This window comes from Strongylocentrotus purpuratus, unplaced genomic scaffold (assembly GCF_000002235.5).
Source record: "Strongylocentrotus purpuratus isolate Spur 01 unplaced genomic scaffold, Spur_5.0 spur5_scaffold_13, whole genome shotgun sequence".
Taxonomy (NCBI): Eukaryota; Metazoa; Echinodermata; class Echinoidea; order Camarodonta; family Strongylocentrotidae; genus Strongylocentrotus; species Strongylocentrotus purpuratus.
In genome coordinates, this window is record NW_022145598.1 from 11,751,073 (window position 1) to 11,805,062 (window position 53,990).

General features: G+C 38.5%; 4 protein-coding genes across 4 annotated transcripts; 2 read left to right on the plus strand and 2 right to left on the minus strand.

Moving 5' to 3' along the window:
* Nucleotides 1–14,090: 14,090 nt before the first annotated feature.
* On the minus strand, nt 14,091–14,587 carry LOC590023 (late histone H2A.2.1). Its single transcript, XM_789645.5, has one exon. It carries the CDS (start codon nt 14,520–14,522, stop codon nt 14,148–14,150), a length of 375 nt encoding a protein of 124 aa, XP_794738.1. The 5' UTR covers nt 14,523–14,587; the 3' UTR covers nt 14,091–14,147.
* A 3,005-nt stretch (nt 14,588–17,592) lies between these two features.
* Nucleotides 17,593–17,964, minus strand: LOC589998 (histone H2B-like). The gene has a single exon (NM_001242686.1). The coding sequence runs from the start codon at nt 17,962–17,964 to the stop codon at nt 17,593–17,595; it is 372 nt and encodes a 123-aa protein (NP_001229615.1).
* A 3,216-nt stretch (nt 17,965–21,180) lies between these two features.
* Nucleotides 21,181–29,010, plus strand: LOC590337 (retinol dehydrogenase 8). Its single transcript, XM_789945.5, has 5 exons — nt 21,181–21,564; nt 24,080–24,356; nt 26,168–26,347; nt 27,379–27,472; nt 28,292–29,010. Exons 2-5 carry the CDS (start codon nt 24,092–24,094, stop codon nt 28,605–28,607), a joined length of 855 nt encoding a protein of 284 aa, XP_795038.4. The 5' UTR covers nt 21,181–21,564; nt 24,080–24,091; the 3' UTR covers nt 28,608–29,010.
* Nucleotides 29,011–46,343: 17,333 nt separating this feature from the next.
* Nucleotides 46,344–48,042, plus strand: LOC752832 (histamine N-methyltransferase). Its single transcript, XM_001180287.4, has 2 exons — nt 46,344–46,690; nt 47,331–48,042. The coding sequence occupies exons 1-2, from the start codon at nt 46,453–46,455 to the stop codon at nt 47,678–47,680; spliced, it is 588 nt and encodes a 195-aa protein (XP_001180287.1). The 5' UTR covers nt 46,344–46,452; the 3' UTR covers nt 47,681–48,042.
* Nucleotides 48,043–53,990: the final 5,948 nt, after the last annotated feature.

Sequence of the window (53,990 nt, forward strand, 5' to 3'; positions counted from 1 at the left end):
AAAATGATAATGGAAAACATCTGTTCTAAGGACAAGCAGATTAAAGAGCGTGATTTAATTAATTAACGGAACAAACAAACGTCGGCAATTGTTTTTAGAACAATGGTACAGTAACGTCGGTTAATTTGTGAAGATATTTTGTTTTCTCTTTGTAATAATTTGATGTTCAAAACATTTTGACCTTTGGTTTGCATGAGATCTAGATGTAAACAGAAACAATGTAGAAACTAGATGGACCTAATTATGCCTCGCCATAGAGCGATTTTACCAACCAAAAACAGTAGCAATTTTTTAATTCAAGTTTGATTCTAATCCATTAACAGGTTCTCAGAATATCGTGATTACAAGCTTTTTTTCATATACATGTATATGGCCCTTTGATCGTTGACCTCATGACCCTAGAAGCTAATCAGTTCATTGGTTTTGCAAGATACATACATGTCATGAGCTTGGTAGTTCTCCATCCGTCAGTTCTAATGTGAATGTGTTCACAAGCTATTTTTGCATACATAATGAGCCCTGTGACATTTGACCTTTGACCTCGTGGCCCCAAATTATAATCTTTTTATTGGCTCAACAAGATACATACATGTCATGAGCTTCGTAGTTCTCCATCCATCGGTTCTAATGATAATGTAATCGCAAGCTATTTTTGCATATATAATGAGCCATTGTGAACTTTGACCGCGTGGCCCCAAATTAGAATCACTTCATTAGCTATGCAAGATACATACATGACCGACGTTTGGCAGGAATCCGTCAATATTTTTTAGATAAACACGATCACGAGAACGGGCGGACGCACGGACAACCCGAAAACTTAGTAGGCAGTTTTCGCAACCGGCGCCAGGGCCTTCTACAACGCTAATCTTCGCGGGGGATCCTACTCAGAGCGTAAATTTCCGCGTAGCATCCAAACATACGACGGTATTCAGCTGTATTAGCGTCGGAGTCGAGCTAGTACGGAGCTCACAGCTCATTTAAATACCCCGTAGTCAGCACTTGCGTCGCCGTGCGAAAAGTTCACAATGCCCCCGGTTACTTCATAAGGGAGGCATACAAACAAGTGTAAATAATAAGGTAATTTTTGTTAACAAATTTTATAGCAAAACTTATAATCGGACTGTTTAATCTGTTGCTCAGAACATCTTTTTTTTCAAGTGTCACGATGCGTACGGATCGAGGTCAAGTAGTCATCATTATCAGTTGTGGCATTATTGCTTCTGTCGTCAGGTCGAGAGTGAGGGCGTGTAGTGTCAATGTCATTGGAATAGATGTGGCGATGTGGGTCATTGTCATTGGAATAGATGTAGCTATGTGGGTCATTGTCATTGGAATAGATGTGGCTATGTGGGTCATTGTCATTGGAATAGATGTGGCTACGTGGATCATTGCCTTCATCACCAGCTGGTAACCCGCCAAAAGCATAATACACATGTTCTTCTTGGGAAGTAGTTCCTGCTGCGGTACAACCTGTTGATGCATTTTCTGAAGGCATTGTTCGGATATTCAGTGCTTCGTGGGACTCAATGTTGAGGGCGGCATTCAACCTGTGTTGAAGGTCTGGTTGATCTCCTTCGTCTTCGTGTATTTGGTTTGAGACTGAACGCTGGATACGTGTATTATAGTACATATCTTGACTGCTCGAACGTGGCTCGGACGGGTTTGGAGTTAAATTGACATTTCTGCATAGAAAGAAAAATGCAATTTTTGACTGCAGATAGGAAGAAACAATCAATCACTGACTTAAAGGGAAATTTCCCTGAAAAACATGGCTCTTCAAATGCCTTAATATTCTAAATATGGCATGTAACAGCAAACAAAATCGAGACGGATTTTACGTCACATGTTCGTGTAGTCCCATATACATCTTTCTATGTACAGTGCTTGTAACTTTACATCGACTGTGCCAAATTTCTTATCATTTTGATGATTCCAAAACCTTGCAATAAACATCAATATGGTAATGTGGTAGCCTGTCGTAATAACACATTCATTTTGACATCTTGCTCTTAAATCCACTACAATCTTTGGGATGAACATGATAGGTTGAAGTCATACAAGCTGATGTGAGAAAATGTCTTTATCATTAAACAGGCACTTACTTTCGCCGCTGGTAGTGGAGGAAGCAACCAACGACAGCGATGATTACCAGTACAATGAGGATAATCGTAGTTACAACTGCAAAAAACACGACGATGTGCCAACTTGGTAAACTGGCTGAAATGCATAAAACAATCATATTGTCACACCCTGTTCGCATCAACGTCACCGACACCAGACAAACAACTGATCTATTACAAATATTACATTATCCTCTAATGGCCAATAATCGGAAGGGTTGCAGTCACTTTAGCGGTGTGACTGATGTTTTACGAAAACAAACTATTATCTGAGAAAATCTAAACGGAATGAAAGTACCATAAGCGTCGGTGTCACTAAAAGGGAATAAATTGTATCCTCTCCAGTTATAAGTTTTAGAAGAAGTTTTAAAAATTTATTTATTCCACATTTTACATTAAAAAACAGTTTAATTTTTTTTTTTTTTTTTTTTTTTTTTTTTTTTTATACAGGCGTATATTATATAAGAGTAGATTTCACACAATATTTTTTTTTTAAATTAAAGATTTCAAATCAAGTATTATGAACAGAAAATCAGTACCAAATTTAGAGATTGTTAACTGTAAGGAGCCTAAATAAAAAGCATAGCTAAATGTATGTGAATAGGTTCCCGTACTGAGTAACACAATATAGGAAGGTAAGCGATACAAACTTTAAATAAACCTTGTTGGAATAATAATGCTAAAATAAAAATTAAGAAGTCAATAACCAAACAATATTTGAGCAACGACAACGATGGGGTGGGCTGGAAGGGGTATAACAGTACCATATGCCAAACGAAACAATCGAAGAAAAAAAAGTTATTAGTAAAGATGCACGTCATAGTGTATCACTTTGAATCAACATTGCAATTATTTTGTTTCCCCTCGTCAGTCTCTTTTACCACGTTAACTGATTTATGAATGCAGTGACTAATGCTTGTCAGAAATTGGGACCGAGGCCTATTTGCCGAGCTACCGCAATGAGGTTCCCTGAACGGTGTGTGCGATCTATAATTTAAACTATTATTATTTATAGTAGCAGTATTGGTATTAACATAAAACATATAAAATAAACAATACAACGAAAGCAAACACAAATTATTATAATTGAAATAATACTAATACAAACAGATTCTCAAAGTCATCCTCTACTTCTGTATCTACTACATGTAAATACCTAGTGTGTTGGAGGGGTCTTCGAAAATTCGAATTGTATAGATGTCAATAAATGTCCAACTGAAACCTTTGACAGCGGTGAACGTCATCTTTGTAATGTCAAGCAAAATAAAAATGAAGAATAAGAAGAGGACGAAAAAGAAGAAAAAAAAGAGGACGCAGAAGAAAAATAAGAGGAAAACAAGCAGAAGAAGAAGAAGAAGAAGAAGAAGAAGAAGAAGAAGAAGAAGAATAAGAAGAAGAAGAAGAAGAAGTAGAAGAAGAAAAAGAAGAAAAAAGGAAACAAGAATAAATAAATAAATAAATATTATTAAAAAGATGATAAGCAGCCGTACGGGGATGTATATTAAGATTAGTTGAAAAGTTCAAAATCCCCAAAATATGAATATTGCCCGTGTGACTCGTTGAAGTACTATTCTGAACTTGTATCGATCAATTCGAAAATGTAAAGTCGCTTTCATTGTTTTTCTTGTCACGACTTGTTCACATTTTTTTCTGATCCCACATAAATTTTTACTTTATACAACATAATTTCATTGTCAACATTTTCTGAATAGAATCTAATATGATATGTGCCTTAACTTTATTATGCATCAAAAGGCCTTCGAAACATTTTTATTTATTACTATATTTAGCATTTTGTATGACAATTTTACTTGCTACTTGACATGCTAGAACTATGCAATGATTTTGGGCCTGATGACTATCTTCAATGCATACCCCTAGCTGACATACTCACAAAGACAACTTCAGTACTCTCGCAATCATAATTTACAGTTGAATGATGCAGACTGTTGTCGTTGGATGGAGGAATCGACAGGACAGTGACGTTATTATTACACGTGGAAACATTCAAGAAGCCATCCCCGGAATCGCTTGTGAAATAATAGCTGATCAGCATCTCTCCGCTGGGCGATGTGAACTGATTTTTTACTGAAAATACAGCAGTGTCACCTCCTTTATCCGTGTTTTGACCGGCACGAAAGTAAGCTGAAACAAAATCATAAATTGATAGCGCTTGATGCTAATCCGCACATGATGATGCAAACGCTCCGCTGCATAGGAAGTATCCCTGCCGGGCAACAAAGTTAAAAGGCGCACACATGCCAATCCAATGACATGAACGTTCACAACCTGCCGGGTACCCATTGCATCTCATTCACTGTCAGACACTATTAACCCATTGCTTACTGGAACCTGGTGGTCTCTGTTTTAAGTCTATGGGAATTAGATAATTCAGTATTCAACGGGTTAAAGGTAAAGACCAGTATTGGAAACGCCCCAATTTTAAAAAATGAAATGGAAGCTCTTATTACCAATCATGTGAAAGAATATGTTTTGAATATTACATGATGATAACAATTTTGACGGGAAACCGCCTACTAATTGATATATTTGGTAAGTATTAGCGTATCTCTTGCCTGTTGAGAGATATGAAATGCACGTGTCGCGCACGTGTGTGTAGTCCCATATACATCTTTCTGTGTACAGTGCTTCTAACTTTATGAAGACTTGGCCAAATTGCTTATCATTTTGATAATTATAGAACCTTGCAGTACATCTGTGCTAGATGATCAACCGTTTCTGATCGATTTCACAACGTTTCTTTCACAATGCAATCGCATGACATAACTGATCTTTAGCTTTAAGTGATTGACTGGCTTTTTTCTTCATTGGTAATAACAGGCGCGTACGCAGGGGGGGGGGGGGGTTGAACCCGCCCCTTAACTTTTTGTTATGTGTCTGTTTTAGAGGAACCCCCCCCCCCCCCACTTTATTTATTTTTTTAATTAAAAAAAAAAAAACTATAAAAATAATAAAATAATTGTGGTAATGGGTGACCCGAAATATAGCTGACCTTACCCACCCCCCCCCCCCTCCCAACGAAACGAATTTTCGATCGGCCAAATTTTCAAATTTTGAGACACACAGCAACAAAATGTGGTTATTCAGCGGCTGGCTGAGACGTTGCGCAATTTTTGAGACCAAACAAAATAAAAATATATGCTCTAATCTGCGTACGCGCCTGGGTAATAACATAAATAAAATAACATGTAAAGGGTACATGAGCATTTGTCTACATCAATAACCCACTTCTTGTAATGGCCAAATTCAAACTGAATGAATCTTTGCGCAGCACAAAATGTACGCCCATTTTGTACAATCGTAATACTTTTTTATTATTTCCAGTAAAAATTAAGGTTTGTCAATGTTATGAAAATGTCATCATGATAGTTTGGATGATTTGAATAAAAAAAAAATTTGTTCTAGTTAGTTTTTAAGTTGTGGGCGACCCGCCCCCTCATTTGGTCTTACTATCTGTTCCTGTAAATATAGTCTTCCAATCGCTGGAATCTGTGCCACTCTGTTCTATCATGCTCTCATTGAAGCCATCACGATGAGTGAATTCCCAATCTGTTTAATAAATGATAAAGACATGACAACAATAAGAAAAGTTTCAATAATTGTGATGAAAATTATAATAACAGCAACAACCAACAATAACAAAAGCAACACTACTACCAGTACTACTATTACTACTATTTCTACTTCCATAACTAAATTAAAAATCTATTGGTTTTTGATTGGTTACAAGCTCTTCACGCGACCAGAAATATTTCAATCATTTCAAGGTTGCTCTAAAAAGATACTATTTGGGAGTACTATTTGGAATTGGGAGTTGAAAATTCATTTCAAATGCCTCCAGGGCGCAACTCCCGCGGTGTCACGGCGCTTACGCCGCGCAATCTACGCTAAGCCGCAGCCTTCTGAACTGCGTTGAGAAAGTGACAAGAGAGGATTATCACTAAATGACAAGAAAATGGAATGCATGGTACTTTCAAAGAAGCGAGGAATACCAAGCTCTCTTAAGATCAACAACAATCAAATAAAACAAGCCACCACTGTTGATTACCTCGGGACTACAATTACAGGCGATGCAAGAGGAGAGCAAGAAATCGACAGAAGAATGGACTTGCAAAATCTCCAAGTTAGAAAACATCCTAAATAATAAGAAGCTGAAGATGAAGACGGGACTCCTGAGCTTCTTGGGTCATGTTATTCGAAAGAATGGTTTGGAAAATCTCGCACTGACTGAAAGAATAGAGGAGAGGATGAGTAGGGGTAGAAGGAGGATTATGTGGATGAGTAGCTTAAGGAGCGGGATTTCTGAAAGTGGAATTGATCTCGGGGAGAATGAATTATTTCATAGAATATGGGACAGAGAGCTGTGGCATTCCATGGTCGCCAACGTCTCAGGACATGGCACGTAAAGAAAATTACCCCCTAGAATAGTCTTCCGGAGGGAAGTTGTACTGGAGAATGGTTGTCGGAGGAGGTAGTTGTCATAGGAGATAGTTGTCTTGGGGTAGTTGTCCTAGGTGGTAGTCGTCCGGGGTAGTTTTCCTAGGGGGTAGTTGTCCTAGAGGGTAGTTATCTTAAGGGAGGTTATCCGGAGGATGGTTGTCCAGGAGGTAGCTGTCCTAGAACCGACGTCATTAATGAAACATATAAGATCTACTTGAAATTGCAATATGATGACGTCATAAACTAAGCAAAAATTGATGCATGAAATTACATCTACACTTAAAGCCCTTTCTGAATATAAGACCAAAAAGGGAGTCACCAGTCACAGCAAATTCAAATTAATTTTGGCAATTTTCCATGTTTTTTCAGCAAAATTCGCGCTGGCGAGCATTCCAAGGTTTTTCGTGCACGTATTAGAATTAAATGGTCAAACTAAATAAGTAAAAACGATCAAGAATGGGATCAGGAAGCCAAATCAAGTGAGAAACCGGTGTTTTTAACATTTTTTTTTAGACCGAGGCGTGGAAATACACGCGCGGATGCACGTTTTTGTTTTGATGTTTAAAATAACCTAAAGCATATGCAAAATCAATTTGAGACGATTTTGAAGGAAAACAATAGTTTTTGCGAGCGCCTATGGCAAGCCGAAAGGGAATATATTCATCTCTTGTATTTATTTCATCTCTGAATAAATATATTCATCTTTCAACATGTATAGGCCTATTCGTATTTGTAATATGTTCGTCTTTTTAATATAGTCATCACTGTATTTGTTCATCCTATCACAATGATTAGTATTTTTCTATTTGATATTCATCTTTTCAATATATTCATCTTTTTAATATATTTATCTTTTCAATATTTTAATCTTTCCAATATATTAATTTTTCAATATATTCATATTTTCAATATATGCCTATTCATTTATTCAATATATTCATTAATACTCACTTTTTCGTCTTTTTGATTTTTTTCATCTATTTAATATAGGCCTATTAATCTTTATAATATTGTGTCCTTTTTATTAATAATTATTAATAAGTATTTTGATTTTATTGTATAATACAATGGTTTTACCGTATTTAATGTATTGTAATGTTGTATGGGGCAACACATACCCAACGAGATTACAACGACTGCATATATTACAAAAGCGTATAGTAAGAATATGTCTTATGTCTGATTTCAATGCCCATTCAATACCATTATTTCAACAACTACAGTTTTTAAATATTTTTCAATTGAATCAATATTGTATATCACTCATGGTTTTTAAACATAAAACTGATAAACTGCCGATTAATCTTACCACTATGATGAAATGTAAAAAATATGTTCATAATTATAATACTAGAAATCCTGATAACTATTTTATTGAAAAATGTCCATCAACAAATTCCTTATTTACTTTTAGACACACTGGCCCGAAAATATGGAATTCCCTCCCCAAAGATATACGTGATACTGCTTTCTTAAACTCTTTTAAATCTAAACTAAAAAAATACTTCATCTGTTTTTAAATCTATAATAATATTTGCATGTTAATACGTCTCCTATGTTTTGTACACTGTTTTGTTATTGTTATACTTTTTATAGCCAATTGTTGGAAGTTGTATATGTATCTTTTAATAACAGGGAGCTGCCTCGACAGAACCTTATGGTTTTATTTGCAGTTTCCCCAATTCATTTCTATTGCTGTTTAACTTTTTATAATTCCGATATATTTGTAGACATGTTTCCATTTTGTGTGTATTTTGTGTTTTCTATATTGTATATAATCTGTATCTTATATGTTTTTTATGGACTTGAATTGAAATAAAACTTGAACTTGAACTTGAATTAATTTCTTCAATATTTTCGTCTTTTTATTTATTCAACTCTTCAATATTTTCATCTTTTTTATATTAATATTTTGTAATGATTCATCTTTTAATATGTTGATCTTTGTAGTATATTCATCATTGTATATGTTCATCTTATCACGTTTGTTCGTCTTTTTAATTTATCCGTCTTATCAATATGCTCATTTATCCAATATTATCATCTTGAAATCATATTCCTCTTCTTCATTGAATATTTATTTGTTAGTCTTTTACAATATTAGTCGTTTATATATTCTACATCAGATTTGTTCGTGTTCCATTGTATTCGCTTTTACAAATGTATTGGTCTTTTACAAAATATATTCATCTTCTCCGATGGACACGAGATGGCGCTATATACCAGTCTGCAGAGTGCGTTGCCACTAATTATCTATCATCATGTTTTGCTTGTGTTTTTAATGGCTTTTTTTTGGTAGTAATGACAGTTCCCTAAATGTCCTTTAGATGACGTCAAATTCGTATGTCCAGACCTAAATATAGGGTCTTCCATTGTGAAACATTTGAAAGAAAATGTAGTTTCTATTCTTAAATATTTGTTCACAAAACTGTCGGAAAGAAAAAGAAATCTAACAAGTAACTCAGGTAATACACGACAGTACCATACCATCTAAAAAATAATAATAATGATGATGATTAATAGTTATGATAATAATTTGAAGAAAAAAAAAGATAATTATCCATTTAGACAAAATTAATAGATTACATTTTATAATCATTATAACCTAATCAAACATAATACTGACTGATTTATAGAACTGCAGCTATTCAGCAAAAGACAACATCTGCTTGGTGAACAACAATATATCAATTAGCTGGTGTCTGATTGTCTATGTAATTATGGTGATACATACTATCATCAAGTTTGAAGTTCACATCTCTAGGGGTTCTCGAGATATCGCGTTAACGAGAAAGTGAGACGAACATCAGGCGCGGATCCAGGATTTTCCAATAGGGGGGGGGGGGGGGGGCCGAAAATTTTAAAATCGCACAGACCGATATTTCAACTTAACATGCCAATACTGACAAGGTCATAGCACCTTACCGGTACCTACAAGCGGGCACAATTTTGGAAAGGGGGCAGGCTCACGTCATGTATCTTGTCCGATATCAACATCCGCCTTTTTTTAATTTATGCTTTTTTTCCTCTACCGCGCGAAGCGCGGAAGCTTTGACATTTCATTAAATAATTAGAGAAAGAAGACGATTCATTGTACCGTTCCGACTCTTAGTTCATGTTTCGCCCCTCCCGCGCGAAGCCCGGAAGTTTTGACGTTTCATTACATCATTAGAGAAGATGACGATTCGTTGTACTGTTTTCGACTCTTAATCCTTGTCTGGTTTCGTTTCCCCCTCTCCCACGCGAAGCGCGGAAGCTTTGACGTTTCATTGAATTATTAGAGAAAGAAGACGATTCGTTGTACCGTGTCCTTGTCTTATTCCAGATTCCCCCCTCCCGCGCAAAATGCAGAAGCTTTGACGTTTCATTAAATTATTACTCTTATTAATCCTTGTCTGAATTCAATTTCTCCCCTTCGCGCGAAGCGCGGAAGCTTTGACGTTTCGTTTATTTTTTGGAGAAAGAAGACGATTCGTTGTACCGTGATCTTGACTGAATTCAGATTCCCCCTCTCCTTTTCATTAAATCATAAGAGAAAGAAGACGTTTCATTGTACCGTTCTCTACTCTAAATTCTTGTCTGAATTCAGTTTTTGACCCTCCCGCGCGAAGCGCGGAACCTTATGTTACCCTTAACTTGTCTGAATTCATTTTCGCCCATCCCGCGCGAAGCGCAGAAGCTTTCAGGTTTATTTAAATTATTACAGAAGAAGGCGATTCGTTGTACCGTGTCCATGTCTGAATTTAGTTTCCCCCTCCCGCGCGAAGCAAGGTTGTTTTGACTTTTCATTAAATTATAAGAGAAAGAAGACGATTCATTGTACCGTTCTCTACTCTAAATCCTTGTCTGAATTCAGTTTTTGACCCTCCCGCGCGAAGCGCGGAACCTTTACATTACCCTTAATTTTTACTCTTAACCCTTGTCTGAATTCATTTTCGCCCATCCCGCGGGAAGCGCAGAAGCTTTCAGGTTTATTTAAATTATTACAGGAGAAGGCGATTCGTTATACCGTGTCCATGTCTGAATTTAGTTTCCCCCTCCCGCGCGAAGCAAGGTTGTTTTGACGTTTCATTAAATTATTAGAGAAAAAAGACGATTCATTGTACCGTTCTCTACTCTAATTCCTTGTCTGAATTCAGTTTTTGACCCTCCCGCGCGAAGCGCGGAACCTTTACGTTACCCTTAATTTTTACTCTTAACCCTTGTCTGAATTTATTTTCGCCCATCCCGCGCGAAGCGCAGAAGCTTTCAGGTTTATTTAAATTATTAGAGGAGAAGGCGATTCGTTGTACATTTTGACTCTGAATCCTTCTCTGTACTCAGTTCCCCCTCCCGCGCGAAGCGCGGAAGCTTTGACGTTTTATTTAATTATTATAGAAAGAAGACGATTCGTTGTACCGACTCTTATTCATTGTCTGAATTTTCAAAAAAAATTCTCTGTCCCTTAAAAAGTCACAGTTCGTAGGGGGAAAAAATGCCGGCCGACCGACATTATACATCTCACCGACTTCAAGCTTCTGCATTGATATTGTACACGACGAACGAGCAAAAACTATCGACACTGCGGACCCGACACAGCAACATAATTATCATGCGTATCTTTCTTACTCCCTCGACGTGGCGACTCCACCCAACGTCCCCCTCTCTCTCTTACTCCCACCCCTCTTCCCTCAGGCTCTTACCTACATCTCTCTCTCTCTCTCTTTCATTCTCCGTTTCTTTTGTTTCCTTTTTATCTCGTTTCTTCTTATTTTTCCTTTTCTCCTTTTGTTTCTTTTGTTTCTTTTCCTTCTTTCTTTCCTTTTTCTTTTTTTCTTTTCTTTTTTCTCTTTCTTTCTTCTCTTTTCTTTCCTTTCTTTTCCTTTTCTTGTTTTGTTTTGTTTCCCTTTCCCCTTTCTTTTTTCCCCTCCCCTCTCTCATTTTTCCCGACAGCTGGGCAATTTTACCGACAATATCCTGACAGGTTGGGGAGTCGCACCCCCCACTCCAATAACGTCTCCCAAGCCTTCGGGAATGATCCCCGATCTCCCGATTACAATTATTTTGCTCCTCTTTGTAGGGGCCGGGCGCGGCTTCATCATGAGTGCTTTTACATGAACCTTTTTAAAATAAATATGTAGTGAGCACAATTTTTTTTTTTGGTCCTCGAAAATTTTAAAATTTGCACCCCCCCCCCCCCTTGAGCGCCAGGGAGGGGGGGGGGGGGCCCAACCCCCAAAAAAGGTAAAAATCGCGTGATTTTGCATGATTTTTTTTCTCAAGGGGGGGGGGGCGGGCCCCCCCCCCCCCCCCCCCCCCCCCCCCCCCCCCCCCTGGATCCGCCACTGCGGAGGAGTATATTCTTTGTATTTTCCTTGGTCTCCCTGCCCGTGGAGACTTTGCGTGTAGAGACGAGTGAAAATATAGTTTGTGTTGACCGCGCCGTGTTTTGTCACTTTCATCGCGCATCTATTAAACCTATCAAGCACTGCGATGACAAAGTTTGTTCAGTTCTTTGAGATTGTCATGGATGATTTAAGTATTTGCTCTAGATGTCTGATTGGATAACAATAAAAAGATTGAGTGGCTTAACTTTCTGGATATACCATTATATTGCCCTCACAAGACCCATATTGCCCTCGTCTATGACTCGGGGCAATATGAGTCTAGTTTGGGCAATATAATTTGTATCTTCCTCAAGGCCAGTCAATATTATATAAATATAACCAAGGTGTATTAATTGTCAAATACATATCACACCCTAACCATCTTACCTGGTTGCGTTTGAGCAGCTGAAGATACCATCAAGAGAAAAAGGCATGTAAGAAACACGAAATCCATATCTAGTCCTTAGAGAAGACTGTTGTAGTCCTTCCTTCCTCTTGCGTCTGGTCGCTCAATTACAAACACATATTTGTGTACAGAAAAATATCCAATTGCTGATGATATAAAACAAACTTAAGAAATTGCCTCATATATCATGAAGACTGCTGGGAGGAATACACTGGCAATGAATCGTAATGCATGACGACATAACATTGCTCTCCCCAAACACAAATAATTTCGATGGGGACAATGCACAAGAATACAATGTGATTACATTTTGTGTTTGACGTTCCTTATAGACCTAACAAAATATGCACAATAGACCTGACTGTAATGAAAAAAGAAAAACATACAACGTGATTTTATTTTGTGTTTGAACTTCCTTGTAGACCTAATAAAATATGCACAATAGACCTGACTGTAATGAAGAAAGAAAAATACACACGAAATATGACTAGAAGTCTAGGATAGCCTTTAAAAAAATATTTAAAAAAAGTATCAATAAGAATCTGATGTGAATATTTTTGTCTGGGGACCGACCTACGTCACCACCCGAATCCGAAAGACGTGATTCAGTTTCGAACCTGCGTCCTCGGCTAAATAAGTTTGTAACTTCTATTATCTGGATTACAGGCGCACGCCACAACGCCTTTTTAAGCGTTTCTTTCCAAAGGAAACACCACACGGGGAAATATAACATAAATTTGTTTTATTATTAGAACACAGGGAAAGCCATTTCATCACAACCTTACAATAGATTTGCCTATTGACTCCATAAAAAACATTCACATTATCCTTATGTCATAAATATTATATTTTTTCTTCAATAAAAACAAAAGATTAAATCTATGTATTGTTGTATTTCTGTTAATTTTTGGTTCAGTATTATAAAGTTCATAATCATTATTGTTATCATCACCGTCATCATTATCATTACTATTATTATCAGTATAATTCGTGGTTTAGATGTTTACATTCGAACGGAGTCGTCATTTTCTTTCATGACTACAACTGCAAGTTGAACCCGTTTCTAATCATTATGAATCTTTCAAGCGTGTCCAAATGCAGTATATGGGGGGGGGGGGGGGGGGCGGGGGGCCTGTGCCATTGAAAAAAAAACAATATTTCGCCTGAGGGCATTTCATTGCTTGTGTATTTTCGCGGTGGAAATAAAAAGTAGATCGAACAGAAAACGTCTGCTTCCGATGTTCATGTTCATTTGTTTAACACCATTTTGAGGTCAAGGGCAAACAACCGCAAATATTGCGGAAACGATTCAATACTAAAAAGGGGTGAAAAGAGCGAAACAAAACTATGACTGTATACAGATCACGTTCAATTTTATAGAACATCATTATATTTATAAGTTAATTATAGAGTTATGATTATAGAGTTATGATTATTTATGCATTATGTTATATTTTATCAATCATACAAATCGTTAAGGAAATGTATCAACATGGCTTGTTTTACCTAGCGAAAAGAGAGGTATATATCGTAACATAATCATATAAGTATAACAGGGAGACAGACAGAGAGAGACGAGAGAGAGAGAGAGAAGAGAGAGAGAGAGGGGGGGGGGGAATAAAACTGTTATAGTATTATGTATATCAATATCATGAATATGGTAGAGTAGTTGAATAGTAAAGGTTGATCTTCCTTAGAACACGAGAGCTTACACTATGAAATCTTTCTTGGATATTTGGTGGCTCTGAAAAGAGCCGTTTATCTGATCTGTCCTGTAGATAAGTCAACTTCTTAAGCAGACTTGCTGGTCTTCTTGGGGAGAAGGACAGCCTGGATGTTGGGGAGGACACCACCTTGGGCGATGGTAACTCCACCGAGAAGTTTGTTGAGCTCCTCGTCGTTGCGGACAGCCAACTGCAAGTGACGGGGGATGATCCTTGCCTTCTTGTTGTCGCGGGCGGCGTTGCCTGCGAGCTCGAGGATCTCGGCGGTCAGGTACTCGAGTACGGCAGCCAAGTACACTGGGGCACCAGCACCGACACGGCCGGCATAGTTGCCCTTCTTCAGGAAACGGTGCACACGGCCAACGGGGAACTGAAGCCCTGCACGGGATGATCGGCTCTTGGCCTTGCTCTTTGCCTTTGCTCCTTTACCACGTCCAGACATGTTGATTTAGTTTTGGTATGATCGTTGTGAATGAAACGAATGAATTTTCAAAGTTCGCGGCCAGCTATTTATACCCTCTCCGAGGATCCGCTCGTTCCGTCCGCGAATCAATACAGATCATACACAATAGTCCAGTCCACTCTGGCGTATCGACAACAGACGGTGTGTTTGCGGGTCGGACACCTCATTTACATATACCGCCAATTTCAATATCTTTTGTGTGTACGGTATTCCCGCCACACTACACTAACCGTCCTCCATAGAGTTTTAGCTGTTAGATACACAAATGTATGTCAATTGACCTGTACACAGAGCCAGCAATACACACAGTCAGGCCAGCGCGGGGTTTCACTTACATGGTCAAAAACATATGGCTTACATTATACGGAGAGGCCGTTGATCTTGGCGGGGAGTGACCCCGGCGCGACCCGCACTGAAAGGCTCTCCGTTACCGAGCTCTCTAAACAAGATTTACAAGGAAGTAAAAAGACACATTACAAAGTCAGGCCTTGATAAAATAGAGTATATTATATGATATCATGTTTACATCCTGTTCTGTGTGCATATAATGTGCGCTGGCACAGAAATTTACATCTCATTCACTTAACATTTTTGGATTTCTTTTAAAAGACAGTTTACAAAGAGAGGGGAATAGACAATTCGAATGAAAGAAACTTTGGGTATATAATGAACATGTTAATGTAATTTTGTATTTCATTTATCTATCTCTTTGGTATATCAAAGTGAAATCCAACTACCACATACATCTGATCTGTGAATTTTGATGTACACCAACTCTTTCTGGTTTCTTTTTCTCTCTCTCTGTTTTCCCTTTTACCAATATTTTTTCCTCCATATTTGCATTATCATGTATCCATTCAGGGCAGACATGCTATCAAGCTTTGCTTACTTTGTCAACCCTCCTGTAATGTTTTCAATTAGTTACAGCCAGCCTTACTTTATTCTGCATAATTATATTCTTTTGGCATGTGTAAAATTTACAATGTTTTGTTTGTTATAAATTTGTAAAAGTGCAACAGAAACAGAAAATCAAACAGAAATAAATAAATCAAATCAAATCAAATCAAAGTTATGAGAAAAAGTTGGGATATGTAAAGTAAACCAATCTTTAGTCAAGGACATCGGAATGATGTGAATTTCGTGTCTCATATTAAAATAAAAGTTACCCAAATTGTTGTTTTCTTTCAACTTTTCAAAGGTGAAGAAAGCCTTTCCAAACTTGTGGCTTTTTGGTCAATTACATAATGGTTTATATCTAACGCATCGACATGATGAGTCTAATATTTTAAATATTAGGGCTAAACAGTTTTACTTAATGGTGTGCATGCAGAAAAAAGTCTTTTATATACAATGCTTGGCAGCAACAATTAGCACTGACCTCCAATTGTAATTGGAATCCTGTATTAATGTTTAAGTTTAATGCTTAACGAGATACAAACAGGATCAAACATAATGTTAAACTTTTGCATATGTTTTTACCGTCAAAGTTTATCCTACATAAAAGGAAAACTAAACAAATGATTATGTATGTGAACTTTGTAATACCATTGAAACATCATGGCATATGATGCTAGAGTGTAAAAAGATGTGTCTTGGAAAATGATAACAAAGTTGAAATTTCCTTTTTTTTAAATTAGATACTTGATAATGAGAAGACTTGAGTATTTGGATATGATCTAGGCAAGTAAGATAATTACTTGGTAAACACTTTGATTGATTTTGCTGAATATTTTATTCATAAAAAGTTTAACTTGTCACATTCAAATTCTAAACGAAAAACAAAGGTTATTGAAAAACAGGTACAGGCTTTTCACATTCAAATTCTAAACGAAAAACAAAGGTTATTGAAAAACAGGTACAGGCTTTTATTGCTATGCTGCTTTTATACATGTAGATGTTGTGAATGTTGTAGATATGTGAAATAAAGACCCCCTATATATCTTTCTGGTTATCACCCCAGGCCTTTTTCTCTTTTTCTCTCCCTGGTTATCTCCCCCTGTCGCTTTCTTTCTCCCCGAGTATGTCCCCCTGTCTTGTTCTCTCTCCCCGAGTATCTCCCCCGTTCTCCTTCTCTCTCCCTGATTATTTTCCCCTTTTCTCTTTCTCTGTTCCAGAGTATCTCACTCTCTCTCTCTCTCTCTCTCTCTCCAAGAGTATCTGAACCTTTCTCTTTCTCTTCCCCTGATTATCTCTCCTTTTATCTTTCTCTCTCTCTCTCTCTCTCTCTCAGTATCTTCCCTTTTCTCTTTCTCTCTTCCAGAGTATTTCACACACTCTCTCTCTCTCTCTCTCTCTCTCAGTATCTCACTCTCTCTCTCTCTCTCTCTCTCTATCTCAAAGTATCTGCCCCTTTCTCTTTCCCTATCCCTGAGTATCTCTCCTTTTCCCTTTCTCTCTGTGTGAGTATCTCCCCTTTTCATGTTTCTCTTTCTCTCTTTCTGGTTATCTCGCCATACCTTTTCTTTTTCTCTCTCCCAGAGATCCCATGTTCTCCTTCTCTCTCCCTGATTATCTTCCCTTTTCTCTTTCTCTATCCCTGAGTATCTCTCCTTTAATTTCTCCTTCTCTTTTCTTACGTATCTCCCCTATGTTCACCTCTCACACACTGTTTTCATAATGGCGGTATCAATTTCTTGTATCATTTCATCGCCATAGGAACGAATATCTACATAAACAAGAGAAGTATGACAGGGTGTATCCATACATTTAACCAAAAAGGTCATTGACAGTAAAACAATGGATTATATTACATAGTCTATGGAGACTCAACTAATTACACGTTTAATATGAAACGATGGATTGTTTAACTGTTATGGATTGTTTAAATGTCTATTTTTAAAAAAATGTGATATTATTCTAGCCATCATTTCCAATTCAAGACGGTCCTTTCTTTTTCATTAAGTTATTAGCTAGTATTTTGTAGTTTTCAACTATTTATCCGATACTTTAACGTTAGAAACGCTGTCTCGAGTACAAAATTTGTATCTTTCTTGAATATTTGGTGGCTCTGAAAAGAGCCGTTTGTAGTAGATATGGCGTGAACCAATATTTACTTGGAGGTGGTGTACTTGGTGACAGCCTTGGTGCCCTCAGAGACGGCGTGCTTGGCCAGCTCTCCGGGGAGGAGGAGACGGACAGCGGTCTGGATCTCTCGGCTGCTGATGGTGGCCTTCTTGTTGTAGCCTGCAAGGCGGGAAGCCTCACCGGCGATACGCTCGAAGACATCGTTGACGAAGCTGTTCATGATGGACATGGCCTTGCTGGAGATACCAGTGTCGGGGTGAACTTGCTTCAGAACTTTGTAGATGTAGATTCCGTAGCTCTCCTTTCGGCGCCTCTTCCTCTTCTTATCTCCTGCTGCACGGCTGGCCTTTGCCTTACCGGCCTTCTTCGCTCCCTTTCCACTAGTCTTGGCAGGCATGATGATTCGTTAGTTATATCGATGAGATCAACTGACTGGCCATTTCGCATCGAGTGGTATTTATAGCAATCCGAGCCCCGTTGTTTGACCGCTGAGCGCCCGGCACGTACGCCCGGCACTGAACCGCGAAATGCAAATGAGGTATAATCCGGGCCGAAAATTCGGGCGATCGATAGTTCAGTATAGGCCTATTCCTTTTGTCTCTTGGCGCCTTTTTTTATTTTCTAAAAGAAGTGTTACGTCACGGCTACCTCGCCCCAAAATGAGGAGATGTCCAGTCGTTTTACTACAGCTATGATGACTATCAGAAAGTCTACGAACTCTTGTTTTAAAGTAATTTCCTGGGAATTCTTTGAAATAGGCCTATACCTATACAAACCTGCACCAACGAATGTATAGATTATGTTCTGATAATACATTCACATTTTGTTTGTAAACATAATTATATAATGATAATGTCGGGCAATTTAAAGTCTCACCTCCCTGTTTGGATACACTTTTTGTTCACTCCTTCGCCGAGGAATCTTTACAAGTTTGTCCTAAGGTTAACAAATCGCCCATCAGAAATACGATCATATTATAAAAGATTGATAATCGATAAATGTAAACATATTATGGCAAATACTTTACCATCTAAATCGCATAAATTAATGTCTTCTTGTATCTATCCTTGAGTTTAACACTTCAAAGTTCAAGTACAAATGAAATGTTCATGGACCTTAACTCTGAGTAGTAAAGTGTTTGAAATTCCCGGGACCAGTCATATAAAGCCTGATAAGAATCACAGAATATTTGTCAAAAGCAATAAAAATATCATCGGCGGGGCTCTGATCATGCTTAATTCGTGTTTTTGCTCAGGTTAATTGCATCTGAACAGGTTTGAAGATTTTGTGCATAACTGCTCGTCTAAACTACACTTAAAATCCTTAAAGGAAAAATACACGTACTCCACCTTGTGCCTATCTTGATTAAACTCACTTTACTTGCAAATAAAGCATAATGAAGTGTGACATTAATTTTTGTAATATTTTCCTTTGGGTTATGAAAACCATATACAATACAAATGGGTGAAAATTCAACATTTTTACAGAAGGAGTGACATAATAATATTTCAATTAAATTTCAAAATGGATAAATCTTTTCGCATTAAGAAGCTCGTGCATTATGGTACTAGTTTTGTTACAGTAATAAAAACAAATCGTTTTCTTGGAGTTTCCATTTGAATCAATTGACATGTCAGAAGCGGATCTAGAGGGGGGTTGGGGGGGTTGCAACCCCCCCCCCCCAAAAAAAAAAAAAAAAAAAAAATCCGGGGACCATTTTTTTAAATCTTATCTTTTTTTTAAAACTTGTAATTTTATTTTATTCTATTTCTATGTATTTATTTCATTTATTATTAATATTATTATTATTATTATTATTATTATTATTATTATTATTATTATTATTATTATTATTATTATTATTATTTCTTTTTGGGGGGAGGGGGGGGGGGGGGTTGGGCGAACAAATGTCACAGAGTCCCTTGCCCCCCCCCCCCCCCCCCCCCATCAGCTTTTTTGAGGACACGGGCCACCGCCGAAGTGACAAGCTAGGCCAGCGTTGCCGATTCTCATCCCCCAAATCCCCACATTAAAAAAAAAAAAAAATGGGGGATTGTTGAAGTCTTTGGGGATGAAAAATAAATATTTGGGAATGAAAATAATATTGAGTTTTATGAAAAACGAATTTGGGGATTTTCTGTCAAAATTTGGCAACTTTGGGGATATTTTGAGTGTCGTTTGGGTGGGGATTTTGTGAAGATTTAATCTGGCAACGCACGCTGAGCTGGGCTGCTCATTTCCTGGATTACTTGTTCAAGTTGCTCACTTTTTTATCAGTCTGGTCTGAGTGTAGTGACAAGCAATATGGAAGCAAACAGGGCAAAGAAGTTGCGGCAATCCAGTCTCGCATCTTTTTTTACTGGAAGGTATGTTTGAATCATGCAAAAAAGTTGGCATACAGGGTAAATTACCATACATGGGGGTGTAATACGGACGTGTTCATGCACTGCTTTTTATGGTCTCCATTGTGTTAATAGATGCCAGGAAAACATCACTTACGGGGTTCGAATAAACACCCCAATAAAAAATCGGCTCGCCGCTTCGCGGCTCGTGGACGATGCTCCGCATCGTCATTATTGGTCAACCCCCCCCCCCTTAGCAAAAAGCTAGATCCGCCCCTGCATGTGTTGTTAAAATATTATACATAAATTTATAGTTGAATTAAAGTCAAGTAAGTATCACGAACATATTTCAATTTAAATGACCAAAGAGGACCCCACTTAATAGAAAGTAGTAGTAAAGTTTTATTCCAGAAATCCACCGCCCCCAGATGGTTTTTGAATTGATTTTTATGAATTCCGTATAGATATATTTTTACGGTAATACAATGTATTGATAATTCAAAACTATTCAAGTTCAAATTAGGATATATTATTGACCTATGTTTGTAATCATTATCATTTTAAATTTTTAATTATAAAGTTGTTTACCATATATTTTATCAAGTGCCTCCACCTTTGTTGTATAGCGATTCGTACTTTGGCATATCCTAAGTGCGTAGCAATACCAACAGTCACACTATGATTGTGCCAAAGTCCAAGGTAATCCTGCCAATTTTTTTTCTATTGACCCCAGGGAATAAATAAATAAATTTCAGTGTTTAGGAGGTCATTAACTAATGCGCCAAGTAAATTTCGTTTCTTTAACGATGTTTGTCAGATCTGAGTTGAACTATTTTCTCTGATAAACGATACCGTCAGTACACCTTCCACACTATGCATACATATTTGTACATTCATTTTGCTTCTTAGTCTGCCCAACTTTTCAGCTAAACTCCGTACTCCATATTTGTTTTCTAAGTCGAATGATAAAAAGTATACGATAAAAAGGGAGACTTAGATAAGTACAGTGATATAGTTTGTCATATCTCTAAGCTAAAGGAGAGGGGGGGGGGGGGGGGGGGGGGTGGGTAGTCTGCAAGCACAGACCCTAATTTGACACTTTATCAACAAACTATTGTGCCTTGAGAGAAGCCTAGCCCAGCTACCTACTGGTTGTGTCAGGAGCAGCTTTAGTACATGGCCTATGGTATATAGTACATACTCTCTTTTACGACTGACCAGGGGGGGGGGGGGAGCTCAGAACATGACCGTTTGTTTATGCCATCAAATAATATAAGGAAGATACAAATAGACCGAATATGAAATGCCCCGAATAGTCCTTTTGTTTTCAAACCAATTCAATTTTCAGTATGAAGTTTCAGTTCGGCTGTACGAAAAAGAAAAGAAAAAAAGAAAAAGAAAAAATAATCAAATTTCTACTGGCGTTGGGGGCCCGGACGATGCAAGCTGAGTGCTTTTTCTGAATATACCCCAACTCTATGGAGTTATGGACCTACGTTGTCGGATAAACTAGTATTTACTTTCACGGTGATACATAATATTATCGTCACTTTTATCATGCAGAGTGCATAAGTGGGCGGTGTTGTTTGTCTTGGCTTGCTTGAATCGGTGCATAGGACCTGAAGAAGTAACCAGTCTTCTTTTCCATATTAAACGTAAGTAAAACTGTTACGTTCATTAACTTTTAACATTAACATTTGAGAAGATAGAATTCGAGGATTACTCGAAAGAAAAAAAATGACAGATAAAGAAAAAGAGAGCGAGCGACAGAGGAAATATTGATTTGTAGAGCGGCCTAATGTAGGTTTATATAGAAAGAACGGGAGAAATAAAGGTCGAGATATGAAGAAAAAGAGAATAGAAAGAGGAGAGGAAGAGAGAGAGAGAGAGAGAGATAGAGAGAGAGGAAATATGAATGTGTGTGGGGGAAATGCTTGAATGTGATTGTGTGTGTGTGTTATATAAATATAGAGAGAGAGAGAAAGTAGAAGAGAGAGAGAGAGAGAGAGAGAGAGAGAGAGAGAGAGATTGAGAGGGCATATTAATTAAATATGATCCACAATTTTATCTAGTAATATCTTAAGCTGCAGTCTGCATTTATACGTGCGTCAGTGTAATTTTTAAATTGTATGTAAGCATAATGAAGACGTGTATATGCATTCATGTCTATATTATATAGATGCACTTAAAGGCACACTGTCCTACTTGTAGCTACTTGCTCCCTCTATATAGAAAACTTCCCCAATCGGTGCCTGTTGGTCCCCCATGATCCTCTTTTTCTTATGTTAAATGAGAGCTGAGTTAATGAGATAGCCACCTGTCACAGTAACCTCGCTGGCTCGCTGTGTGGTCTAATCCCTTCTGGTTGAAGTAGTAAAGCCTCCCTTTAAGACATGCATCTGAACTTTAATGCCTACATAATTTGTATCTAAAGTCTATGCATATTTGCATTAAATACACCATTGACCTACTATGAATGCCTAAACCTGGAAAGTTAAAAAATGTTACAATCAGAATATTGATATTTATCTAAAAAAAATCATCTATGAACAGTAAATTATTATACATCTTATGAAAGAGGGTTTTATCCCAAATCATTTGGTATCTTTTATGTGTGGTATGTGTTCACGGTTGGATGAACAGGAGACATCGTATAAAATAATTAGCTATTGTCTAGGTGTTAACTTATTTTTGACTCACACTGTATATTGTTTTGTATAAAATAAAGGCCAAAGTGGAGATACACAATCTGCAGGTTTTGATTTGAAGCATGTATACCAGTCGTAGGCAACCCAAAGGTGACTGTTTTTTCTCATTTCGTTCGGGTTCGTAAACTTCAAGTATCTTGCCGAGGAGGGGCAGTGGTGTAGCATGAGTCCACCCATCGTGGAGGGGGGGGGGGGGGCACTATGCCCATGGGGCATCGGTCTCTTTGAGAAAATTATATGCGCATTTGCATTTGTTACTAATTAAGGGGTGGGTGATTGCATTTGTCCTCTTCTTCCTTAATATTTCTCTTTTTTCTTGATATTTGTTCTTCATCAAATGATGGGGGGGGGGGGGGGGTGGGGTGCAAGCGCCTCCAACTACACCACCCGAGGGGTGATAAATCCCGGAAGTTATTTTGGGGAGGGTGACACTTTCCACGAGGACCGGTAGTCATCCTTTGGTTTACATAGTACGATTATTCGATTTATCGAATCTGCAAATAGGTGAGAGAATATAACCCAAAACGATCATAAACCAAAGTTTAATCGAGTTGGCAGTGCTGTTTAAATATTAAATAACAGTGCAAAAGGTCTGGCGGCGGAATTGCTATAACTACGCACAAACTATCCGTATCAATGCTGCGCCTCCATATTGTGCTTGCGTTGAGTTACAGTATGGTGGTCTCAGCAGGCGCGGATCCAGGATTTCTTAGGGGAGGGGGCCCAACTTTTTTTTGGGGGGGGCTCCCGAAAATTTGAAAATCGCGCCGGCCGAAAAGTCGCTCAGTGGGGGGGGGGGGGGGGGGGGGGGGGGGGGGGGGGGGGGGGGGGGGATCACATTTTTTTTTTTGACCCTCAAAAATTTTTCAATTTGCACCCTTGAGCGCCAGGGGGGGGGGGGGGCCCAACCCCCAAAAAAAGGTAAAAATCACGTGATTTACATGATTTTTTTCTCAAGGGGGGGGGGGGGCCGGGCCCCCCGGGCCCCCCCCCCCCCCTGGATCCGCCACTGGGTCTCAGAACGTAGATAAATCGCAAGGAGATTGAATATTTCATTTTTGAATGAAAATTAGAACTTGCATCTCAAGTCGCAAAGTGGCTGCATGACCATTTAATATTGATAATAGTATCGGATGTGCGCACGTATCCACATGCATGGTGCTCAAGGCGCTCCAACTAGTTACCCCAGCTCTGCGAGGCAGCCGATTTCGGCGCTCACAGTATTCAAAGAATTCTACCTACCGGTACCCATTTAACACCTGGGTGGAGAGGGGAAATGTAGATTAAGATCTTGACAAAGGATATTAGTGCAGTGCGGAACTTGAACCGCGGACCCTGTGACCCACAGTCCGGCGACTTATATCCACTAGACCACAACATCTATAATCTATAATCGGCGATTTTTATGCTTAACTATAAAAGAGATTTTACAATTCTTCCCATATGATATTACACACACCAGGCATTTGTCAAGATGGCTCCTCAAATCGTCCTTATGACCGGTTGTTCGGCCGGAATCGGTCTCGCCATGGTTCAACGTCTCGCTCGAGACCCCGATCAGCGATTCATCATCATTGCCACGGTGATTGCGATGTCGGAGAAGAACGACCTCGAAGCTGAAGTGAAGGACGAACTCGGTAGTAAAGTTTTCATTAAAGAGTTAGACATCACAAAGGATGAAAACATCACTGAAGTAGTCGCGGATGTCGTCAAGAGTCATGGTCGTATCGATGTCTTGCGTAAGAAACATTCCTGAATCTTCTTCTTCTTCTTCTTCTACTTCTATTTCTTCTTTTTCTCTTCTTCTTCTTCTTCTTCTTCTACTTCTTCTTCTTCTTCTTTTTTCTTCTTCTACTTCTTCTTTTTCTTTTTCTTCCTCTTCTTCTTCTTTTCCTTCTTCTTCTTCTTTTTAATTATGATTATGATAGTATTATTATTATTATTTTTTTTATTTTTTTTATCACTTCTTTATTCAGGGTAGTCTGTTCAGTTTACAAAAATAAAAACTTCCACAGAGCTTCTTTTTATTTTTCTTCTTCTCCTATTTATTTTGATTTCTCTTATATTTCTTTCTTTCTTTCTTTTACTTCTCCTTCTTCTTCTTCTCCTCTTTTTCTTCTTGATCTTCTTTTAATTCTATTTTTGTATTTCTTCTTTTTCTTTCGTTTTTACTTTCTTTCTTCAACTTCTTCTTCTGCTTCTTCTGTTGTAGTTTTTTTTTTCTCCTTCTTCTTCTGTTTATTCTTCGTTTTCAAATTGGACCTTGCCAAGTGTTGTGCCCAGGCACGTACGCCAGGGGGTTAACCCCCCCCCCTTTGAGTTTTTGTATGTGTATGTTATGTGTATGTTATTGGGAAACCCCCCCCCCTTTTGAGTTTTTGTTATTTCATTTATTAATTTATTTTTAAATAAAATAAAAAAATCCTTAAAGATGGCCTTACCCCCTCCCCCCCAACGGAACGGAATGTCGATGGGTCAAAATTTCAAATTTCCAGACCACCCCCCCCCCCCCCCCCCCCCCCCCTTGAACAAATCCTGCGTACGCCACTGGTTGTGCCGGGGAAATACTATACCCAACCTTTATTCCGAACTTAATAACCTTGTTCATAATAGTCTAGAGTCTTGCCGTTTCTTATTTCCATCACTTGATTAAAGTCGCCGAAGATGGCGCTATGGACGAACTCGTACTAGTGTCCCATAAAGGGACACTAACTCGTACGCCCACAAGCCCTATGGCCTAGCCTAAGATATTTTTTTTGCCGGGCGTCCTAATTTTATGGATCACGCCGTTTATGGCTGTCAGTGAGTAAATTTAGAGGGAGTTCGCATTGCGTTGGCGTGTCGGCCGTGGAAGTCAAAATTAAATCGGCGAGATTCTGGACTAAGATCATATAATTATGTTACCTATCCGCTAAATAGTAAAGAAATAATGCGCCTCCCCCACCCTCATTTTTTTTTTCAAGTTCATTATTTAATGACTGCAAATTACTGACTGTCCTTTTTCAGTTATTTCGCATGAGCCCCCCCCCCCCCCAACACCACCGCCTCCACCGCTACAGCTATCATCACTATCATCACCACTTCCACACCTACTACCAGCACCACAGCTACCTCTACACCTCGACCACTACCAACACAACTACTGCCACCATCACCACCACCATCACCATCCCCATCAGTCGGACCACTACCACCATCACTACAACCACCACCGCCACCACCAACACTACCACCACCACCACTGGGCAGCTATAACTTCCACCAACCACCACTGATGTTAGAACATGTCATTATATTGTTCTTCATATTCGTGTGTTCGGGTTGAGCTTGAGATTCAACTCATCCTCACACTTGATTTTGTGTGTAATTATGTTAAATAACCCCTACCACCACTTGCAACACCCCCTCCACCACCTCCACCACCACCACAACCGCCACCACCACCACTTCCCTCCAAACAAATATGAAACAAATCAGGTTGCGCTATTAAATGGTTCGACGAATGCAAAGCAATTTTTTCCTCCTTTTTTTGTCTCTATCATGTTTATAGTCAACATTGCCGGACTTGCTATCGTCGGAATTCCCGAAAGGATCACGCGGGAGCAGATCGACAAAGTCTTTAACGTGAACGTGATCGGGACGATGAGACTTACCCAGGCAGTGCTGCCTCACATGAAAGAGAAACAATCGGGAAAGATTATCACTTTTTCTAGCGTGGCAGGCAAGATCGGTGAGTTTGTAATTAGCGTACAAATCCTCCGTCTCTTCAAGTTTCTCTTTTATCCTCTCTTATCCTCTCTCCATCTTGTTGTGTCTCTCTGTCTGTCCCCTTCTCTCTCCCTCTCTCTCTCTCTTCATCTCTGCCTTTCTCTAACAATCTCTTTCGACAATGTTCAATCAAAGCTTATTCTTTATCAGTCTTTCCGTTCCACACCATGATCACATACCCTTATCCTCTTTCTCTCTCTATATCTCTCTCTCTCTTCCCAATCTCTATCTTTCTTCTTCCTTCTTTCCATCTCTCTCTCTCTCACACACTCTTCTAGCTCTCTCTATCTCTCTCACTCTGCTCTCTCTCTCTCTCTCTCTCTCTCTCTCTCTCCCTCCCTCTTTCATTCCATGCCAACCATCCTTACCCCCTCTCTGCCTGCCTCTTTTCATCACACCCATCTTTTTTCTTATCGACTCCTCCAAGCCAGCATTTGTCTTTATACTATGCTTACTTTAATTGGTTATTTCGAAAGAAAGGGGAAAAAATGAAGAAGAAAAAAAAAAAGCAGAGAGAATAATACATGAATAAAAAACAACATATATGATGATGATGATGATGATGGTGATCTACATCACTTGCATGGCGCCATTGATCTGTTCAAACATTCGAAGGCACCCGCTCCTCCAATAGTCATGGACTACACATTTGCTTGAAAAGCTTTCTAGCTTGTCGGTGTCTCGAAGAATAGGAGGGAGGGAGTTTCAGGGGCGAAGAGCGACTGAAGAGAAGGCACGATCACCATGACAGTTTCACCCCCTCCCCCAAAGAAAAATGTAAAAGTTAAACACGTACATGTTACTTCGTTGGCCTTTTAAATTATTTCCAAGTTCTAATCAATACATACGAAATGAAATTTCATAAATTCTGCCTTTCAACGTATTATGTATTTTTGTCTCTCAAGTTGAACTTGTTGACATTTTTTAATGTTTGTTGTGATGAATAAGCAGAGCCTTTAGATTAATCCATTACTTTGGGATGTTTCATAACAGGTGCTCCTTACCTTGAATATTACTGTGCAGCCAAGTTCGCCGTTGAGGGCTTCTTTGAGTCTCTAGCAGCCTGCGTAAGGGCTTTCAACATCAGGTGAAAAAGCCCTCAGTTAAATCATCACGTAACTTTATAGCCGCAGTCCTCACGCACGCCCAAATTTTGAGACCAAATTTGAGTTCAAATTTTGTGACTCGGTAACATTGTTGAAGGTTGATGAAAAATAAAATAAAAATAAAATATTAGTTTTATATTCCTTTTATTGTAATACTCTAACATAAATCCTGAAAAAAATTTCAAACCAGAAAAATAGTTATGGTGTTCTTTGAAGGCGACACTGTGCGACACCTTGTAACAGTAAATTCTCCCGACAATTTCTGAATTTTCGCAACCGTTTCTCCATAAAAATGAGACACAAGACAAACTTTTACAAATCTTTCAACACTTAAATGTCTGAAATGGCATATAGAGCCAATTCATTGCTTTGTGACGATTTACATTCTCCTAAAATGTAAGTTATTTGTAATAATATAGTTGGGAGAATTCAGAAATCGATCAGATCAGTTTTTCCCAATTTTTATCATTAATAATGGTTTGTTTTCACTCAAACTTTCAGATGATCTATAATTTTACATCTAACATTGAAAATACTACCTCAGCACAATTTGCTCTCATCTAAGCAATGTCACTAAGTCCCTTTAAGAATTTCGGCGTTGTAAATATAACAGCGCATTATGCAATGTTCGCACGCATCTCTGTACTGTACTGTGCTCACGTACGTACTTACTCATAAATACTGCAAAAGAATATTGAAATTGCCTAAGCTTGATATTTAAAGTCTTTGCGAACTCATTATATTATATTTATCTACGAAATCAATGATCTTCAACAGCAACGTTATGTTTGAATTCTTAGAGTATGTCTGATTGAACCGAAACCGGTCCAGACAGCCCTTTGGGATGGGATTCAGAACGACATCAAAGCAAGCGCTGCCGATGAGTCCGTCTCCGACATCGACCGTCGCCAGCTTCGAAACCTGCTCGCTCGATGGGACGTTACTTCAGCCCTGACCACTGACGACATCGTCGAAGCTTTGATGACCAGGTGTGTCGACGTCGACGAACCCGTACTCAGGCACATGTTCGCTGGAAAATTCAGTGAGGTTATTCAGAAATTCGCAGGGGACATGACCGGTGAATCCGGCCTTGCTGCTCTGGCCTATCGTCGATAAGTGCTCTTAAATAATTGTGAAAATAATTTGAAAAAAAATTACCCAGTCCTTGCTCTGTAAAATGTTGGGTTAAACGAAAGAGCTTCCGTGATGAAACTGTAGAACCCGATGATGGTTATGTGTCCTCACTAACATAGGACAATCTCCTTTTTCATACAAAAAATTGCAAAACCGAATATTGTAACGGTTTTTAAGATCACAATTCCCCTGGACCATGGTCCATGGAAGTCCCTGACTCTTCACATCTATTTGGGGCAGTAGGGTTTCACACCGTTTGGACAATTAGTTCCCGTCCTGATCCACACCGTTCACCCTGTAATTTGCTTATATGTGTTTGTTTTATTTTACAATGTTTAGGATTAAAGGAAATTCAAAGTTTTTGTGTGGGGTCATGAATTTGGTTCAAATGAACATATTGGAAGCAAATGCGATTCTAAAATGTTCAGTGATCGTTGTCGCGGTTAAAATCGAGTCTTAAGTGATGAAATACACCAGTTTACAGTTGTGTGCGCCATTTTAATTGGCGAGTAAACAAAGCCAATGACCTAGAGGTCATTTGGTTTGTGCGTAAATTAAGATTGCGCCCATGCAAATTATGATGTGAGCGCACAGCGCAGCGCGCAGGCAGTGATGTTATCATAATTTGCATGGGCGCAATCTTAATTTACGCTTAGCCTAAATACCACTGACGTGACCTCGGGTCATTGGCTTTGTTTACTCACCATTTAAAATGGCGCCCATGTCTGCGCATGCGCACTGATACAACTGTAAACTGGTGTATACACCAGTTTACAGTTGTGTGCGCCATTTTAAACAAAGCCAATGACCTAAAGGTCATGTTTTTATGCGTAAATTAAGATTGCGCCCATGCAAATTATGATGATATCACTGCCTGCGCGCTGCGTTGTGCGCGCATATCATCATTTGCATGGGCGCAATCTTAATTTACGCATAAATACCACAGGTCAGAGGTCAGTGGCCCCGGAACAGGGCCAATTTGGCCCTGTTCCGGGGCCACTGACCCGAGGTCAACTGTCTGCGCATGCGCACTGATACAACTGTAAACTGGTGTATTGTACATAATAACCTCTTAATGTTGTATAGCTCCCTCTCAAGGTCAAGATATTAATTAAGCTATAAAACATTGTTTCTTGACTACAATTCATCGATTTGCTTTTTTCCGTTTGGAATTTATATATCACAACTACTTATTCTGAAATTTTCATGGTCGCATCTACCATCGTATGGCAGTAGCGCTATTTGAAATTCATCAAAATTTACCGGGAGCACCAGTAAATTTTTATATTCAATTTTTCTCGAAAGCAGAAGTGTTGTAGGGGCTAATTTTTTTAGTGCTGAGAAATAATCCACATGGGCATCCAAATATATCAAAATTGTAAAGAATCACTGCTAGCAATTTTCAAAATTTACCAAAACTTTGCATTACCTTTAATGTAAACGAACACGAGCGTGAATCTTTAGTTTACAAGATTCCACAGGAAACAGACAGCCTCCAGAAAATCTAAATCAAAACCCTGGAGACAGTGTACTACTTTTTCTCTTGTTATCGATGTTTACCTATAAATATGTTTACCACTCAGGACAGTGCATTTTCGAGACTAAGCCTCGTATTAAAGACGCAATTAATTAAAATGAATTATTATGATATTCATATATCGTGTCATGTAATTGATAACCAACAAAAATAACACGAAAATACCATCTGTTTATGTCCATTCATTTTGTGTTGGTCTTCTAAACAATACCTATATAAATCAGTTGTACGTGCATGAATCATGAAGAGCTCGTTTTCATTTTAGGCCTTCCCTGCTGGAAAGAATACACTCATTCACAGTCATTCACAATGTAAATCACACAGTGTTTCACAGTGTGCTCCACAATGTTATATTGGGGCGTTTTCACATAGTAGTCGATTCGTTTCACACTGTGGGTCACAGTGTGGATAACCGGAAAAGGAAAGAACACACTCATTCACACTCATTCACAGTGTGAATCACACTGTGTTTCACACTGTTTCACACTGTGTTTCACACTGTTATTATTATTATTTTATTAAGGAGTTTAAAAAAGTCCATCTTGGGTCATTTTCAAGAAAAAGGGTACTTTAAAAAACATCCTGTTGCACACGTGTATGGGTATTTTTCTAGCCCTCAGGGCCAGACCGGGGAGAAAAAAAAAAAAGGGGGGGGGGGTATAATTGCCCATTGGCGATATGTACCGGCCGCCGCCTGCGTCCGCCGCCCCAAGGTCTCAGTCAAATGTGAATACTGTTAGCATGCTTGTCTATAGAGGGGGGTATTTTCTTTAGTTTGGACGCGGTTTAAAGGGGTTAAAAAACGTCCACTTCCAAGAAAATGGGTGCTTTTTCAAAATAATGCTGTACGTAGGGGGTGTAAACAGAGATTGCATACTTAATCATATTATCTATAGAGTAGCCAAATTAATATTAGCAAAATAAGTGACCATTATGTTTTTGGATATATATATATATATATATATATATAGTAGATAAAATGCCGAAGATACGTGGCTGTATGCAAACGAGTTCATACACGAGTCCGGAACTCAAGTGGAAACACAAATTACGCATCCGGGTTCCTAACGACCTTTGCCTTTCGGTGATCCGATATTTGCTTCGGCAAAATTTAAAAATAATAGCTCGTTTTTTCACATTTTCTTTATTGAATCAATCCCATAGAGTTGGAGTTGTAATTGTAGATGGGCCTGAATATGGGTTCGGGTTGGGATTGAAGGTTTAATAGTGTTTGATTCTTAGTAGGTCCATGGTTTGAGCCAGGGTAAAACAAATCACGGGTTCAGTTAGTATGATGAATTATTTAAACAGCACTGCTAAGTCGATTAAACTTTGGTTTATGGTCATTTTAGGTCGTATGCCCTTTTGCTGATTCGACCAATCGAATAATCGTACTATGTGAACCAAAGGATGACTTCCGATCCTCGTTGAAAGTTTCACCCTTCCAAAAATAACTTCCTGGATTCATCACCCCTCGGGTGGTGTAGCATGGGGGCGCGTGCACCCTCTAAATCATTTGATGAACAAATATCAAGAAAAAAGAGATATATCAACGAAGAAGGGGGCAAATACAAGAAAAGAATACGCCTTAATCTCCTCACCCCCTATAGTAGCATCGTAAATGCGCATAATTTTCTCAGTGAGACCCATGCCGCCACACGGGTACAGTGCCCCCCCCCCCCCCTCCCCGATGGATCGACTAATGCTACACCACTTCCCCTCACCAACAGGATACTTGAAGTCTACAGACATGAACGAAATGAGGTGACCACATTTACTTTTATACTGCTTACGACTTGTATACATGTCATGGTACAAATAAAAACATGCAGATTCTGTATCTCCAGTTTGGCCTATACTTCGACGTTTTATATAGGCATCGTGTATCTAATGCAAATATGCATCGTAACCAAATATTTTAGCACAAGTTCAGATGCACGTCTGATATAATGTATAGAAGTGCATCTATATATCATAGACATGAATGCAAATACACACCTATGCTTTTATATTATTCGAAAATTATACTGACCCATGTATTAAAAGTACTATGTCCCATTTGCAGGCCAAAAAAATGAAAAAGTTAAATTCCAACTGCATTTGAAAGATAATACTAATTAAGAGCTTCCCTAAAAAAGGTGGGGCTTAAAACATGTCTTCAAGTGGGAAAATAACGACTATTAGTTGTCAAATCGACTTTAGGGCTATAGAGCCAAAAAGTAATAGTCTTGATTTTCAGACAATTGTACCGAATGGTCATACGTTTTATGCTGCGCAAAGATTCAATCAGTTTAATCTTGGCCATCACAAGAAGTGGGTTATTGATGTAGACAAATGCTCATCTACCCTTTACAACTCTTTTCATGTATGTTATTACCAAAGAAGAAAAAAGCCAGTCAGTCACTCAAGTGTCTGACAGTGAAGTCTAGCAAGTAAATGGGTTTCCTTGCATAATTTGAATATGAGGACACTGCTAACGTTTAAATTTCACAGATAGGACATACATGACATATTCATAATTCCTGCAAAGTTCTACAGCATTTGAGGTTGGCTGCAAAAGGGACATAGTACCTTTAAAGTAGACTACAGCTTATAATATAACTAGATGACATTATGGATAACATTTAATTAACATGCCCTCTCTCTCCCTCTCCGTGCCCTCTCTCTCTTACTTTTTCCATCTTTCTCTCTCCCTCTCTCCATTTACCCTTCCCGCCCCTTTAGAGTCGAAACGAAAAGACAATCTTTCGCCACCCCCCTATCCGATCCGCCCATTAACTTAAAGCATGGGGAAATCCTTATCTTTGGGAGGAATAGAAAGAAAATGATGAATCAAAATACTGGCCTCACAAACACCAAAAACACATGACGAAGTTGCTAAATGGCCTTAATCAAATAGTGATTTTCATACGCAGTTAAAATTTTAGTGAACATGTTGTTTAAAAGTTTAAACAACTTTGGATTAACGGGTGACCTGATCTAAGAGTTGTTTAAAATGTTAAGCAACTCGAGTTGTTTAAAGTTTAAACACTTAGTTGATCAACATTTTGAACAACTTGTTTAAAATCACAATTTAAACAACCGGTGTTGTTTAAAGACGGTTGTTTAAAACGGAGCTGTTGTTCAGTGGGGGTTGTTTACACCAACTGGGTTGTTAAAAGAAAGTTGTTTAAAACGGAGCTGTTGTTCAGTGGGGCTTGTTTACACCAACTGGGTTGTTTAAAGAAAGTTGTTTAAAAAGGAGCTGTTGTTCAGTGGGGGTTGTTTACACCAACTGGGTTGTTTAAAGAAAGTTGTTTAAAAAGGAGCTGTTGTTAAATAATAATAATACTATTGGATTCTTATATAGCGCAAGGTTTTCAAGGCGCTCCAACATTACCCGGCTATGCTAGGCTGCCAAAGGACATTAGTGCCGCGGCGGGACTCGAACCGTGGACCTTGTGATCGACAGTCCGGCGACGTTTCCACTCATCCACGACACCTCTACAGCTTGGTCGGCCATGATGTGAAACAAAGCTTTTAGCCAACGCGCACTTTACTGGCACGTGACACATGACGTCATATGTAAACAACACTGTCTAAAAGCTCTCGTGTAATAAATATAGCAGTCATTACATTTTAAACAGCGAATGTTTAACAAAATTACTTTCGTTTCGAGCAACATTGTTTACAATTTGTTCAACTGTTGTTTAAGATAGTGTACAACTGTAAGTGAACATCACTTTTTTAAGCAGCGTTTTTACTGTGTAATGATTCTTGTGTACTGTAAGATATCATAGATTTCGGGATAATAGACCGATATCCTGAATGTTGTTTGTATTTGTTTCTCTGTTTTTTCTGCAGTTATCCATAGCAATATATTATCCACATTAATGTCCGGAATTCACCCTTTATAACTAAAATATTGTGTTTTAATGTTTCAAATGTTGAAGATTTTGCTCCTGAAATAGTGCAATTTTGTGAGTGAAGTCATTGCATTAATGAAAAATAGAATGATAGCAATGAGTCGGGTTTTTTTCTTCAAAAGTAATCTCTTCCAGACCCTACCCCCTAATATTACAACTTTCTTTACCTTAAACTCGCTCATCTAAATCGTCAGTAAAACATGGACATAATATTTCGCATCCAGTTTTTTATCCAAGCGCTGTAAAAGCGGCTTGAGCACTAATGCTAATGCGTAGAAAATAGGTAACTAGCAAGCGCATGAAAAAAAGGGCATTTGTGATGATGGACTCTACTTGATATTTAAAACAACATACTCGAAAGCGCTCTGAAGAACGATGGCAGTTAATTATTTATTATTTATTTGAGATGAAGTATTTCGTAATGGGCAGGTAATATCATACGTCCATTTTTATCTTCGGTCGAAATGGAACGCCAAAAGCTCATCAAATCATCGACCACCTCAGCCGGCGCCATCTGCCGGAAGTACGCCGCCACGGTGAAGAAGTCGACGAGTTTGTTCCCAAAGTCTGACTGGTCATCAAACACTTCGGTGATGTCCCAAAGTAGAGGTATATCTACAGTGATGACATCATACCCTTGGCTTTGTGCGAACTCTCGAACATTCTTTGAAGAAAGTTGTTGATTTGATTGAGTGCCTTCTGTCAGCCAAGGTAACTTGTGGAATGTTTTTGAGATCAGGTTTCGTTATCTGTAAGCAACAACGAATGAACAAATAAAACGACCTGAAATAAACTATTAAAACAAATACTTACTGATTTCAGATCATTTCAAATACTTCGGACAAACTTGTATAATATGAACCATACATGTCATATGATGAAAACAAATGCTGAAATTTAGCTTAAAACTTACATTTGATAATCCAATATTGTACGACGGATGTTTATCGTTAGGCCAATGTTACGATTAAAATGATTTATTATGTTTGATATCTATAGCACTTACTTTAGTTTTGGGAAAATCCCCTGTAAACAAAAAATGATTTGGAGTTTCTTTAGGTTGTGTCCTTTTATTTCTCCTTGACAGTCCTGGTTCACCAGGGAGTAACCTAATTCTTCCCGTGCAAGACTTCTAATTAAAATAGTTTATATAATAATGACACTAAAGCAATAGGGACGGTGTATAATGTAGCCTCCTATTGGGCTGAAGATTATATCATCACAAGAATCGAGAGGCTATGATCGATATTGACAAAGTTATGAAAAATAAACAAAAGTTCGTCTCACGATTCGTGTCCATTTTCACTAAGTTCTCCCCCTTTGTTGAAAAGCACGTCTGAAGATATTCTTGAGTTGATTTTACACTCGTTTAATGTTTTTTTTTACGGCAATGTTTACTTTTTTTTACTTTTACTACGTTAAAAATACATTTCCTGTACCGGTTTTATTATCAGTGTATACAACCCTTATTTGGTCTTACCTAAATGATGGGATTTTAGCATGGGGAAATCCTTGTAAGACTTTAATTGACCGAATATTAATTTTGCAGCAGCGTGCATTAATATAATCCATAATGTCTACTTTAGTTCCTACACTAACCACTTATTTTTACAAGACAAAATTCTTTAAATTAATGTTTCGTATTCATGGTGCCTCGGTATCTTTATGTTCCAACTGATTAATAACGAGATACATTCATACCCCACGAGACAGTCGGATCACTTCCATATTCCCCGAATGAGAACAGCTTTCACACACAAAACAATTATTTACACCGGTCCAGTATTTTGGAATAACATAGATCCATCTCTTAAACAAAGTACCAGTCTATACACATAATAACAAAGATAACGATTAAACTTTTAAGAATCTTGAATCTTGGTTTGTTTGACTCTGGACTCAATTTCTGTCTCAATCTCTTTCTCCCTCATCCCTTCCCTGCTATTATGTACAAATGTGTAGAACAGGTGTCACATGCATATTCACCTGTACTACACATTGTTACATAATAGCAGTGAAGGGATGTTCTACCATGTTTGTGAAGTGCCTCAATACAAACTATTTCATTCACCTGATAAGAATAATAGTATTTCAATAGACAGAATCCTAACTGCATACATTAGTTGTTGCCAGGTTGGACAAACATTTTGGCTTGACCTACCTAGCAACACTTGATATACGCAGTTGCGTTCTGACTATTGAAATACTATTATTCCTATCAGGTGAATGAAATAATTTGTATTGAGGCACTTCACAAAGACCTATGCATTACATTTGATTACATTACGAAAATGGCCTATTTTTGAGGGTAGAATGAGGAACTGTGTATTTTGTCCTCTTTCTTTGTCTGTCATGTTCATCGTGTTACTTCCTGTATACATGTATATCGTCGAGTGCAATCTAAAAGATTTCTAATTGTAGTCAACATGGGCAGTTGAGTACGTTGACACGCATGATCAGTCGTCGTTCGTCGTGTTCTCGTCCACTCAATCTAAAAGTCCCTATTACAATGCATGAGTGAGTACGGAATCGGTAACCGTAATCGGTAATCGGTGACGTCCATTCAAGGCAGTGCATTAGAAGGACGTCGATCGTAGCAATCCACGTTGTCATTGTGCAAATCCCTAATTTCTCCTAAGCTGCATTAAATCAGAGACCCGACCTCGCTCCAGTCCCGCACATGCAACATCTAGTACCGCTACCTTTATTTATGTTTGCTGTATACGGGATTTGATTGGACATTAATCGGCAAGACAACAGATTTTGACCGACCATGTATCCAGTTGTTTGGATTGCAGAACCAAAACATCGGTCGTACAAAACTGCAAATTTGCCGTTAACATTGTCATTGTTTACTTTACAAACTGACCACTATACTGCTATAAATGCAAATGATTTTCCGATCGAAGAGCGTGTAGAGATATGAGTGTGAGGTATTGTGAATGGATATTTGAAAGCGTGTTCACTCGTCACACAACATAACTCTTATTTTTTTATTTTAGCTACGAGCAGGGAGGTGAGTACGAGGAAACAAGGTTGCACTGACAATAACATACATGAAAGAAAGTAGTCCCTTTTCGTTATGTTTATTAAAGAATAAATATGATGGACTAAACACTAATTGCAAGTGAAGTCTGGTGAATAAATGATTCGGAATACGAATCACATGAATGAGAATTGTAGATATTGCACGGAGTTTAAATGGTCATATAATGATGAATAAATGCAATGAAATGAATAGAGCTTACGACAGAGTGGAAATGAGGTCGAAAGTCCAATGAAGATGAAGAGAGATGAAAACGAAGGAAGGGGCTCACGCTATGATGTGCGGAGGCTTGATGGCGGAAACGCGACTTCGTTGACGTGGTTGAAGAACCGTGAAGAACGCGATGTCGTCGCCGACGCTCGTGATGATAATGAATGTAGATGGAGCTCTCGGGCGAGAATAGAAGAGATGAGAAGAGATGTGTGGCGCTCGATGACGAAAGCAGTGAGTCGCTTGATGTCGGAGGCCAAGGTAGAAAATGCAGACATCAAAGCCGGTAGTGGTGCTGAGCAGTGAGTCGCTCGATTGATGAGCCGAACTTTGATGATGAATGTTTAGATGAGCTGCGGTGAGTCGAGCTCTTGTGAGTGAAAGGCTACCGGTGAAGAAACTGGCAGCTCCCAGCGGATAACCAAGCACCATTATGTCGGAACTTGATTTAACTGTTCCACTGGAAGACTGCAGCCCGATGAACACGGCAGAGAAAGTGAAGATGTGCCGATAGAAGTGATAGGCACGGTAGAATCAAGCCCGGAGAGGAAATCATGCAGAGACGTGTTGACTCAACTGAGATGTAAGCAGGAGTTTTTGACTCGACCGAGGCGTAAGCGGGAGTGGAGAAAAAACTCGTGGCGTTGAAAATACGCGGGGTGAACGATGCGCGGAACCACGATGCTCGATTGGAGGAATGAACACACGTGGTCCGAATAATGAATATAAATAAATACCGTGATGGAAAAATACTGGAGACATGAATGTACGGTGAAAGTAGGGCGAATGTAAGTAGGGCAAATGTAAGAGCCGCTACAAGCGCATTTGCGTCTGTACAACTCGCCTACACGTATGTTTGTTTGTATAAGTACAGTTGAAAAATGTCTGCTCCTATTTATAATATAAAACCTCTGACAGGAGATCATGAACGTTACCTAGACGTTTATTGCAATGCTTTTTTCAAGAAGGCTCAGGAAGATTTCCTTCTCGAAAAGGTGGTTCAATATTTTGATGCTACAGTGGCGATGGGCGATTCGCCCCCGTGAGCTACATAATCGCCCCCGTCAGGTTGCTCACGGGGGCGATTGCAAAATTAAAAATCGCCCCCGTGGAATTATAAAATAAAGATTATCTTTTCTGTTATAACTTTAACACAATATTGAGTTTCAATTTTCAAACCTTAAACCAATGAAATGGAACTTAGATTAGCGTGCAAGATTTCTCGTTCTATGAGTATTATTAACGATTCAGCTCGCAGTGCAGTGCTGCCGTCAGCAGTGGTTATAGGCCTACTGCGCTCTTAGTAACGGTACGTGTTCATGCTGCCGCCCCATATCTGCTGGAGCTGGAGGCGATCGCGCAAGGGCAGAAACATGGTCATGGAGAAGTTTTTCGTCGTGAAAAGCGTATACCCGCTGAAATCTGGTGATTTCAAATGACCAGCAAATAGTGAACCTCGACCAGTAAATCAAAATTAGGGACTTTTAGATTTGCACGACGAGAACGTGGACTGCAACGTGTGACCTCCTTTTAAGGCACTGCCAGTGCTTAAAAGGACGTCACATGATTGTGACTGCCAGTGCCTTAAAAGGACGTAACACGTCCACGCAAATCAAAAAGTCCCAATTGTGAAGAAGAGGAAGACCAAGATGTTGTTGAATGATATGGTAACATGGGCAGATCTACAGGGGGGGGGGGGGGTTAGGGGGTTTAACATTTTTGAGCAGACTCAGGCGGCCGGTGAATATTAAAGCGGGGGGATGCTGGAGAGGAAGACCACTATTTTTTTTAACTCTCACTTTCACCTATCCCAGATAACCCTAAGTTTTGTGTTGCTGCTTTATATGTAGATGATAATGCACGATCACAATAAATAGAGAGAGAGAGAGAGAGAACCACCATCATTATGCAATGGTTCAGGGTTTGTGTAATGTACGTTTGAAACCATTTCTTAGCGTCTCAACCCTAAAAAAAATAGCGAAACTATTTTTGAGGAAAGGCATTAAACTGAACTGAATAAAGAATAATAACTTTATATTGGCTCATACTAATACTGATACGGGCTAAATACAATGTGGTATCGGCAAAGTGAGATCGGGGATTTGTATAAAGGTATTCCAAAATGACATTCTGATAATCAACATTTTGTTCTGTTATCATACGCATAATACAACTGATCTTTGTGATTTCTTAACGTGACATAGCTTCTTTTCCCCCTGCAAACGAAAAAGAAAACAAGGTTATTTAATAAAAGGATCATGGGACAAAATGATCATTGTGATTCAAATTGATGCAAGGATTTTTTTAAATATTAAGCAATGCTTTTCATCAGAATCTTCTTTGTAAAAACGACTTTTAAAAATCTCAGCCATGCAATTCTGCCACTGTGTTGTAAGATCACTTTCACATTAGGAGAAGTGTATTTCTTTAAAGAGTATTTTAAATTGAATGGAACGTCTCAACTCAGTAAGCATGGCTGAGATTTGTAAAAGTTGTTTTTTACAAAGAAGATTCTGGTGAATAGCAACGCTTATTCAAACAAATATTCGCATCAATTTGAATCACAATCATTATCTGTCGCTTAATCCCTTTTAATGACCTTGTTTACTTTCTCGTTCCAGTTCAGTTCAGTTCATTTTATTCAAAACCACACAAAGCATGATATAATCTGTTACATACAAAAGAGACTGGTAATAGTACATCAATCAACATATTCTAACTTGATTATATAATAAACTGAATGGTTTTAGGACCCCTTTAGAAGCTAAGCTTGTGAGCGGGGCCCTATAGTCAACAAAGTACATACATTTACAGTAAAAAGAATATTACGTATGATTATACAATGGATGAAAATACTAAACTACAGAATATAGAACATACAAATACTCTCTCACACACACACACGCACACGCACACAAACACACACACACACTGACAAGTAGGTCCTTAGTGGTCAAAAAACATTTCAGAATAAGAAAATACAAAGGTGCAAATAAAAACTATGTCAGTCTTTCAAGTAGGTACGTTTTAGATAACCTTCTAAACCTAGAAAGAGTTGTACTATTTTTTATATCATCAGGCACACTGTTCCATTTTTAATGCAAGGGGAGAAGAAGATATAATAATAATAATAATAATAGATTTATATAGCGCAGCTTTTATACAAAATATATTCAGCTGCGCTGGTTAAGAGCTCCTTTTTACTAAATTCTACTAAATAACACACACGCTTTCTCTTGAAATAGTGTGGTACGGTATGTCACTGAAACAGCCCCCGTACGACTTTTGTGCCAAAATTGATTATCAAAGTGGGGGGGGGGGGGGGGGGCTAAAGTATTTACGATCAGGTAGAGGGTAGCGAGCGTAAATTGGTGTGTGTGGGGGTTCAAGGGGTGGAGCTCAGGGGTTTTAGGCATTTAATTACGGTCAGAGAAGCACAAATATTTTGACGCCGCATTTACGTCACTGACAGGCAGGGTCAGGGGGGGGGGGGGGGTTGTTAAGGTTAAATTTACGTTATTATCCTACTTTTTTACCGGTTTGGGAGGCCAGGGGGGGGGGGCGTTAGAATCGGCCCGTGGATCCGCGCCTGTACAAAAAAGCTCCAAAAACAGAATCGCTCAGTAAAGTAAGAATGTAAAGGTTGCTCAGAATAATAAGGAGGAAATAATGTGCAGAACGGGAAGAAAGTCAGTAACAGCTATGTAAATGTAGCTTGTAAATTTGTAAGAGGCAAAATGCTGATTAAATGATAATGATGAAATAGCAAATAATTGAGGAGTATCATAGGTACCAATTCAATGGAAATTTGTTTAAAAAAGAGCCCCCGTCAGTACTAAAAGAGCCCCCGTGAGAAGGCTCACGGGGTTCTTTTTTTTTTTGGGGGGGGGGAAGAGCCCCCGTGGACAAAAAAATGATTTGATCCGGGGGGGGGGACCAACAAAAAGGGGCTCTTTCTGGTAAAAAAAAGGGCATCTTCAAAGGGAAATCTCAAAGCGAAAACAAACAATCTTTTTAGACATTGGCATATACCCCTATAGATTACATTATCGGGGATGATTTCAATAATCATTTCTCTTTATACATCATATAAGATATTGCTTAATCATCATACTTTGCAATTGGGTGTGATGGTCTGGAAATTAAGTTGTGAGCGAGGAACAATTTAAAGATTTGTGAGGTCGTAGTGCGACATAAAGAGAACAAACATCAATACATTCTCATAACGGAAAAATGAAAAGGCCTTTGATAAGTTACACAATTATAACATCTTTAACTACGTGCGAGCGTAGCGAGCGAGCTTTGGGTAAAATTGCTCTTGGGGGCACGTTTAATGATGAGAGGAAAATGGGACACTTATCGAAAGGGTTAAGACTCATATTAGAAAAGAAATGGAGCAAGTGTCAAAGTACAAAGGCTATTTATCAGAGGTGAAAATGGGGCACTTCTTAAACCTAAAACAAGAGATTTTTATGACAATGGGAAATGGCCATTTGTCGACAGAAAAGAGGCACTCATCATATTTTGATAGGGGCATTTATAACAAGTGAAAAGGGGCACTGACAATACATAAAAAGAGGCATTTGTCAGAATGAAAAAGGAGCACTATTGATAAAGGGAAATATGCATTAGTTCAAAGAAAAGGGGCAACGATCAGATTTTAATAGGGACATCTTCGTAGGTTAAAGGGGGCTTTCATGAAAGGGGGGGGGGGATGGCTCTTATTAAAAAGAAAAAGAGGCACATGTTAAAATAAACGGGGCACTTATCAAAGATGAAAAGGGGTAGTTTTGAGAAGGGAAAAGGGCATTTATAAGAAGGCAAAGAACATTCATTAGGAAGTAAAAGGGGACGTGCAAAATAATAGGGGTATTTATAAAAGATGAAAAGAGCACTTATCAGGAGGGGAAGGGGCACTTGTCAAAGTAAATCGAGTATCTCTCAGAACTGAATAGGGTCATTTATAAGAGATGAATGGGCATTTATGAGAATAACAAGGAACTAGTTTCAAAGATGAAAAGGGGCATTTATCAGAAGAGAGAGAGAGGGGCTCTTTTTCAAATGGGGGCACTTATCATAAGAAAAGGAGCGCTTATTAAAAGGGGAACGGCGCTTTTTACAAAGGAAAAGGGGAACTTGTCAAGGCACAAAGGGAACCTCTTACAAAATTAGGGGCAATATTCCTATGTTGGTAAAGGGGCACTTTTGGGGTACTTGAAAAAGTGGGGGCACTGTGCCCCCACCCCTCCCCCTTTACCCCGGGAGCGCCGCCTCTGCATGGTTGAATGGAATGTTTGTTACTGTCGTGTATACCGTCTGTGCCTGGTTGTCAAGAAGGGCGTATCCGACATGAGGTGGATCAAGTCGGCAGATGCCCCAACGGCAGCGTTTTTATCCCAATAAAATGTACATAAATAAAAAAAAAACTCTGTTGGAAGCAGTAGGTCTTCTGGAGTTTTATTGAATAATAATTTGCCAATGTGTGTTTTGTGGGACTGCTAAAGCATATGCATGCTACTATGCTTATTAACTAGGGGACCTACGCCCTCAAGTAATAAATGACAGTAATGAGGATTAATGCCCCACAAAAGGGCACTAATATAGCACATGGACACGGTTTTGATCCTGGGGCCTCACAGTTACGAGGGGTAACCCGACACATGCTCCGGCGACGATTACTCCGGTGACAAATGCTCCGCAAAAAGCGACAATTGCTCCGCGACATTTGCTCCGCGACATTTGCTCCGACGTCAAATGCTCCGCCGACATTTGCTCCGCCGACAATTGCTCCGCCGACATTTGCTCCGCCGACAATTGCTCCGCCGACAATCGCTCCGCCGACATTTGCTCCGCCGACATTTGCTCCGCCGACAATTGCTCCGTCGACATTTGCTTCGCCGACAATTGCCCCGCCGACATTTGCTCCGCCGACATTTGCTCCGCCGAAAATATTTCTTTTATGGGTTATTTTTTTGTTTTGTGTGATTTGTTTTGTTGCTGTTATTCAGGGCCGTAGCCAGCGTTCTGAGAAGGGGGATGCGTTTTAATTTCCCGATCAGATGACACCGATGGGAAAAAAGTGATAAACCTCTGCGAAAGAGGCAATCCCTTTTTGAGGGGGAGGGGGTGGGGAGCAGGTGCAGAAACTTTTAAGTAACAGATAAACTGTGTTCAACCTTTAGTAGACCTTCTTTCAACAAATAGTGATTTTTCTTGGGCACTATATCATTTAAGGTTATATTTATTCCCTTTTGGTAAACGATGGTATATAGCGAGAGAGAGAGAGAGAGAGAGAGCTAAAAATGTAGACTTATCAATAATATTGAATAGCATCTTCCTGCTAAATTTCCCTCCTTGATTAAATGGGCACGTTTATACCATAAACTGAACAGCGAACGTTTAACCCATGAATTATTGTCAACAATAATGAGTATCCAACAGAGTTTTCTTGCTGCAGGACGGGTCGGGTACATTCATAGTTAAGGCGATGTCAATTTTATTTTTAGCGAGCGGGCGGTTTTAAGCTTATTTTATATTGAATAGCATCTACCTGCCTTCCGCCATTCTTCGTCTGACGTTTAGGAGCTGCACACTCGTCAAATGAATATGTTACAAATTATAATCGCGAGTTAGCGTAGCATGTGAGCGAGTTCTTTTGCACTTCTCTTTTGATAATAATTATAGGCATATTTTTTTATATAAGTAACTGTGTCGTCTTGACCCTTGGAAGAGAGGGCACAAACACATTTAAAGGTACTATGTCCCATTTGCAGGCCAAAAAAAATGAAAAGGTTAAATTCCAACTGCATTTGAAATTAAATACTAATTTAGAACTTCAGTAAAATAAAAAAAAAAGGGGGGGGGCTTGAAAATGTCTTTAAGTGGGAAATAACGACTATTAGTTGTCGAATCGACTTAAGGGCTATAGAGCCAATAAGTAATAGTCTGATTTTCAGACCATTGTACCGAATGGTCGTATGTTTTATGCTGCGCAAAGATTCAATCATTTTAATTTTGGCCCTTACAAGAAGTGGGTTATTGATGTTGACAAAATGCTCATGTACCCTTTACAGCTCATTTTATGTATGTTATTACCAAAGAAGAAAAAGAGCCAGTTTGTCACTCAATAGCGTCTAATCAGTAAAGCTTAGCAAATAAACAGGTTTCCTTCATAATTTGAATATTAGGACACTGCTAACGTTTAACTTTCACAGATAGGACATACATGACATATTTATAATTCCTGCAAATTTCTACATAATTTGATGTTGGCTGCAAAAGGGAAATAGTAGCTTTAAGGGTGTGTGTTTAAAAAAAAAAAATATTTGTTAATTTGGCGAACAAGGAAGGTGAAAATCATAGGTTATTATCTTAAATAGAATTTGTCTACATTACGCCCCTTAATTTGAATCAAATGGGCAAGTATTATTCCAGGATTTATTTTTTATTCCTTGTTGGCGAGCGAGCTAGTTAACGAATGGTCGAAATTCATTGGCTTGCAATTTTACATTAAAAAGCATCTGCGTGACCAGCATCGCTTGTTAATCACTGATGTACAAAATGTATTACGATTTACGAACATATTAAAAGCGTAGCGAGCAAGCGAATTTTCATCCTTTTCATATAATAACTGAAAACCATCTGCCTTAATCACTTATGATTATTTCACGAGCATGTAGTATATTTCATACTCCATTTTATTTCTAGTTTTTCTCCGACGTGTCCCGACGCAGCGCCGGCAAGATTTACCGTAATTAATCTTCCTATATTCTATTTTGTGTCCCTTTTCCCTTGTCTTCAGCCCTTTCTTGTCTCTTTTCTTGACCTTTTCTTTTCCATGTTTTCTTGTCCTTTTCTTTTCTTTTCTTTTTCTTTCTTCCTATCTTTTTTTCCCTGCAAAAGGGAGCATTTGTCTTCAACGGGGTACTTTGGGGACGGAGCAAATATCGGCGGAGCAATTGTCGGCGGAGCAATTGTCGGCGGAGCAAATGTCGGCGGAGCAATTGTCGGCGGAGCAATTGTCGGCGGAGCAATTGTCGGCGGAGCAACTGTCGGCGGAGCATTTGACGTCGGAGCATTTGACGTCGGAGCAAATGTCGCGGAGCAAATGTCGCGGAGCAATTGTCGCTTTTTGCGGAGCATTTGTCGGCGGAGCAATCGTCGGCGGAGCATGTGTCATGGAACCTTACGAGGCCATTGTTTTGTCACTGAACCATAACTGTACGCAGCGGGGGCTAGGGTAGGGGGCACTTTCCATACATTAAAAAAAAATACAGAAAATGCAAAAAAAAATTCAATAATTTATTGCATTTTACTCCGGTCCCCAACATAAAAAAAATCCTCTGGACGGCCATGCATTATGGTTCAAGGCATGGGCACACAGAAGATTTTTTTATGTTGGGAACCGGGGTAAGATGCAATAAATTATTGAACATTTATTGCATTTTCTGTTTTGTTTTTATTTATGGAAACTGCCCCCTACACTAGCCCCCGCTGCGTACAGTCATGGTTCAGTGACAAAGCAATGGTCACGTAACTGTGAGACCCCAGGATAAAAAAAGTGTCGATATGCTATATTAGTGCCCTTTTGTGGGGCATTAATCCTAATTACTGTCGTTTATGACTTCAGGGCATGGGTCCTCTAGTTGATAAACATTGTAGCATACACATGCTTTAGCAGTCACGCAAAACATACATTGGCAAATTATTATTTAATAAAATCTGAGAATGTATACTATGATCTAGATCTTATTATTTTTAAATAATTTTTGAAATAATTCCATGAATTGGGATAAAAAAAAAAAAAAATCCACCTTTATGAGCGACAGTGTATTTTACCTGTTTTTCGTCAATTTAAACAATCTAAGTATAAATATATATGGATACATTTATATATGTTACTTTTTTGTTACCCTATATATTTTGTGATTATGTATGCTGAATTGTATACAGGGCCCTCAGAAAGAACGATATTTGTTTACTAATAAGGCTACTCTATAACAATATAATACAATCAAATGTGTGATCAATTTTACGTGTTTCGCAGGCCTGCACGAATTTCAGTTTCTGAAGAGTCTTCAATCTCACTACTCATCCATATGTAATGTTGCAGTGGATCCTAATGAAAACATGCTACAAACATTCAAGGGTAGAGTGGCTACATTGAAATTTGATGACAAATCTTCTTTCCATTGGTTCCCTGGTCCGTTGTCACAATTCCTTGCTGAAAGCCCCTTGGCGGGAAACAAGTACAATCTCATCAGCGCTATACATTCACTTTACTACACTGGTGACATTGAGACGACCTTCACCCATCTAGCATCCCTGATGAAAGACAAGGGTATCATGATCATCGTTTGTAAAACATGTAGGTATCGAATTGACATCAACATTTGCTCCATCACCTCCTGCAAGTTTTTCAAATAAAAAATGTAAAATCACCTCAAAGATATTCAACGTCGGGGGAGAACTTAGTAAAAATGGATACGAATCGTGATACGATCTGTTTTGGTTTACTTCATAACTTTGTCAATATCGATCATAGCCTCTGAACTCTTGTGATGATATAATCTCAATCCTAATAGTAGGCTACATTATACACCGCCCCTATTGTTTAAGTATTATTATTATATAGATAATTTTAAAGTAGAAGTCTTGAACGGCAAGAATTAGGCTAAAACTTAATTTATTTATTTTATTTTTTTTTTTTTATTTACAGGTGATTTTCCCAAAACTATAGTAAGTGCCAGAGATTTCCAACATAATAAATCTTTTTAAAAAGAGACTTAGTGGTCGCTGTTATATTGATATAACGATAAATATCCGTGTTAAAATATAATATCAGATGTAAATTATAAGCTAAATTTCAGAATTTGTTCTCATTATATGATATGTATGTTTATACTGTGTGTGATATACCCAAGTTTGTCCAAAGTATTTGAAATGATCTAACATCAGTTAGTAACGTTTTATCATAGTAACGTTTGTTCATTCGTTGTTGCTTATAGATAACCTGATCTCAAAAACATTCCACAAGTTACCTTGGCTGACAGAAAGCACTCAATCAAATCAACAACTTTCTTCAAAGAATGTTCGAGAGTTCGCACAAAGTCAAGGATATGATGTCATCACTGTCGAAATACCTCTACTTTGGGACATCACCGAAGTGTTTGATGACCAGTCAGACTTTGGGAACAAACTCGTCGACTTCTTCACCATGGCGGCGTACTTCCGGCAGACGGCGCCGGCTGAGGTGGTCGATGATTTGATGAGCTTTTGGCGTTCCATTTCGACCGAAAATGAAAATGGACGTATGGTAACTCCAGCCACTGAAGAAATACTTCTTATCTCCAAATAATTCACTGCAGTCGTCTGCCAGAGCCCTTTAGAGTATGTTGTTTAAAATATAAAGTAGGGCCCATCATCACAACTGCCTTTTACCATGGGCTTGATAGATGGATGCGACATATATATTTCCATGTTTTACTGGCAGTTTAGATAAGCGAGTTTAAAGGGACTTGGTAACATTGTTCAGATGAGAGATAGTGCTGCTAAGGTAGTGACTTCAATTCTAGATGTACAATTAAAGATAATCTGAAAAATTGAGTGAAATCGTCACAAAGCAATACAATTTGTTATAGCCTGTTTTGTGTCTTTTTTTCTTGGAAAAACGGTTGGGAAAATTCAAAAATGGTTGGGAGAATTTACTGTTAATCACTGTTAGAGGGTATCATACATCGACCTTTTAAAAAAAAACACATAGATATCTTCGTAGTTTGAGAATTTTTCAGGATTTTTTGCATGTCAGATGGTTAGTACAGTAAAAGGAATATAGTAAGTAACATTATATAAAAAAATTAAGCAATTTTTTTCATCAACCTTCAACAATGTTACCAAGTCACTTTAAGGTAAAGGAAGTCCGAATATGAGGGGGAAGGCCTGGTTTGTAAGATTACTTTTGAAGAAAAAAACCGTGATATTGCTATCATTCTATTTTTCATTACTGCAATGAATATCTAGGAGCAAAATCTTCAATATTTGAAACATTGAAACACAATGTTTTAGTTATAAAAGGTGAATTCTGGACATTAATGTGGATAATATGTTGCTGTGTATAACTGCAGGAAATCAGAGAATCAAATGAAAACAAACATTTAGGATATCGGTTTATTATTCTGAAATCTATGATATCTTAAAGTACAAGAATCACTATAAAAATCACTATCTGATTAAGGCAATTTGGCAACTTCGTCATTTGTTTGTGATGTCATCTTCACGTTTCATAACTACCGTAATTGCTACGGAGGCCAATCTTTCGATTCATCATTTTCTTTCTATTCCTCCCAAAGATATTGATTTCCCCATGCTTTAATTTAATGGGCGGATCGGATAGGGGGGGGGGGGCGGCGAAATATTGTCCTTTCATTTCGGCTCCAAAAAGGACGGCGAAGGGTGAATGGGGAGAGGGGGAGAGAAAGATGGAGAGAGCGAGAGAGAGAGAGAGAGAGAGAGAGAGAGAGGGAGAGAGGGCACAGAGCGGGAGAAAGAGGGCATGTTTATAATGAAATGTTATCCACAATTTAATCTAGCTATGTTATAAGCTGCATTCTACATTCATACGTGCGTCAGTATAATTTCCAAATAATATGAAAGCATAGACGTGTATTTGCATTCATATTTATAATATATAGATGCACTTCTATGTATTATATTAGAAGTGCATCTAAGCTTATGCCAACATACTTTGTATCGATGCATATTTGCATTAGATACACGATGCCTATATAATGTTCGAAGTATAGGCCAAACTGGAGATACGCAATCTGCAGGTTTTTATTTGTACCATGGCATGTATACAAGTCGTAAGCAGTATAAAAGTAAATGTGGTCACCTCATTTCGTTCATGTCTGTAGACTGCAAGTATCCTGTCCGTGAGGGGAAGTGGTGGAGCATGAGTCATCGGTCTCACTGAGAAAATTATATACGCATTTACAATGCTACTAATAAGGGGGTGGTTAAGTTGATATTTCTCTTTTTTCTTGACATTTGTTCATCAATTGATAGGGGGTGCACACGCCCCTATGCTACACCACCCGAGGGTTGATAAATCCAGGAAGTTATTGGGGGGGGGGGGGGGTTGAAACTTTCCACGAGGATCGGTAGTCGTCCTTTGCTTCACATAGTACGATTATTCGATTTATCGAATCAGCAAAAGGGCATACGACCTAAAAAGGTCCACAAACCAAAGTTTAATCGAGTGGGCAGTGCTGTTTAAATAATAGTGCTCAAGGTCAAGCGGCAGAATTGCTATCATAAAGTGGCTGCATGACCATTTATAATCTAAAATCGGTGATTTGTGTTAGTCCATGTAAAAAAAATATACATCTTTAGCGTCCCCGCCCGCTTCCTTTTTTGGGGGCCGCCTCCTTTTTATTTATTTTTTTAAAATTTTGTTTAAAGAAAAAAAACATGAAAAACACTGCTAAAATGGATCTATTTCTGATTTTAAAAAAATATAAAAAATGTCGGCGGCCATCTTGAAAAATAGCCCGACTGTAAGGGAAAATGTACCGAGCTGCCATTTTGAGCGGCCATTTTGAAGGGGAAAAAAAAGATTTAAAAAAAGGGCCTCCTCCTTCCTTTTTTTTCGAAAAAAGGACGCTAAACATGTTTTTTGCCTTAAAGGTGTTGTTATGTGTATCGTTGATGAAATGTTGGACTTGTTAATCGATGATACTATGTTTTTGTTGTACAGGGTGTATTTCTAGTTTTTTTAATCTTGTGCTTTAATTGCTTTATTGATGGACATGTCAATGATATTTAGACGGATAGTAGAAGTTATAGGAAATTCAAAACAAACAAGCAAACTAACATTGAAGCAGAATTTAGAAAATAAATCTCACGATAGAGGGCCATTTATCGAATTTTCGTTCAGCAAAAGTTGTTCCAATGAAACTCGCTAAAGCATGCCTCCTCTCTATTTTTATTTGTGTCTTTCGGCAAAATGTGAAAAATATGTGTCAGTGGAGAACGGAGTAAAATAATTAAATTGAATGGAAGGTCCATCCAGGTCAGAATTTTGATCTAAGAATACAATTTTATCATAACCTACATGATAAAGCAACTAATATGGTAGATAATTTACAGACTTTGCTTATAGCTTAATCGTGTTTAACGATTCAAGTCCGAATCGTGACGGTCGGGTTCAAAATTTGATTGATATGTTTTTAACCTTTGGACAGGAAGTCCATGTGAATGAAAATTGGCTACACGTAATGTAACGTCTAGATAACAGTGAAATAATAACAATATATATATTATTGGTTGGTTGGTTAGATTAGAAGTTTTCATGTTTCTTGTTATTAATATTGATATTGTTCTTGATAACAGGGGAAAGCGGTTCGCAGGATGGTAAGGAGGGCCTATGATTGCTAGAGGTTGTTTAAGGAATCCCTAATCCCAGGAAACTGGGACTATCGGTTGGATTTCTTCCTCCCGGTTGGTCAAGTGACCTGGGTTCCCCCTACTTGGTATCTAGTTTTCAGTCAGCCTTTCCCCCTTTCTCTGTACCCCAATGCTTGTACAATGAGTGTGCTATACTGTTGAAAATGTTGAAAGTCAAACGGTTAACATTGGGAAATTAACCCATTGGAATAAATGTGGAGAATATGGCAATTACTGTCTATATGTTGTATTTCTCAATGACGAATGGTGATGGTGGACAACTTACTTGGTGTATACAAAGTACACCCTCATGTATTCTGGCTCTATAAATATTTCGTCACGATCGGCAGGGTTGTACGCACGACACGGGCTTCGGCGTACCTACAAATGTATTAGATATCTTGGAAATATGTATCTTAAACAAAATTGACATGTTCCCACGTTTGAAACTTGAGCAGTAGCTATAGTAGGAGACCAGCCTGTAGGTCCCGTGACCAATCTCTGGGAACAAAGGTTCGAAAGTGTTTTGGGTTCCCTGATGAATACCGAACCATTTTGACTTGGGCTGCCCCCTTAAAAATCCCGGGCATTTTCGTGAGGGGTCAACAAAGGTCATACAGGGTAGAAATTCAAATATATTTCAATCGTGTCGATATGCATATCAAATTACTCGTCTGGTCTTGAGGATTCCAACAATGTATAGTTTGCTATACCTTCGACCTTAAATAAGGGCGCTATGGTCAAAAACGTTGAAATTCAACCTAGCTCTTAAATTGTTACCTAGTTCTTAAATTGTTACCTAGTTCTTATATTGTTACCTTACCTTGTTATCTTATGTTTCATAATTTCACTTTATATTTGTTTTCTTGTCATTACTCTGTTTAGTTTTAATTGTATCAATATTGTAAAGCGCTTTGATATAAATGTTTTATGAAAAGCGCTATATAAGTAAAAGTTATTATTATTATTATTAAGGTCAACACACTTTTGACTGGTGGTCAAATTCACCAACTCAATGAACCTAAACAAATTCAAATTACTCGTCTGGTCATAAGGATTCAAAAAAATGTATAGGTTGTTATACCTCCGACCTTAAATGAGGGCGCTATGGTCAAAAAGGTCAATGCACTTTAAAAATCCACCTACACAGTTAACATCGTCTGATTTTAATGATTTTAGTGTCTAATAATATGTTTTCTGACATAACAAATTCAACTAAGCAACTCTTAAAATCAAAAGGGGTTGCCATAACCTTGAAATTTCCCTCAAACCCATGGATAAGAAGTTGTTAGATGTTTGTCACCGAAACGGCAGCCATTTTGAATGTACATGGTCAAGGTAAGCACTTTTACTTTTGAAAGTTGAATAGTTGAATTTGCCATGTCAGAAAACATATTATTAGACCATTAAATCATTAGAATCGGACAATGTTAACTGTGTTGGTGAATTTCTAAAGTGCATTGACCTTTTTGACCACAGCGCCCCATTTAAGGTCGGAGGTATGACAAACTATACATTTTGGGAATCCTTATGACCAGACAAGTAAATTGATATGCAATTTGATAAGGTTAACTGTGTTGGTGAATTTGACCACCAGTCAAAAGTGTGTTGACCTTTCAACGCTTTTGACCATAGCGCCCTTATTTAAGGTCGGAGGTATAGCAAACTATACATTGTTGGAATCCTCACGACCAGACGAGTAATTTGATATGCATATCGACACGATTGAAATATATTTGAATTTCTACCCTGTATGACCTTTGTTGACCCCTCACGAAAATGCCCGGGATTTTGAAGGGGGCAGCCCAAGTCAAAATGGTTCGGTATTCATCAGGGAACACAAAAACACTTTCAAACCTTTGTTCCCAGAGATTGGTAGCGGGAGCTACAGGCTGGTCTCCTACTACTAATTAAGGCAAACCAAGAGAAAGTTAAGAATTAGTTGCTAGGGACTTTTCCTCCCTAGCAACCATAATAGGGGAGATATTTATTGGCATTTTTTGCAGGAAATATGCTTATCGTGCATATAAATGGTGTTTTGAGAAGTGTGATGTTATGAATAGATGTTTAATCATATACAACTTTGATGTGTATATTAATTAGTACCTTAATTAATACATGTATATACATTGGTAAAAAGTCTCATGAAACCTGATATTATTATGAATATAGGTACAGGTGCATATGTCTGTTTATCAAGTTTTCCAAAGGGATGGCATTATTAGTCACATGTCCCATACCCCCTTACCCCTAGCTTTCCTCCCCCCCCCCCCCCCCCCCCCCCCCCCCCCGGAAACCAGCTCCATGAAGAGAAAACGACATAAATATACAGTAGTTTCCAATCATACAATCAGAAAAAGATGTTTTCTAACCAAATTTCATACCATGCTTATTCTTTTATTCGTACACAGCCACCACTACCACACAAAGATCTACATGTATATGCAGGGAAGCCCCCCCCCCCCCCCCAACACACAAACACGTAGACATATTCATACCAAATAAAATAATGACTTACTTTGACTATGCCGTCCATGCAGCCCCAGGCAAGGGACCTCGTGATGGCTTCTGTATGGTGATGGTATGCCAGGTATTCTTGATGCACCTGTCAGTCTTGTTATGAATCATTTTTTGCAGTCCTCTGAGATGCAGTCAAGCCATCGTTTGGGTGGACGGCCTCTGGGTCGATTTCCTGTGACGATTTATTCAACAGCAATTTTGAGGTATCTTGTGGGTTTCATTCTTAGGACGTGGCCGAAATATTTGAGTCTTTTAGTCGAGACTTTGTCCATGAAATAATGAATGAAATTAATTACGAACGAAAAAGAATTTTGACTTGTAAATTAAAATGCCCCTCATGCATATGAACACACAAGTAACACATGCCCCTTTCATATATCCCCAGACACAAGCATAATTGCATATCATAAATTCCTTAAATACCATTTGTTATCTATTTTTCTTGATGAATCCATCCATATTTTCTCTCTGTGTGACCAAACATGAAAAGCAACGACAGAATGATTTTTATAGTATAGTATTTAATGTTCTATTTACTAAAAAAAAAATTAAAACAAAGTTTTACACTACAAGTTCAGTCCAAAACAACGTTGACATATTAAACCATGTTTTATGTATTTCATATAAGCATTATATATGTATACACCATCAGATGTCATTTAACATGTTTAGAAAGCACAATGCTAGACTATGAAGCTCTGTCA

What these genes read in the sequence shown, in the direction of transcription:
- LOC590023 (XM_789645.5), bottom strand. Translation starts at nt 14,522, where the DNA reads ATGTCTGGACGTGGTAAAGGAGCAAAGGCAAAGAGCAAGGCCAAGAGC.
- LOC589998 (NM_001242686.1), bottom strand. Translation starts at nt 17,964, where the DNA reads ATGCCTGCCAAGACTAGTGGAAAGGGAGCGAAGAAGGCCGGTAAGGCA.
- LOC590337 (XM_789945.5), top strand. Translation starts at nt 24,092, where the DNA reads ATGGCTCCTCAAATCGTCCTTATGACCGGTTGTTCGGCCGGAATCGGT. An exon ending in TGGTCGTATCGATGTCTTGC is followed by an intron (nt 24,357 to 26,167) that starts GTAAGAAACATT and finishes TCATGTTTATAG; the next exon opens with TCAACATTGCCGGACTTGCT. An exon ending in TAGCGTGGCAGGCAAGATCG is followed by an intron (nt 26,348 to 27,378) that starts GTGAGTTTGTAA and finishes GTTTCATAACAG; the next exon opens with GTGCTCCTTACCTTGAATAT.
- LOC752832 (XM_001180287.4), top strand. Translation starts at nt 46,453, where the DNA reads ATGCTACAAACATTCAAGGGTAGAGTGGCTACATTGAAATTTGATGAC. An exon ending in GATCATCGTTTGTAAAACAT is followed by an intron (nt 46,691 to 47,330) that starts GTAGGTATCGAA and finishes TGTTGCTTATAG; the next exon opens with ATAACCTGATCTCAAAAACA.